The 72,089-nt window shown below is 42.7% G+C and overlaps 1 protein-coding gene across 2 annotated transcripts; it reads left to right on the top strand.

The window, feature by feature from the left end:
* Positions 1 to 12,601: 12,601 nt before the first annotated feature.
* On the top strand, positions 12,602 to 44,239 carry Rhoh (ras homolog family member H). Of its 2 annotated transcripts, XM_051198390.1 has the most exons (4): positions 12,602 to 13,031; positions 32,431 to 32,558; positions 42,378 to 42,507; positions 43,009 to 44,239. In XM_051198390.1, the coding sequence occupies exon 4, from the start codon at positions 43,216 to 43,218 to the stop codon at positions 43,789 to 43,791; it is 576 nt and encodes a 191-aa protein (XP_051054347.1). In that variant the 5' UTR covers positions 12,602 to 13,031; positions 32,431 to 32,558; positions 42,378 to 42,507; positions 43,009 to 43,215; the 3' UTR covers positions 43,792 to 44,239. The 2 variants fall into 2 exon arrangements, with proteins under 2 accessions (XP_051054347.1, XP_051054346.1); XM_051198389.1 differs by lacking the exon at positions 32,431 to 32,558.
* The last annotated feature ends 27,850 nt before the right edge of the window (positions 44,240 to 72,089 follow it).

Genomic DNA, 72,089 nt, shown 5'->3' with positions numbered 1-72,089 from the left:
GTATAATTCCGGTAGTCAGGAGGTAGAAGCAGGAGAATCAGAAGTTCAAGGTCATCCTAGGCCATGAGTTTATTAAGGCTAGACTGGGTTACATGAGATCCCAACTCAAAACAACCAAACCTACCTGTACAATGACCCAGTAAAATAATCTAACCACTTCTAAACATCATTATATACTGTTGGTCATTTAGGTTGGAATTTGGCTAATTTTTTATATCTTTTTATAAGATATTGGTATTATTAACTTCAAATCTTATTTATTTTTTGTTATTATTTTTGCTATTATAACCATCATTAAAAGACATTAAGTTTCAGTTATGAGAATGATGAAACATGGCTTAGATAGTTGAGCCATCTCATCATCTCACATACAAAAAGAATAAGAGGTGGGTGGTACACAGGTCAGCAATGCCAGGTTTCTGCCTGGGTCTTTGTAATATTCTTGTCTTTCCAGCCCTTGGCACCCCACATCTCACTGAGCCTTTATAGCAAGAAAGAAAAATGACAGGCCCACATCTCCTGGGTTCTACTAGATTTCCCCCAACATTTCATTGTCTTGAACTGAGTGACATTGATACTCCTAGCTGCAAGGGAGCCTGGGAAGCCAAAAAGTAGAAGGTTTTTTTTTTTTTTTTTTTTTTTTTTTTAATCATTCTTTTTACTAGACAACATGATTCATCTCCTGGTATGGCACATTTACACATCTTCAAATAGAGTTTCTTTAAGCAAGGAAAAGAAGAAATGACTACTGATCATAGGAAGAAAAAGAAGAAATGAGTACTGGGCAGGTGGTATTCTGTGTTAGACATTAGGAGGGTGTGGAGATGATGAGAACCTCAAAAATGGACTTTTGGGGTTGAGTTCTCAAAACCTACCTTATATGTTACATGGATCAGAATAGAAAAACATACTCTATAAATAGTGCACTGTGCTGATTGCACAGTAGGCTTTTTTGTTTTTAATTTTTAATGGTTCTCAAAACCTACCTTATATGTTACATGGATCAGAATAGAAAAACATACTCTATAAATAGTGCACTGTGCTGATTGCACAGTAGGCTTTTTTGTTTTTAATTTTTAATGGTTTAGTTTTATGTGCATTGGTGTTTTGCCTGTATGTGTGTCTATGTGAACATGTCAGATCACCTGGAATTGGAATTACAGGAAGATCGAGTTGTCATGTGGTTGCTGGGAATCGAACCCAGATCCTCTGGAACAGTAATGAGTGCTCTTAACCACTGAGCCATCTCTCCAGCCCTTAGTTCTCTTTCTCTCTATTTCTTTCTTACATTGAAACCACACCTGCCTTTAAAAGTTAAAATAAAATTCCCAGGTTGGGTGGTGGTAACATTCTACAAAACAAAACTAAAGAAAAGAAGTGAAATCAGATACAGTAGATAGTCATGAGGAGACAGCATACATTAAACAGACTCCAGCATTTATCTTTCTTGTTACAGAGTTCATTCTCACTGGTTTACTAAAAATGTGCACACAACTGAGGAGAAAAATGAGAGAGAATATCTACAATGTTACTGCATAATCATTCTTAGCCTTCAGACATAAAGATACATTTTTATTTCCACATATAATTGAGAGTTGGGGGCTGGAGAGATGGCCTAACAGTTATGAGCATCTGCTGTTCTTCCATAACTGTTCTGTTCTGCCTAAGACTGTACTCAATGGGATCCAATGCTTCTTCTGGCCTCTGTGGGCATACACACACACACACACACACACACACACACACACACACACACACACCCTCCCCTCCCCCACGCCCATGCACAAATGCACACACACACATCAAAATAAATCTTTATAAATTATTGATTTTACTGAACAGTTAACTTTATAAGTTACCTTTATATAATAAATCGATGACCTCTGTCGAAGAGGTTGAAGGTCAGTTTGCATCCCTCTGTTTCATTCAGTGTGACCTCTTGTACTATAAAGAGCTAATTTGGAAAAGTTGTTTGGTTTTTGGGGAGGACAAATTTGATAGGAGTCAAATGATCCTGGCATTCCTCTGTCTCTGGCTGGGTGATCTTGTATAAGTTGTTCCGACTCTCTGAGTTTCAGTTCCTCATTTACAAAATAAAGACCAGAAGATGATAATGGTTTTTGTCATTTTATGGTAATCCTGTCAGGAGACCAATTCTGGTGATATTTATAAAAGTGAGCTATAAATTGAAAAATAAAGATTTAAAGTAAGCTGAGATAAATTTAGGAATGTTAACATAATTCTTTCAAAGTACTTTTTAAAAAACTTAAAATTTTGTAATTGAAAACTGAAAAGACAGGAGTTAGCAAAATAAACAAACAAACAAAAAACCCCACCAAAACCCCCCAAAACAACACAACCCCCCACTATATTAGGATAATGAACGTCATAATGATCATAGCGAGAGGTCATTCAAACGGGAAAAGCTGATTTGTTTTTCCATACATATTTAAGAAATGAAAAGTCTTATTTGGAAAAACTGTTTTAATAGCAGTTTCACAAAAAAAAATTTATGCTGTTGAAGAAGTAAAATGGACAGGTATTTATGACTGACCTTGAAGTTTTAAATGCAATTTAAACAGTGCCTACTTATGAGAATTACTTCTTTTTCTTCTAAATGATGAAATGTGCACAGTCACAATAACTTAGGTAAATAATAAGTACGAATAGGGTTTAGTTTGAAACCTTACCGTGCCATCGTTGACTGCACCTGCCACAAACATGTTTTCCCTTAATGAGCATCAAACATTTCCCACTACCTCTTTCTTTTTGAGCTCAGACACTGAATTAATTTTCCGGAAACCCCACTTTCTTGTTTTTGAATGCTTCTTCATCTTCCCTGAAGAAGATAACGGGTAGATAGCTCTGGAGAGTTTTCCAGCTGAGACTCCCATTTGAAGGGAGAGCTTAAGGCAAGATTTCTAATAGGCTTAATTCCCTAGCCTCTGCCATTTCCCACTGAGAGAGGGTCTGTCTGGGAGCTGCCATTCACATCTGGTAGGAAGCCTGGCAAGATGATGACTTTGCTGTGGTTTAGTGATTTCCTTCTGAGAGTCAACGGCTATAAAATCAGTGGTTGTTACCCAAAACCTGTTGAGGCTGAGGCAACGCTAAGGGTTTACAGCAGAAACTTAGGTAGACTTACTCAATGGAGTTATAAAAAATAGAGTTTTAAGGGCCATTTGTTTTGCTGAACAGTAAGTACATTGTGTACACATCCCTCTGTCACTAAAGATTCTGTGATTTACTGAGCTGATATTGTCTTCTTGGGAGTGTGGTAACAGCTGGAAAGACAGATATCAGTATCTCTAAGAAGAAAGTAGAGGCCACTGCTCTGAGGGACTTGCTCCTTGAGCCCTCGACTGTCTCTGAAAGTGATGTAAGCTGGATGACATTCTACTCTTTTTTACTTGTTTATGTATTTTATCTATAGGATGAATTGCAATTTATAAAAAAGTACAGATGTTCTGGTACCTAGTTCTCTCCACAAGAGAGAAAGAGAATAGAATTCACACTCTTACCAAAATGATTCAACATGTATCATTTCTATTGTTCAAGTGGGAAGCCTCTAGGACATACAGTTAATTAGTGGAGCAGGAAGTAGCTCAGTGCTTGCCTTGTATGAACAAGGCCTTGGGTCTATGCTTAGCACCAAAATTTAAAAAGCAAGTTGACTAAAAATAAAAATAAAAGCTGGGCGGTGGTGGTTCCTGCCTTTAATCTTAGCAGTCAGGAGGCAAAGGAAAATGGATCTCTGTGAGTTTGAGGCCAGCCTGGTCTACAAAGCAAGTTCCAGGACAGCCAGGAATGTTACACAGAGAAACCCTGTCTAGGGGGTGGGCATAAGAAGAATGTATAGGTTGATCTGAATTTAGTTTCCTGAAGCTCCAGACTGTTTCAGATTGACCAGCAGGTCAGACAGTAACTTTTTGTTTTTCTTGATGCAAACAGAACTGAAGCTAGTTGCCTGCCAGGGTGAAGAGTTTATCAACCATTTTAATTCAGTAAGTAGGATATATGAAGAAAAACAAAGCCTATATTCATCTATACATGGTCTGGATATTTGTATAAAAAATACTTTTTGGTTTGCTACATGTAATAAAATATTATTGTTCAGCCAGGTGTGATGGCACATACCTTCAACCCTAGCACACAGGAGACAGAGACAGGTGGATCTCTGTGAGTTTGAGGCCAGACTGGTCTACACATCAAGTTGCAGTAGACCTAGGGATACACAGAGAACCCTGCTCAAACAATCAAACAAACAAACAAATATACACACAACAGCAAACCAAATAAAAATACTATTTTCAACTCAGGATATGCTCCAATTTCCTTGTGTTTTAGTTTATAAGTAAGATATCTATGCAGAAATTTCTGTCTTTGAAGGTTACATGTGTAAGAAAGGGAACTCATATTTTTACTTAAGTGATTCAACATTTATAATTTATATTGACCAAGTGGGCATTTCTTTGATTTAAGATTTATTTTTATATTAGTGTGTGTGTGTGTGTGTGTGTGTGTGTGTGTGTGTGTGTGTGAGTGTACACCCAAGAGGCCAGAAGAGGGCGTCCTATCTCTTGGCGCTGTAGTTACAGGTGGTTGAGCTGCTTGATGCTCACCTGACTTTGGGAACCAAACCCAGGACCTCTGGAATGGTAGTCAGTGCTCTAAACCACTGAGCTGTTTCTGCAGCCCCCAGCTACTGGATATTTCTAAGACAAGAAATTAACCGGGGACAGGAGATTCATATAAGATGCATTTTATTCACTTGAGAGCTCTGCCTGTTCAGATTATGAGCCGACAGTCCACAGCAATTCTACTTTTGTGTGGCTTTCAGAAGGCAGTGGTAAGCCTCGTGTGTGAACCAATGCGTCTCTGTAAGCTTCCATAAGATTTTCAAGAGAGCAAATGAGGCCATCTTCACATAACAAAACCACTCAGGCCTAGGTGAAGCTCCTCTTGCTTAGTTGTGTAGTGACAACAGCTCATCAAAATGGCACCTAAAAATTGGTATGTCTGAAAGTTGTGCTCTGTATCCTAAAGCAGGAAATGAGAAGTGTTAGGATGGGGGAGAGGGAGGGAGAACTCTTCAAAGGGGCAATGGAATCCCCCCCCCCCTCTCTCTCTCTCTCTCTCTCTCTCTCTCTCTCTCTCTCTCGGTGGTTTGTTTATTTACTTATTGTTTTTTGAGATAGGGCTTTGTTGCATAGCCCACATTGACATCAAATTCTCTACCCTCCTGCCTCTGCCTCTCTAGTCGTAGGACTACAGTCTTGGGGCGGGCATATAATAGTTGTTTTTAAAATTTAAAATTGATCCTCAGAAGCCATTTTGAATCCAGGTTGAGACAAACCAATTTGAGAGGTGGAGATACTCATCCAGTGTGGGAGAATTAACACTATTTAAAGGATATGGCTGTCTCCTGTAGTCAAGGCTAGCACAGATTGTAGCCAAATTCAAATGGCTGTCACTGTGAACCAACATAACGAGAACCTCTGGGACCAGGGTGGGCCATATTGTATTTGTGACCCTCAGCAAGATACTTGAACTCTCTGCTCCTTGGTTTCTTCCTTTGTAAAGACAGATAACTCTGATACAGTCTCCCTTCATAACTGTCGGGTGATTACCTAGGAAAACTCACACAGGTCAGGTGCTAAGAAAACAGTACAGCAGTGGCCATCAGTGCTATTGTGGGAGGCAGCGTCTAGCAAGCTGAAGGAGAAAACAGCCTTGTGAGGCATGCAGCCCTTGTTTCTCCAAACTAGACAAAAGCCAGCAGACCTGGGGATTCGGAGAAGAGATACTAGAGAGGCTCAGAAATGTGTAGGGTACTGGAGTTCAGAGGAGGGCTGGTGTTGTGGGGTAAGCATGAGCTGGGTCCCCTGCTGCTAGGGAAGGGCTGCCGTTCACAGCTGAGGGGTCAGGGGATGTAGCAAAAGGGCACTGGTTCCTATGGGCACCAGAATGCTAGGACCCAGCAAGGAAGATGGCTCCAAAAAGCCTTTGCCCTCATCCCCACAAGGACTCTCTCAAGGCCCTGTTGACAATGTGCAACTTCTCCCCCTTCCCTTCCTTGCCTTATTTTCCCTTCTAGTCATGAGCACAGTGCAGCAGGAAATATCATTAAAAGCATCATTGAATTGCATGTGGATATGGCTGCTCTTCCTGGTAGGCAAACTCAGAAGACAGGTTGAATTTTGTTGTTGTTGGTGGATGCTGCCTCCCTAGTGCCTAGCATAGTATCTGATAAACAGTAAAGTGAAATATTCAGCAAATATTTGCCGGGTGAAAGCAAACAATATTCTAAGCATCGGTTCGGTGACATCATAAGAAAGTCTTGAGTGTTCTGTGACTCATATTATGTGTAAAAGATTTCATCGTTGCATTAATAAGTTAATTTGAAAGTTTCTGGGCCACTTTAGCCCATGGAGAGTGGGTAGACAACATTGCAATTCTGTTTGATGTGTAAGGCCTGTGTGAGTTTATTATCACCAGGATTTTGGGACTGCCAAAATCTCTCCGATCCTACAATTCAACAGTTGTTATTTAAGGTGGGGTAAAGAAGAGTGTCAAAGGTCCCCAGGAGGTAAAAAACTGAAAATAAGAGTGTTAATAACAGCACCCATGGAGTGTGGAGCCTCCTTACTCCAGGTGCTAGCTTTAGCCAATTAACTTGTTATGAGATGGGTCTCACCACATAAACAAGGGCCTGGGACTAACTACCACATCAGCCGTCCTATTGCTGGGATCTGGGGATTGAAGGTATTGGCCACTGAACTGGGCTAGGCATATTTATAATGTTTATGTTTTTACACGGTCCGCCCAAGCTTCATAGGAACCTACCCGTTTTGCTGATGGACTGTCAGGACCTTGTTCTCAGTGGAACTGAGATTTGAAATATGTCTGGTTTGAACCCGGATTTATCCTTTCTCCACACTTCCATACGGCCCTTGTGCCTGCTTCAAGCTGTTCCCTCTAGAACTGCACCAAGATCAGTCGCTCCGAGACTGGCAAGTGAGTGCACCGCCCTGTAACCGAAATGCTCGCACCCTGAGCAGATGTGCAGGGTCGCAGTTAGTTACCCTGTGATGTCTGCGCCCAAACTGAAGATCCCTATCAAGGCAACGAGTTCAATCAGAGCGTGAGAAGAGGCAAAAGAAGAGGCCCTCTTCATCTTCCTCCTGTGTAGACAAGTCCAGCTGACTACGCGGGTGCCCATGGCATGCGTTTGCAGTAGTTCCTTAGGCATTCATGCAGTGCCCCCCCCCCCATGCTGCTCTCACATTTCACTTTTTCTCTCGTGGATTTGCTTTCAGAGCCTGCAGCCCCTTCTTTCAAAATGTTGCTGTCTTTATCATTGTAGATGGAATTTGATTTTCCCCAACAGACACGCGCTGCCCTATCCAGTGAGTAAGGTGGGTGAACAATTGCCTATTTTGTGTCAAAATCAAGTAGAGCATAGGATGTAGAGATCCTGGCTTTGTCTACAGACTGTCAAGCTGTCCCCGAAGGATTTTGTAAGGGCTCTAAAACACTGTTGATTAATATCCGCAATGTGAGGCCTCTGGGGCTGCTTAGTGGAGTATCGGTCGTTTGACTACTCAGTTCTACTTGACAGTATCAGGGAAGAGGTGAATCCTGGCTACAGAGCCCCGGCTTGAACGAACCCTCTGGCTGTCATTCTCTGTAACCAGACTGCATTGCTATGAAGAGAGCTTTGCAAGCAAAAGAACCACGGTGTAAATATTTGCTTGAATAAACGCAGATATATGAGGCAAACAGCCAGGAGCATAAAATGGCAGCTGAGAATCCTAAGAACATGACATTCACAGCATTATGCTATGTTACACTAAAATCTTAATGTAAAAATAGATGATGAGAATAACAGCAAGGGGAAATGATGGTTTTATGATTATGTCTGTAAGAGGGAAATGAGAGAGTGTTTGAAATGATATTCTTATCTGGTCAGGGAGCCTGTGGTTTGTAATGAATTAGAAATTGCAGGGAGGAAGTCATTCGTGAGATTTCTAGCCTACAGCATTCTGAAATATTTTTAATATTTAGAATTTTAAAGAGCATTTCATGTGAGTATAATTTTACCTTGAAAAATGACACATCATAATTTAGATCTTTTCTCTTAAGTAGATCTAACATTTTATAATCCCTATCATAAAAGTCTCCCAATCAGAAGGAATGGGTATGTTGTCCTAATACTGTCACTTATCAAGTTGCATTAGAACAATTCCAGTATGACTAGTGCCCTGATTGGAAACTCAGAGCATTAAAACAAGATCCAGTGTCTGTTTCCCACCTTCAGAAAGCTGTTCGATTGGGTGGCACTTCACAGATACCATTTGGTGTGAACAAACAAACACTCCCCAGTGGACCAAAATAATTTTGAGTAATGCAGTCATGCTAAGAAAAAGAACTATTGTATAAACACAGGGCCAAAATAGCTCAGTAAATGACTCTGGCTGAAGGTTTCCAAAATTTACTGTTCATCACAAACTATGGTTGCTATATGCAAATGGCTTCTCTACAATAGTTGGCAGCAAGTCTGTGCAAAACCTCACTAAGTTCAGAATACAGAGTCAGCTGGCAAGGCATATTATTTAAAAACTCTCAGTGAACAGTTTCTCATGCTTGGAGGCCACTGAAGAAATAATAAGGCCTCCTTTGGCCTTATCAGAGAGCATTTAAAGTCAATTGAAGTTGTTTTTGAGAAAGTCTTTGGCTATTTTTGACAGGGGTTTGTGTATCGATGGCTGGCTGTGAACTCATTGTGTGGTTGAGGATGACTGAAATGCTTTTGTTTAAATTAACTACTTAATTTTTTTTTCTGTTTGTTTTGCAGGTCTGTGTGGTGATGGGCATATGTATGGAGGCATGTGTGGTGGTGGGCATATATGTATGGAGGTGTGTGTGGTCAGAGGACAGTGTGCAGGAGTTGGTCCTCTCCTTTAACCATGTAGATTTTAGGGATCAAATTCAGCTGTCAGCCTTGGTGGCAGGTATCTCCCTGCTCTGCCATTTGCTGCCCCAAGTCTTTACTTCTTCACTGTACCATTGATGATATTTGCCTAGGAATCTCAGGGGAGGGATGCTTGAAACTAAGAAAATGGACCACTGGAGTTGTATTGCTGACCTCCCCTCTTTCCCCACTGTGACCCAGCTCTGTCTGAAGTGAAAGATTTCCTTCTTGCCTGCCACTCTGAGCCCTTAGTGTTTCCTCTACCTCTGTCACCAGGCTGGACTAAAGTGTGAGAAGTGATAAGCAGATAGGATGGCCGTGTGTGTGTGTGTGTGTGTGTGTGTGTGTGTGTGTGTGTGTGTGTGTGTCTGTCATGTGTAAATGTAAGTTACCAGCTTCCTCCTTTCTTTATCACTCCTATTAATTCCATTAAAAACAAAAACAGGAAGATGAGAAACAGAGAAAGTGACCTTCCTCCAGGCAGGGAGAGCAGGTCTTTCAAAGAGGAAGTGTGGTCAGTCAAGGATTCCAGGGATAGGAAAGAGGAGCCTTGCAGCCAGATGCGGCTGTGCCTTCCCAGTTCCTTCCAGGCTGGGCACAAGTGCTGAGGCCTGGACACACTCAACCCTGCCTGACCTGGGGGCACGGCCACATTTGTGGAGGCCATATGCAGAGGATGAAGCATCGAGCTTCTGGACCCTGCTGTGGAACCTCTTGCTTTGTTTTCTGAAAGGCAGAAGTACCACACCTTCTCCTGGAGGAGGAGAGGTGGTCCACGAGGGTGGCTGCTGCTGTCCTGTTCCTCTTTCCTCCCAAGAGGAGGCACATCTCTTGCTTGTTTCCCTCCCCTTCTCCCACAGGTGGAGCATCTTGAGTTTTAAGCTTTGGAAGTACCAAAGCTCATAGACACCGGGTGAGAAAAACTGTTGGTGGTACTTTCTCAAGCACAGCTGAAGTCAATCTTCATTTCTGGGTTGAACTAGAATATCCTGAGAGGACACACATGGTACAGCAGTGCTCTATCACAACTGTCCCTGTGGGCTCCCTAGAGTGTCGAGATGAAATTAGCCTGGTCCAGGACAGACATGAGGACTCACCTCACTTGCTGCTGGCTGTTTAAGGATGGTGATTTCCTTCCTCCATGATACCTTCCCTTCGATAATTCCAAGACGAAGTATCTATGCAGTCTTAGCACCAGGAAGCCAGGGGACCATCTTCCCCAGCTAGGTATCTAGTTTTATTGGTTTGCTTTTGTGGTTTGGAAACAGCATCACTCACTCTGTAACTCAGGCTGGCCTTGAACTCACAGTGATTCTCCTGCCTCAGCATCTTGAATGCTGGGATTGCTGTCTTGAGCATGGTTTCATGAGCACATTTTTATTCAGCGACTGCTGAGTCTTCTATGTCTGTTTCTCTGCTTCATATTGGCTGCCAGAGCACTTAGAATCACACTGCAGGCACTTTCTGTTTTATCCTAACCCCTGTTTAAGCTTAATTTTTGTATTTGGTTTTTCTTGGCTTCACTTCAACATACGGACCTTTATTTAATTTGGAAACAGGGCCTCATAAAGCAGTCTGGCTTAGACATGTTCTTGTACCCCAAGATGGCCCTTAATTCCCGACCCTTCTGCTTCACACTCCTGAGAGATGTCTTGTTTCTAATTTCATCTGGCAAAGTTGCCTGTGTCTGTAGGAGCTGTTCTCACCGTCACATACACAAACTCAGGGCCAAAGAAAGAAGTACCCACAAACCACTTGTACTTGATCAAGCTTCCCACGGGGAATTTTCTGGACAGAGGCCATGTGTTCACTAGAAAGATTAGCTCCTACTTCACTTTGAGTTGCTACTTGGGTCCTTTTAAGAGGCTTCTGTGTGTCTGTCTGTAAGCCTGACCATGCTTATCTCCTTTCTTCCTGCCATACCATGTCTCAGGTGCATTAATCTTCCTTTCTTTTCTTTTCATCTTCTTTTTTTTCCCCTCGAGGCAGGCTTTCTCTGTGGAACAGCCCTGGCTGTCCTGTAACTCTCTGTAGACTGGGCTGGCCTTGAACTCAGACATCTGCCTACCACTGCCTCCCAAGTGCGGGATTAAAGGAATGAACCAATTTCCAACTGCTAGATACGCTAGCATTTCACTTTTCCGATCTTGTTCTCCCTTTGGGTCTTTGTGATGTGTGCCACTGTTTGGGACCCTCTTCCCCTCCCTAACCAGCCTCTTTCTTATTCATCACAGCCATAGCTGCACTTCTAAAAAAATTGAGGGGTGGGCATGAAAAATAATGAGATCTTTGTAGGTGGCATTTTGGAACTGATAACAACATCAACACCTCAGACATTCTAATTTTCGGCTTAGTTTCAAGCTTTGTCTTCCATGTGAGCCACTCACACCACCTCTAAGATACATCTGTTGTGTTGCTATTGGGTTGATTTCTCTGATTCTGTTTTAACAGTTGCTTTAATTTGGTATTATAGATTCTATTTGGATTTTTTTTTGTCTTCCAACCCTTCCTTCCTAGGGTTTTAGTGCTGTAAGGATAGAACCTGTCTGCCTAGAGTTTTGTGCATTTCCCTGCACATAATATCAGTCATAACAGTGTTCCAAGTCCAGGTGTGCCCCTGGTTGCACTCTAGCACCAAATACCCTTTTGTACTGTTGACTTGAATGTCATTGATTTTTGTGTTTATGACATTTTGAGAAAGATACTTTCCCAGGCAGTAGCATTTACAGTGATTCAGGACTCAGGGTGTAGGGACATGGATTGGAGGACGGTCAAATGGCTGGCCTAGGTGTTTTGGCTGTAGTCTACATCGTTGCAGATGGTCTCTACGTCTGGGTAGCACAGAGGGATGGGGCAAGTATAATTGTGTTTTTAGGCAAATAATGAAACTCAGAGGAGTCTGAAAACGGCTCAGAGTCCAGTACCTCCCAGCACAGGTGCCGTGCTGTGTCGGTTGCTTGAGCTTTTGCTGTGGCTCAGCCTGTTCTTTTTAAACCGTTACTAATACTAGCAGCACAATCCGTTATTAGTAAAGCGAACCCACCTCCTGTCTTCGGCCAGGCTGGACTCCTTGTGTAGCTGAGGATGTCCTTGAACAAGGTCTTCTTTTTTTTTTTTTTTTTTTTTTTTCTTCTGTATAGGGACTGTCTATGTAGGCATGGTTGTTCTGGAACTCTCTATGTAGGCCAGACTGGCCTTGAACTCACAAAGATCCATTTGCTTTTTGCCTCTTGGGTCCTGAAGTTAAAGATGTACATCATTATGCCTGGCAACATTACATTTCTGATCCTTTGGGATGCTGGGATCATAGGGGTATGCTACTGCATATGGTTTTGTTCAATACAGGGCATCAAAACCAGGGCCAGGCAAGTACTCTATCCACTGACTCCATTCTTAGCCAGAAGTTATGGTTGAAGGTGCTTTTACCTAAGCTTTAATTAACCAAGACCAGTTAGTGCAGTGAAATTATTTTTCTTTCGTTTCACTTCCTTAAAGAACCATCCTGGCTTCCCCCGCTTCCTTTCCTCACTTGTATGTAGGTGACTTGGGGTTGGAAACAGGAGGGACCCAGGAGAAGAAATGATTAAGGAAGGATAAAATAAAAATTAATTAAACACAAATCCAGCCATGCAGCAAAAGACCACTTCTGCCTTTCGGCTGGGTAGGTTTCATTCTCACAGCAGGAGGTGCACATGTACACACACCCCTAAACCCACGCAGACGAAACCCCACTGTGGAGAGGATGGTGACAGGAAACTCACTTCTGCACAGGAACTTGCTAATCGCTTTTGCCGCTTTTGGAGTGTTCCTGCTGCCGCCTGAGTCACCTCAAACACCGCGGCCCGCTAGCTCTGGCTGGACTGTGCCAGTCCAGTGTTGCTGTCCTTCCCGTGTCATTTGCAGGAAGCCGTGAGAGGAGAGAGAGGTGGATGCCAGGAGGAACTCAGCGCTGATGGGGCTTCAGATACATTAGTTTTCACAGCGCTGTGGGGAGCAACTCAGACTTCCGGAGTCAGGCATCTTGGTGTTGAGACATTCTTTTGATATTCTACGACAGGTAAGACTTTCGTCTCTTTGGAAATGATTCTTCAGGGTTCGGAGAATCTCTGCTGTTTTGTTGAGGTTTTTTTTTCCCCCTTGACGCTGTACATTGTAATTACCTTGTTTTATCCATTGTAAAGCACAGACCAAACTTAGACGTGGGGCTGCGCTCTGCGGGGTACTCCCTCTCCAAAGTTGTCACAAGACATGACTAGGTTTTCTTGTCATTTTTGCTTTGTTTTTGTTTTGAGATGAAGTCTCATGTCGTCTAAGCTGGCAGATAAGTAGTCAAGAATGGACTTGAATTTCTGTTCCTCCTGTTTCCACCTTCCAAGTGCAGGGATTACAGGTGTGTGCCACCAAACCTGGAAGGTCAGGCATAGTTCTGAAACATTAAAAATGTGATTCTTTTGATTTCTGAGGGGTTCTCACAAATTGAAAATGCCTGTCCTTGGGGCTGTGTCTGAGCTTGCTTGTGTGGGAACTTTAAACATCACATAGTGGCTTTGATAAAGTAAATCTCCGACTTCCAGAGATAACAGTTTTAAAGTTATCTAACCAGGTAAATAAATAAAATCAAAACAAAACCCACATAGATTAGGGTCCAGAATTGCTACCTAGTTATCCTCAATGCTAATAGTCCCTTTCTATACCTTTCTATTACATTTAGTTTCTGAGGTGGTTTCATTGCCTGGGTTGTAGCAACAACAGCAGCAGCCACAACAACAAAAACTCAGGAAGTCACCGCTTGTAGGTGCTTTGCTAAATTAAAGCCATGACTGACATATTCATGCAAGAAGTAGTTGACGAGCACTTACCTGTTCTAAGATGGTGTGCGAGAGAGAAGAGAACGCTATGGAAACCCATTCTGTGGCGGACCTTAGACTCTAGTCGTCACACTGAAAAGTACTGTTTGGGAAACAGTAGAAGAGGGAGAGGATGACAGAGGCTCTCCATGCTGTAAGGCTTCAAGAAGGGTATAGGAGTGAGCTGGAGCAGTCAGGGCTTCAGAAGGGTGGGAACTTAGAAGATGGACGAGAGGACGGTTGTTTTAGACCTGGAGGGCCATACATAAAGAGGAGACTATCCGGCCCAGTTAGAGAGACTGGCCCAAGAAGAGAAGAAAGTTTACCCAGGGCAGGAATAGGGTTAGAAAGACAGGGTGTGGGCCAATTGGAGGGGCCAATAAGAATAGATTGGATTTGGCAGTTTTCTAGCCTCCTTTAGCCATTTTCAGAGAGACTCAATCAACTTTGCATCCTTGGGCTGCCTTCTGCTTGCTCATGACTGTTTTGTGATCTTGGGCCTCTTGGGCCTCCAGCATTGTTCCTTAGAACATTGTAGATGCAGAGAAAGGCCCGTAGGTAACATCCATGGCTGTTTTTCCCATTTTAAGAAGACTTTGAATCATCTGGTACCACAGGTGGCTTTCCTCATGGGATGTTGAATAGGTGGATAAACAAGTCTCCGTCCCTGAAAAATGCTCCTTTAAACATTCCATGAATGTCCCTTGTGCAGAGTGGGCCATTTCCATGGACATTCCTTTGGAGAGACACTATTATAATGATTCCCGGACCACAGAGACTGGAATCTAAATAACAGTAAGATGAGCAAGAACTTGGAGCCAAAGGGCTCATATTGAGCCCTGGCTCTGTTATTTCTGAACTGTGGGAAACCTCAGATAGGTTACTGAAATTCTTCAACATTCCTGTTTTTTGACTTTGTTTTTATAAGACAGCTCTAACAACAGTAGTAATAAGTGAAAATTGTTACCTCAAAAGGTTGTTGTTGAGATGAAATATACAAGGTGCTTAACTTAGTGTCTAGCTTGCAATAAACTCTCCAAGGGTCAGCCCTTGGGACTTGTAAAGACTTGGTTATGGACACAAAAGAAAATAAGCTGATTGCTTGCCTGATAGCAACCTGTCTACAAACTTGTTTATTAAACACAATATTCAGGTGACACACTAGACCCAGGGTTTAGATATTTTATAGTGTTAACATGTGAAAAGAACAGATTAGGTAGAGATGTCCTCAGCCTTCCCACTTCAGCTCCTCCAACTGCCTCCCCTCTGAGCATCTGCAGATGTTTGAGAACATCTGGATGGATGTCTGAAGGCTATAGGTAGAATTACAGAGGTTCTTGGAATCTGAGGCAGAGAGAAGGGTTTATTTCTTGGCCCAGTTTAAGTTAAATTGTATAATTTTAATATTTTAGTTGCAATGCTAGCAAGACACAGCTGAAAATCCATTCCTTCTCCTCAGTTGGGAGACTCTTGACAATGAAGTTCTTGAAGTATTTCTTCTGGGTCTGGATGCTTAGGTCCGGTGAAAGCCCAGGTTCAAAGCTTTCCCTTTCCTCTAAATGACAGGTCCGTCTGGATTAGAAAGGCCTTCTTTTAGAAGTGCAGTGACAGCTGTATGCTAATTATGAAGCTGATTCTCAGTTATGTGTCCAGATTGGTCAAATAGCGAAGATGTTGCTTTCCTTCTGGAGACCTGAGAATGTGAGGGGGAGATTCTGGGGCTCTAACTAGAGAAAGATGGGGGCAATCAGAAAGGGGGCCCTGGAAGGGATCTGGAAGGTAGTGTGGCAATATTAGGGGATGAACTGGTCCGTGAGAGGAGGTCTTAAGTGATGGAAGGTGTGGCTAGAGGGAAGAGCACCTGGCCTTGGCCTCGCCTGTCATTTCACTCCAGCAGCTGCTTGACCAGGGGAGCAATCTCTTGGCAGTCCACTCTAGGAACTGTCGAGCTGTTCTGTGATAGAGTCGATTAGTCTGGTTCTGGCTGGATCTTAAAATCATGCAGGGAGCTTTCATTCTTTTGTGTCATACTATAGTCCTGGAATACATAGGGTCCCAGAATCTGTGTGATCAAAAACACAAGCCCTGAAATGTCAGGGAACCGGTGGCTTTATGGAAGGTGACCTAAGAGCCATTAAATGACACCCTCTCTCAGCAGCCCCCACATGGCAAGATGGTAGCTGGAGACAGTGCTGTGACGAGGGGGACCGCCCTCTCTGTTGTGATTGACATTCGAACACCGAAGAGTGTTTTCATTTGTCCTAAATTTATTTCTTGAGATAAGTTTCTGGGAGTAAGATGACTGGATCACGGGTGTGAACATTTTTACCTCAATCCTATTTTCATAAGGTGCCTTCTTTAAAACCTCTATAGCAGTGGTTCTCAGCCTTCCAAAAGCTGCAGCCCTTTTAATACAGTTCCTTATGATGTGACCCCAACCATCCAATTATTTTATTGCTACATCATAACTGTAATTTTGCTACTATTATGAATTGTAATGTAAGTATCTCATATTCAGGATATCTGATCTGTGACCCCCAAAGGAGTCATGACCCACAATTTGAGAATCACTGCTCTAAGATGTTGCATGAACGTAGAAGCAGACAGTATTACTCTGCAGGAGCTCAAAGAAAGACATTTATTATCAAGGAGAAAGTGCCCAATCAGTCCTCTCTTTCTTTTCCTGTAGAATGGAACGGAGAAAGTGCCCAATCAGTCCTCTCTTTCTTTTCCTGTAGAATGGAATGTTGGGAAGGAGTTTCCAGAGCATTGCTACGTGCTTCTGGTGTAAGCTGGGGCCTTCTGATATTGCCAGTTGGTTTCTGGTAAAACTGAAATCAGCAGTGACCTCTTCCCCATTTCCTAGAAGAGCCTGATGAGGTAACAGGCCTTGTCTCACCGCACCCCTGCGAGCTATGCATCATCACTCATTCAGTTTATTGTTGGAGTAACCGGGTACTTGCATACATGACCTCATGGAAAATGATATCACAAAATAAACACACTCAATGAATTGGTTAATCAAGCCCCACAAAACAATAGTATTGCGCTATTTTTTATGTTATATTGGTTATTTACATAATCTGTTGACAAAAACCCTTGTTTGTTGAACAGATGAGAATAAGAAACTTTTCAGGGCCTTTCATTAAAAAAAAATTTCATGGGCAGTGGTGGCACATGTCTTTAATCCCAAAACTCGGGAGGCAGAGGCAGGAGGATCTCTGTGAGTTCAAGGCCAGTTTGGTCTACAAAAAAATTCAGGAAACCCTGTCTCAACAAAACAAAAAGCAAGCCAATAAGAAAGAAACAGAGAGAGAGAGAGAGAGAGAGAGAGAGAGAGAGAGAGAGAGACAGAGAGAGACAGAGAGAGACAGAGAGACAGAGAGAAACAGAGAGAGAGACAGAGAGAGAGAGAGAGAGAAAGAGAGAGAGAGAGAATTGCTTTTGGGAAGTATCAACTGATGTATTTGCTGTTGTCTTCTGCCACTGGCAGCTGTTGGTCTATTGATGGATGCATATGCTCTTTGTTCAGTGATCTTGTGTTGTTAGCCACAAATCAGTCATGGAGATTTACACTACCAAATCAGCAAGCACAATGTGCTGCTTAGAAAAGTATGATTAAAAGTTTGACTACTATGCTGATGTCACGATGAGAAAGGTGGGCCATTAGAAATGAAGTCATTGGGACTGGTGAGATGGCTCAGTGATTAAGAGCATTGCTGCTCTTCCAGATGGACCTGGGGTTCAATTCCTAGCACCCACACGACAGCTCACAATTCCACTTCTAGGGGATTTGAAACCTTCACACAGACATAAATGCAGGCAACACACCAATGAACATGAAATAAAAATAAAGTTTTAAAAGAGGCATTCACTACTATGCCAGGGCGGTTTAAAAGAAACGAAAGCATTTTGTGTGTTCGAATGCTAAAACAGAATTTAGTTTTATTTCACTTATAATAACTGTGTGTGTACATTTTTTAAAAGCCGGAGACAGTAAGAGAGAGTGAGGGGGCTTGTGAGCTGCATGAGCCTTGCCTCTAACCTGCCCTTGGGCAGGACATAGTAAAGGAAGTTTGGATCTAGGCCATGCAGAGTTGTGAATGCTGAAGGGTTTCCTTTGAAAAGCTAAGAATGGAGGAAGTACCTGGGCTCTGAGGATGCTGAGCAGGGTCTTCTACCCTGTAGGCTAGAAGGCCAATGTCACCGCACATTAAGGCCCTACATGCATTCTGGACACAGCTCTTCTTTATGTTACTGAGAACCAGCCAATAGAAAAGCTACATATGGGGACCAGAGAGATGGCTCAACAGTCAAAGAAAAGCTACACTCTAAGGCCAGGGGAGTCAGGTATGGTGGCATATGCCTGTATCCCAACATCTGGGAAGCTGAGGCAGGGGGTTTGAGAACCAGAGGCTAGCTGAGCTTCACTGCAAGACTGTGTCGATGCAAAGCAAGCAAACAGTAACAACATAAAAAACAAAAAGCAAGAAACTCACCCAAGAGAGCCAACTGGTCCAATGTCATAGTATGGCGTCGCAGGGTTGGGGGGTGGGGTAGGGGGAGCCCTGTGATAATTATTAGGAAAAATGTTGAATCTACTCTTCACATATAGTAGAATAAAACGCTGATGGAGGAGGAGAGAAACAATAAAACCCAATGAAAAATAAAATGAGAGAAACAAAAAGGCCAGAGGGAGTGAGAAGAGAACCCATCTTAGGAAGAGGCTGAGGTGATGGTCAAGTGTATGTGGAAAAATTTCAGTTTTGATTTTAAAAATAAGGGTGCTAACTGGAGGGGATATAATTCTTCTGAATCATGGGTTCCCAAATGTGTATGTCCAAAAATCACCTGTAGGATGGGGAGGGTGTGTTAATAAACACAGCATCCTAGGTTGTCTCCCTCCAAGTTTTCTGTCAGAGAGAAGGCAGGCATGAATATGCATATACATTTTTGGTAGGTCTGGTGTGGATAGTCTGCAGGCCATAGTTTGAGAGACAATGTAGATTAAAGGGTTATAGTTTGGTTTAGAGAAAACACTGTGTCTCTCTGTCTCTGTCTCTCTCTCTTTCTGTGTGTGTGCATGCTGTGGGTGAGGCTGGGGGATGGAGGCCCACACTCCAGGAGCTTGTCTTGTGAAAGTATAGCAATAGAGAGAGCAAAGACGGAAGTTAACTGTTTGCTTCATAAAGCTAAAGCCGGGAGGCTGTACTCACCATACTCCTCTGATGTATTTAGTACTACAGAATTCCCCTCCATAAGCAAATGGCTTTGGCAAGAATTTGAATCATGCAGGGAAGTTAGAAGACCCACAACCATTTTTGTTTCAACTGACTGGCAAGTAGTTATTAAGAATAGACTTGCAGGAGAATATGGGGGAGGGGTTATGCCAGAAACTATTGGGGGTCTTGGATACTTTAATACTATTGTATTAAAGGAAGAGAGAACGTATCATTTTTGATCAAATGGAGTAGTAACATAACCAGAGCCCACTAGCACTCACAATAGTGATGCCAAATTTACATCATAAACATCAAAAGTGAGTGCTATCCATGTAGCAGTAGCTGTGGCCCTGAAACCACCTGTCTTGTTTCCGTGCCTTCAGGTGATCTGTGACTGTCATGACCTCTCAGATGATCTTTAGAGTCCAGTCCTCACATTCTCCATGACCAGGGCTTCTACTCTCTTTCCCCCAGAGACCTGGTTCAGGGTCTATTGACTACAAAGCATGAGACACTTAGAGTCAAACTTTGTAAGCATCTGCTGGCCACCCACATCCCTACATGCCTGTGTGTCTTGGGATTGGCTTATGCTCTAGATCAGCCCTCTGCCTCTTTCCTTACAGCCCATCCATCTACCCACCTCTCCCCCTTTCTCTTTATTTTCTTCTTTTCAATTTTTTCTCTCTTTCCCTCCCTTCCTCCCTTTCCCTTCTTCCCCTCCCTTCTTTCTTCCTTCCTTTCTCTCTCTCTCACTCTCACTCTCTCTCTTTCTCTTTCTCTTCCTCCCCCTTCTTCCTGACAGAGTCTTACTCAGTGGCCCATGGTATAGCGCTCACTCTAGGGGGGGGCTCAAACTTTTGGTGACTCTCTTACCACTCCTCATGGAGAGGTGAGATTATAGGCATAAGCCACTAGCCTGGCTAGAGGAGTCTTTCTTTTTAAATGATTTATTTATTTTTATTTTATGTGTTTTGCCTGCATGTATGTCTGTGTGACGGTGTTGGATCCCCTGGAACTGGAGCTGCAGGCAGTTCTGTGAGGCCAAGGTCAGGAGAGAGCAACTTCCAAGATTCCATTTTAGTGTCCTACATACAACTATGTGTAACCTCAGACAGCACCAGAGACACAGGCTTTTGTATACAGAGGTGACCCAATGGGATATATATAGACTGGGTCAGGAGTCATCTGACACCTCTGGCCAGGTGGTGAAAGGCAACCGTTGGTATGTGTGCTCTTTCTGGGTGTAAGGTGTAGCCTTCTCTCCCCCTCTTCCTTCTCGGTGTCTGTATGTGCATGTGTATCTGTGTGTGCGCATTTGTGAACAGTGTGGGGATTGAATCTATGGCTTCATGCATGGAGTAGGCAAGTGCTTGGGTATGGAGCCATATCCCTTGCCCAGATACAATCTTTCCTCTCCGAAGCTGAATACCTGGTTGGGCCTTGACAACCCTGGGGCTATGTTTTTAACCAGAGATGCCCACTTGGTCATTGTTGAGGTATGGCAATTTGGGGGCTTGTGCTTTGGTTGAAAAGTCAAGTCTCTAAGCTCTCTCCTCTCCTCTCCTGTCCTCTCCTGTCCTCTCCTGTCCTCTCCTGTCCTCTCCTGTCCTCTCCTGTCCTCTCCTGTCCTCTCCTCTCCTCTCCTCTCCTCTCCTCTCCTCTCCTCTCCTCTCCTCTCCTCTCTAGAGCAGACTTAGCCCAAATATGCCCACTGTAACCAGCAGACTCTGCTGGAAGCAGAAGATGACACCACATTATGGAGTCATGGTCATAGAATGGGCTGCAGGATGGGGGTAGGAAGCGTGCCCTTCCCTAGCCCTCCAGAGAACATGTGAAACTAGCTAAGAATTTATGAAGTATGTATCAGAGTAACAACATTGCATTATACAAGCCCCAGTTGCAGCCCTCAGCACTCAAGTGCAGATTTACAACGGTTAGGCTTAGGATTTTTCTGACTTTAGCAGTAGTGACCATACAGCTCTTCTGCCTTTCGTTCTCTGTAAGGAGTAAGGTTTTTCCGCCTGCCGCTGGTCTTGTCCCGCCACCGAGCCAGCCCCAATCAACGCACAGAGACTCTGTATTTGATATAATGCTGTTGGCCAGGTACTAGTTTCTTATCAGCTAGCTCTGTCTTAATTATTAACCCATTTCTGTTAATCTAATATTTCCACGTGGTTATCTTACCGAGAGCCGGCTAATGTCCTGCTCTCTCCAGACTCTCCATGTTTACTCCTCCTTACTACTTCCTCTTTCCTCCTTATCTGCTAGTCCCTCCTATCTTCCTTTCCTATTGGCCAACAGTGCTTTATTCATTAACCAGTATGAGAAACATATATACAGAATGACATCTCCCATCAGTTCTCCATACAGCACTCCATCCATGACAGCAGATAGTCAACATTGTATTATAAAATCATCTTCAAGGTAGATGACTGTGCCTTCTTAGCATGTTGGTATGGGCTAAGCTAGGAAGTTAGTGTGTTACCAAGTGCATTTTCAGTAATCAATACTTTCAATTAGGACAGTTCATCAGAACATAATACCATCATAAGCCAAGGAACACCAAAGACTGGGGGCAAACCTGCCCTTTTTACAGGCCTTGGTGTCATCGCTGCCCTTGGCTAGCATTGTTGCTGCAGTTGAGTGGCTGGTTCCTGTCCCTTCTGCATGCGTCCTTTTCTTTGGAGCTCTGCTATGTCCTTGTCTTGTCTTCTCCAGGTCCAGCTGTCACTCTTGCCATGCCTCTAAGGATGTATTCCTTACCACAACCCTTTTTCTTTCTCTCTCCCTTGTATTTTTTTTTTCTCAGTTACCACAAAAATTTCTGTTAGTTTTATTCCAACAGTGAGTTGAAGGCAATGCTCACCATGGTAGGGAAATCTGAGAGCACATGGGATCAGTTCTCCCACCCAGGAAATGGGGAGGGAAAGCCAAATATTTAGAAACAAATTTAAATTATGTGAAGCCATTTCTGTTGGCAACAAAACCCTTTATATAATTTGCTCCACAACACATTTCTTTAGATAAAACCTGACTTTTCTTAGCTCCAATATCTTTGGACAGTAACTGGCTGAGTTTATGTTGGTAGTGGCTCTTCCCCTGGGGTAGATAGCATTAGAGGTCTGTACAGGAAATATGAGAGGTAAAGCCAGAAAACCCTTACGTATCAGCAGTACCACAGTCTCCTACATCTACTAAAGCAATATTGTCATTTTATTCATGCACCTAGATTCTCTTGCAATATCAGAGAAATATCTGTAATATTGTTGGCTTTAAAATCTAATGGTAAATGTAGATTCATAATAGTAGTACAGGTCCATTGTAGCAAACGTGACATATGCTTTTTAACATATGCACACAGGAACGAATTTTTGAAACCTGTAAGTTTTTGTATATTAAAAGCCCCATCACGTCAGTGTCTTCACTCCAAGGTGTACAGTACCCACAGAGAAGGGTCCTGGCATTTCTTCCCAATGTAAAAGAAATTATCCACCACCTCTCAGAAGGAATGTTTGAATTAACAAAGGGAGGCTCCAGCTGTCTGTTCAAGGCCTGTGACCTGCTTTTCTTTCTCTTCATCATCTATGTCTTGGGGAAAGAAATTAAAATAGAGATTGTGGCAATATTAATATTAAATTCTAGAGCTATGGAGATATGTGGATGTGGGGAGGCTATATAAAATTTAGATTGATTGTTCCAAACCAGACTGATGGCTTTGGATTTCCCCAAGTTTTGCCCATTTGACTTGGGAAAGACCCGTCCCACACTTATCTGGGAGAAAGATTCTTTTCTCTCCCAACAGGGCTTAAATGTTTGCTGTTTCAATTTAAGACTAGAATGTTAGTTTTCAAAATTTTAGTAGGAAAACAAAACAAGATACCAGTGTTTTCAACTAAAATTCATGGTTTTGTTTGTTGACCTGTTACAAGATAACCTCATGTTTTAAGCTTTTCTGACCTAGTTCTCCTTTCTTTGAAGAGCTGAAATTATCACACTTTAAATTTTTTATTTTCTACAGCTATTGGTGCTGTTTTGCAGTTAAATTTGGTCATGACTGACTGATTTTCTTTTTCCAAGGTAGATAGCTCACTATATTATCTACCAATTATAGTTACTCTTTTTCTTGCCAATCTTGAGAATGGCTTTTGGCTCTGGAATACTGTACCATTAAAACACAACTAATGGTCATGATGATATGCAGTTATGATGTGAAAATTATTGTGACATTTTGAAGAAATTTAATGCTTCAAATATCTACATCTGTATTTTATCTTTTAAAATTCACAGGATCTTAGGATTTAAGGTTCTTGGGCCTTGTAATTTGACATGCACAGAACCTCCCCCAGGGCTTCTGTAGCCCTGGCAGTCCTAGAACCAGCTCTTATAGACCAGGCTGGCTTCAAACTCACAGAGATGCACCTGCCTCTGCCTCTTGAGTGCAGGATTAAAGGTGTGAGCCACCACTTTTAATAATGGATAGTGGAGTATAATAGGTTGGTGAATTTATGTTTTTAATGTTAGAGATCTTATAGTTATATAGCTTTGTAGCTAGTTTTGGAATTAAAGTAAAACAAAATTTTCAAATAGTGAATATAGCTGACTGTTTCTAATTCTAATTCTATGTCAGGAATTTCCCAAAGGGACCGTAAATATTCAATTTGGGAACAACTTTTATATACTTTAAAAGACATGCATGCTTCATAAATCATGAGTGTGATTGTATCATCTTTTGTTCCTTTCAAAGGATATATATTAGTTGGAACATTAAGACATTCTTCAAACATATTGGTTTAGCAAAAGAGAGTTTTTCGTTTAATTGTGAGAGAAATCTTGTGTTTGATTTATGCAATATTCCTGATTACATTTTTCAAATGTGCTTGTTTCTTTTTTTCTGGCTTTTGCATTTTATTAATTAGTGTGTGTGTGTGTGTGTGTGTGTGTGTGTGTGTGTGTGTGCGTGCGCACGTGCCCGTGTGCTGTGTGTGTGTAAGTATGGCTATGTATAGAAGAAGTCAGAGATTCTTGCCTTTTACTGTGGGATCCAGGGATCGAACTCAGATTCTCAGTCTTGCATGCCAGTGCTTGTACCATCTGAGCCCTGGCTTTGGTTTAACAGTAACTCAGGTTCATGTTAGGACATATATTGTTCATGAGACACACAGGTTGTCAGCAGTGCTTTGGCTGCAAGTTACATAATACCTGACTAAAAACAGTGGTTTAAAATAACCAGCATGCCTTCCTGCATCTAACAAGAGCCTGCCTGTGTTTCTGGAACTGGTTCAAGTGTGTGTGTGTGTGATTGTCTGCAAAGTGTCCATGGGTTTGGAACTATCCACTGGAGCCTGATGGGCTCAGCATTGACTATGTACCTGAAAACAATGACTGTCCCCCCCCCAAGTTAGGTAGCCAATAGCTCAGCAGGGAGGGATCAGGCCATGTGGGTCAATTTTGTCCTTTTCCCTAGCATCTCCCAGATTCTCCCCACTTCCTCACCCACCCAACTTTATGTTCTTTCTCTGTCTCTCTTTAAAACAAAACCAAAAATTGAGAGACCAATAAGACTGAAAAAAGATGCCCAAATGAAAAAACAAAACAAAACCATGGAGTTTGTTGTGTGTTGATAAGTACCCCTGGGCATGGGGCCTGCTCTGTAGTTGATAAACCCAATGATACTCCATTGGAGAAAATTGTGTTTTTTTCTGTTGCCAGAGGGTATCGATTATTCTCTTGGTTAGGGGTGGGATCCCATGTCTAATTCCCCGTCTCTCAGCGCTGAGACACTCCCTGTCTGGCTTGAACCTGTGCAGGGCTTGTGCATGTCGCCACAATTTGTGTGAGTTCATGTGTGCATCTGTCCTGTTGTGCCTCGAAGACACTGTTTCCTTGGAGTCATGCATCCCCTGGCTCTTACAATCTTTCTGCCTCCTCTTTAAGTAGATCTCTGATCCCTGAGGGGAGGGGTTTGATGAACACCCCATTTAGGACTGAGTGCTCCGAAGTTCCTCACTCTCTGCACATTGTCCACTTGTAGATCTCTGTGTAGGCCTAGTGCAGGCAACTGCAGCTGCTATGAGACAATGTTAAACACCCATGACATCCCAGAGATCATCCAGTTTTCTGTGTCTTAAATGGCAAGCCTAACTTTCTCTCTCTCTCTCATTTCTGTGTGTGTGTGTGTGTGTGTGTGTGCATGCATGTGGGTTTATGTGTATATGTCATGTGGGTTTGTGTATGTGTGCATGTGGGTTTTTGTGTATATGTGTATATGGGTTTGTGTGTATGTGTGTGCATGTGGGTTTGTGTGTGTGGGTGTGCATGTGGGTTTGTGTGTGTGGGTGTGCATGTGGGTTTGTGTGTGTGTGTGCTTGTGAGCATGCACATTTATGAGTGTGGTCAGACCAGGGGTTGATCCCATGTGCATCCTCCATCACTCTTCACTGTGTATATGTGCAGAGTCTCTCACATGAACCTGGAGTTCATTGGCTCAGCTAGGTTAGATAGCCAGCTTGGTGTAGAGCTAGATCACTTGTCTCTACCTCCTAAGGCTGAGATTACAGGCAGGCCCCTGTACCTCTTTACACTTACATGGGTGCTGGGTCTCCAGCCCTTACACTTGCATGGCATAAGCTTTACCACTGAACAACCTAGCCATTCCAGCAGGCTGATTTCTCATTCTTGCTTCCTATCATTTCTTCAACTGTAGCCTGGGGTATAGGCAGAGCCATCTGTTTGGTCCCTAGACACGTAATTAATAATACTTCTTCAGGCTTTTGCACTTTCCCCTCTTTTTGCTTTGTGAAACTTCCTTTCTCTCCGGATTTTGTTCACTGCCACTTCCTCCTGTGAGACTCTAAGAGTGGTTTCAGCCATTGGCATTCTCATTGCTTCTCTACCAACTTTTAGCATCCTTCTCTCTACAGTCCAGCAGAAGTCCAACTTCCTTCATAAGTCCTTAACAGAATCCTAAGCCAGAGCACATCTCAACCACTATATCCCATTCCATTTCCAGTCTGTCCTCTTCTTTGATACAGCTGCTTACTGTCTACTTGTTGCTTCCCTAACAGCAGGATTTGTATCTTGTCTTCACAGTCTGCTAAATTCCAGGCAAGCTGGGACCACCATGACCAGTGAGTGCTGTGTGTAAAGCAACCAATTAAGAAAAGTTTTTAAAAGCTGGGTGTTGGTGGTACATGCCTTTAATCTCAGCACCCAGGAGTCAGAGGCCAGCCTGGTCTACAGAGCTAGTTCCAGGACAATACAGAGCAATACAAAGCAATACGGAGAAACCCTGACTCGAAAAACCAAAGGGGGGTGGGGGAGAGTAAGAAAAAGAAAAAGAAACATTGCTTAAATAGTAGATAGAATGCATAGACATCCGTAGACAAAATGAAAGTCATCAGGTGGTAAAAATACTGTTTTCGTTGAGGTTCTAAACCCTGTTTTATTTGTGTCTTAGTATAGGTCTATGTACCACCATGGGTATAGCTCACAGGAGAAAGCTCTAAGTTAGATGTGGTAGTTCACATCTATAATTTCAGCACTTGGGAAGCTGAGGCAGGAGGATTGTTGTGAGTTTGAGACTAGCCTGGGCTATGGTGTGAGACTCTTGACTAAAAGAACACACACACACATGCATGCATGTACGCGCCCCCACACACACACACAGAGCACATAGGGGGTGTGGGAGACAGTGCTAGAGGGCCTGGCTAGAGTCAGAAAACTGTTCCCCTACCTTGTCCTGCCTTTTAGTTCTTGCCCCTCTATGTAAGAGTTTGTGGCAAGGCAGGATGGTGTGACACTTAGGGCTGTAGTTATGCTCCAGTTAGCAGTGAGCATACTCAGAGGCTATGAATGTTTTTTGTGTCTCGGCTGTGGGTCTATAAATTAGAGGTATTTTCTACCATGGGGGATTATTGTGAAGAGATAATGAGGTAATGTATGGAAGTGCCTGCACTGTGGTCTAGAACTCTGTAGACATTGAGTTGTTGGTGTGGTGGGCAGCTGGGCTTACATGCTTGGATGTTTAGAGGGGGCTGAAATGCCATTATTTTCCTGAGTTTGCTTCTTGAAGAAGAGAAGTGCTTGTTTGAAAGATGTGTCATTTAACACTATAGCTAGGTTCTAGGAAGTGTTTCGTTCCTGTGCGGGCATTGTAAAATAAACTTACATAAATAAATCAAGGCAGCTACTAAACTGGACATGGTGACATAACCTGTAATTGCAGGAAACTGAGGTAAGAGAATTGCGAGTTCAAGTCCTGCCTGCGCTGAAGTGAGTACAAAGCCTGCGCGGGCAAGTTAGTTGAATCCCTTGTTCAGAACTAAAATAAAATAAGTAAATAAAAACGAAAGAGACTGGGGCAAATTTTGGTGGTAGGATTCTTATCTAGAATGTTCACATCTCCAGTACTGGTCCCATCTCCAGGACTGGGGTAGGAGCGGAGTGGGGATGGGGTCCAGCTATAACATCAGGTGGAGGAGGGGGTAGCTATGACATCATAGGTGCTATAATATTGTGGCATCATCACTGGATATGTAGTCCGTTATGGACAGACATGCAAGGTGTAGCTGTTTTTCTAGGAGTTGGAAGAAGGAACACACAGATCTAAATGCTCCATAGCATTTAGAACTGGGATGAAATCCATTTGTTCTCTGTGGTGATAAAATTAAGTCCAGAGACAGTAACTTGCTTCTGGTGACCAAGCAGAAAGTAACCCATTTATTCTCTGTATGCAGGCAGGACCTTGAACTTGCACCAGCAACTGAGCTTAGTGCAATTATCTTGACTTTCGATTAGATTCCCCGAATCCTAACTTAACTAAATAAAAATACCAAATAGCAGCTAAAATTCTAAATTTCAGATAAAGAACTAGTAATAATTTTAGTATAAGCATATCCCATGACCATTGATTAAAGAAAAAAGTAAATAGTTTGGAGAAAAAAATGAATATATAGGGAGTATCAGATGCTAATTATGCTGTCAGCAAACCCATTTCAATCAGACTTGAGAACTTTCCCTTCAAAGGGGGAAAATGACTCTGGGAAAGTGAGATGTTGATTTTTTTTTTTAAAATTGTATTGTTCCAAAAATTTTAATACAGCCAAACAAACAAACAAACAAAAAAAACAAAAAACAAAACAACAACAACAACAAAAAGGAACTAGTAAAATGAGTCCTGAATGGAAGAGAATGAAGGATAAATGCACATGTAAAGGAAGATGCCATGATGAAGCCCTTTCCTGTGTATGCTAACCTGAAAAATCAGGAAGAAATATGGGGCTGGCCAGATGTCCCAGTGGGTAAAGGCACCTGCCACCAAGTCTGATGGTCTGAGTTCAGGACCCACATGATGGGAGAAGGGAATTGACCATAAGATAAGCAAATAAATAAATGTAATTAAAAATTCATCACTGTGCAAAATTGGCCTTATTAGTAAAAAGTATTTCATTGTATTCTTCATTTTTAAAATAAAATTGTTTCAATAAGTTCTTTAAATATTTAGAATATAAAAATTGTCTGAATTTAAAAGCTACACTTACAACTATAACAAGGGATCATTAGAATGCTGGGAAAAATAAGAAATAATTTGAGTCATATATATTCATCCAATGCCACCAATTATCAAGATATCGCCATTATGTTCGGTCAACTCCCCCGAGTCCTCGACTTTGTGGAAGCGGTTTAAAGGTCAGTTGTGCCTTCTCTTTGGATCTGGGAACTGCTTCCTTGTGGAGAAGATTCCCCAAGACTTAAATCCTTGATAATCCTAGACCAGGAAGTATGTTGCTGGGATCTTTTAAATAAATGTAATTATTTGAAAATTTTATACATGCACACAATGTATTTTGATTATATCCACTTCCAACTTGTTCTGATAAATCCAGATCAACTTCCACACTGCCAACTTCCTATTCTTTTTTTCACCCTCTGAGTCTAATTAGTTCTGCCCACATACATTTGGGGGCAGGCCGTCAATACAGCGGGGGCCACACCCCTGAAGAAAATAGCCTTCCCCTGCTAGCAACCATCAACTGTCAACAGCTTCTCAGCTAGGAGCAGGGCTTATGGCCCCCTCCCATCTCCATGACAGCATGTGTACCGATGGCTTTGTCTTTTGCTGATCTTGTGTAGGCAACCACAGCTGCCGTGAGTTCATAGGGGCAGTGAGTCCAGAAGATGATGTTTCGTCCTTGTCCCCTCTGAACTCTGGCTCTTACACCCACTCTCTGTAATGGTCTTTTGAGAAGTGTGTGTGTGTGTGTGTGTGTGTGTGTGTGTGTGTGAGTGAGTGATAGCTAGATGTCTCATTTGTGGCAGAGCACATCACTGGTACTTATTTTCTGCTGTTTGTCCTCTTGCTGTAGGGATCTGATTAGATTCTGGTCTGTAATCCTTAAAAATGAGAGGCCCAGAATATACTGCTCTATGCACAAATGGCAATGATAAGTCGGCCAAGAAGACCCTGGAATTCAGCCAGGAGAAGATAAGTAAAGGAAAAAGTAAGATAACAGGCTTTCATATGATGGAGAAAGGAAACCTCTAAATCATGTGTACAGTGGGGTGCAGAGGGGAGAACAGACTCTTCCCATTGAACCCCAGGCAGCAAGTTTCTTTAAACCTTGTTTCTGATAAAATGCCACGTGTGGATCTCACTCTTCTAGTACCTGAACGAACACACACACACACACACACACACACACACACACAAACCCTGATACACACAGAGAGATTGAACCTGATATACAGATACACACACAGACACATAGAGGCCCCCCCCATCACACCCACACCCTTACCTATCTTGGATCAGGTTAGAAACAAAACAAGATCCCATTGGGAAGTTTTCAGAATTATTTTTATGGGCAAGATTTATTCATAAAAAATATACCAACAACAACAACAAAATCTTTGAAATACATAAGCCCAAAGAGAGATCTGATTGGGAGGGCCAGTAGCAACACATTCTCAGATACAGTTTACTGTGCCACCCTGATCCAGTGACAGAGATAAGGATTCCACGTGGTTCCTAGGAAGAGTGATTTTTCTTAACGGGACAGTGCTTTGACAGCTGCCCCACAGGGCAGCTCTGGGTTTCTCTGTTGCGATGTTCTTCCCACTGGTTCCTTTGTTTTAAAAGTTCAAGTGTATTGAGAAAGCTTGCTTGGCATAATGCAAGCATTTTAATCTCCTCATTCACTGTTTGGTCAATGGGCTGTGAGGTCTGGGTGATATTTTTGGCGTGGTCTATTAGTTTAGTTTTCTAGTACTATAACAAATTACCTCAGGCTAGGTAAGGCTACACACGTTCTTTCAAACAGGGGCACATGTATTCAGGAAGGTTCTAACTATATAGCAGGAGTGTCAGAAATGGGGTCCAGTGGAGCCCTGAATGGGAGAACTGGACACCACTAATCTGAACACCAAAACAACCTCCCTTCAACTCTTGTCATTTTTGCCTTAGGTGGCAATTCATACATTAATGTGGTTTTTAAATGTACTGCCTTTGATTTTCTTAACTTTCTTGATGCTGAGAGCTGCCATGGGAGTATACACACTTTTCCAAGGCCTATGGTAAAAATATATGCTTCTTTGGGGAGGATTTGAGAATGTCTGACAGGTATCCAGGTGGATGCCATCTTCTTCATTCATCTTCGTCCCTTGCTTTCTGCTCTGGCTCCTTGTGGGTAGAGGAGGAAGCACATTTACTTGTGACTGATGTGTCCTTTGGAGTTGTGTTAGGCTCTATCCATGTCTCTGGTGGGCACTGCAGGTTAATGCCTGGAGAGCCCATTGGAGCAGTAGTCAGTACTCAGTCTGTCATTTGTTCCTTCTGGTTTATAAATGTCATCTGCCTCACTGAGTTCTTTTCTCATGGCCTGACAGTCCCTTGTGATGGTCTCAGCTTTTTCATACTTACAAAGAGTTAGCTTAAAAAAAAAAAAAGTAACTTCAACAGTATTTACCCCCCTTTGGGAGGGATATTGGGACAAAAAAATACAGCTTCAGGTTACTGGACAGCATATCCCCTTTTATTTTAAATTGGGGTAGGTTCTTTAGCAGTTTCTCATTGGCCTGGCAAATGAGGCAGCCATGAAGGATAGCAGTGGGGTCTTTGGACTTGTCTGAGAACGTTCTACTATCCCAGTCCATCCTGGGTCATGCATCCTGTGTCATACTTTCTTAAAAGTGACTATCCAGCTGGGCATAGTGGTGAATGTCTTTAATCCCAGCAAGCAGATCTCTGTTAAATTCAAGAGTGAGCCAGTCAGAGCTACCTAGTGAGACCCTGTCTCAAAAAATACAAGAAGTAGGAGGAGGAAGTGACTCTTCAACAGTATTAGCAAATGAACTGGAGGGTATATTTATATTTTCTTTTACAAAGTATCATAAGATTTTATTCATACAGAAGCAATATGTATGTATGTATGTATTATGTATGTATGTAAATAAAGTTTGGAAAATATAAATAAACGTAAAAAAAAAAAAGAAAAAGAAATTAAGCCAGATGTGGCAGCACATTCCTTTAAGCCAGCCTGATCTACATATCGAGTTCAAGGATAACCAGGGCTACCTAAAAAGAGCCTGTCTCAAAAAAAAAAAAAAAATTTTTTTTTTTTTTGTAATCACACTACTATAGTACTAGTATTTTGGTAGATTGTTCCTGGCTTCTATCCCTCTCCCCTCATTTCATTAAGAAGTTGGGGATTGTATTGTATTTACTGTTTTGTGCTTTTTTTTCATGTAACATTTGTTATCATATGTATTCCCCATACATTATTAAAATTTCTTCAATAGCAGAAAAAGAATGTTTTATGGAAGTTGCTGGAAGACTTCATGGAAGAGGTGGCATCTGAGTAGGGTTCTGGGGAAGGGAGAGCAAATAAGGGCACATATTAGAACTGAGGAGGGCAGCAGAGTTGAGGATACCGAGGTTGGGAAGGGTAGCAGGGCTTGTACCACTAGCACAGCTGTTGATGCTGTAGGGACAGAGCAGAAGGGACTGGAATCCAGAGAGAAGGCTCCTGCAGTGCAAAGAATGGGTCTGGTCACAAATCTGCTCCAGTGTCACTCCAACCTGTGCTTCAGGCACAGAGCCTATGAGCCCCACCTCCCTGTGCAGGCTTTCCCACATGTTCCCCTGGGCTTAGGGCCACTTCTTCATGCTCTATCCTCCTCTCTTTCTTTTTCCTCCAGGATCCAATTCAAATGTCACCCCCTGGATCTCACTGCCCTGGCAGATTTTAACACCACCCTCAGAGTTCCCTTAGTATTTTTTATTCACCTCTGATGGAGTCTGCATTTGCCCCTGTTCTAATTTTCACAGGGGAGGAAGTTGAGAGCAAGGCCATTTTCTGTGCAGAACCTACTTTTTCTCTTTCTGGTTTAGGATTTTATTTCCCAAGATTCAAGCTTCTGGGGCCTGAGCTTCATGCAGCCACATCATGATGCCTTCCTGTGGATTGCACATTGCCTCCTGCCGAGAAATCAATCACTTCTATAAAGAAAAATGTGAAGGTCAGAGACATTATCACCCGTTAAGTACTAACAATATGTTTTTAAACCTCTAGCCCCAGTCTAAAACTATATTAACATTTTCTTTGTCGCCTTCTGTCCCCATTAGACGAAATTAAGCAGAAGCCAATTAAAGGCAGATTGTCACATTTTTTTCAGACTTCTGTGAATTTCTAAGTTAATAGAACATTATACATGTAAGCAATAAATTAAGCCATTAAAATAAAAACAGAAGAACCTTACTCTGAGATGCTCTGGGAGGTTCACTGGTGCCACAAATTCGTGTCTTAATTTTCTGACCTTTCAGCTGAACATCTAGGGAGACATTTAATTGAATCGCTGTGAACTATATTTGTGATATAATCTACATAAAAAGTACTCATGTCTGTATGCCTAATGGGGCTTTAAAACTCTAAGACAACCTTAGGAACTACTGTTCTAACCGGACTCTTCTCTTACTTAGAGAATTTAAGGAGTGGGCATTCTAAATAAAGCACAGCAGCCATGCTCCTAGGGCTTGCTCTTTCTTGAGGGGAAAGTATAAGGTGAGGAGAGCATGTCCAGCAAGCTGGAATGGCTGCTCGTTGCTGAGAGCAAGGCCATTTACCTGCTAGATTTTTGTTTTGTTTTGTTTTTTTGTTTTTTCAAGGCAGGGTTTCTCTGTATTGCTTTGGAGCCTGTCCTGGAACTCACTCTGTAGACCAGGCTGGCTTCAGACTCACAGAGATCCTGCCTGCCTCTGCCTCCCGGTGCTGGGATTAAATTGTTTCTCAGTCGGTATAGTATACACTGCTGGGCAATGCACAGAGGCTGATCTGTTTTGTTGCTGTTCCAAGTGCTGCAGCAATGGAAATTCTCAAGTATCCAGCACAATGTGTTGAAAGAATAGAGTTGCTGGTTAAAAGGTATGCATTTAAACTTTTGGTAGATACTGGCAGGGATATCAGGAGTGGGGTGGCACAAGGTGGTGAGGGGCGCATGGTTTGTGAAGAGTTTAAAACAGCAGTGAGACCAGTGTTGGTCTGCTTTGCCGGTCACGGTATGATGTCAGTGATGGAATCAGACTGATTTATTTCCTTGCTTGCTTTTCCTATTTCTCTCTTATCTCTTTACTTCTCTCTCCCCCTCCCTTTCCTCTTCCCTCCTTCCCTCCCTCTACCCCTCCTTCCTTCCTTTCATCTATTTCTTTTTTCTTTACTAAGATAAGGTCTTGCTATAGAGCCCCGCCCAAGTATTAGACCAGATAGGTTCCAAACTCATGTCAATCCTGCCTCAGACTCTTAAGTGTTGGCATTACAGAGGGCACCATGCCTGCCTGTCTCAGAGTAAGTCCTTTATAGCATGTGTAGATTCTACCAGAGCTTTGGGGGCAAATTATACCTCCCCAATCATTTATATTCCTACGCTTGAACAGTAGATTGGGATTCAATGGTGACCTAAGGGTAACGGTAACGACCCGGAATCAGATCTGGGTTCTTGAACCCTGTTGTTCCAGGTGACCTCTTGGAATTTTGTGTTTTAATTAATTTGAGTATAAGGGCAAACCTTAGTGCACACATAAATGTTTTTACTGAATTTAAATAAGATTTTAGATTTGAAATGTATTTTATAATTTATTCTAAAGCCAAAGTTTGGCTCAAAAACATGGTTGTTCTTGGAATAGTTTTGTCCTACAGAGGAGGGAGGTTTAAAAGTGGTCAGTCCTGTCAAATCCACATCACCAAATTTTGTCCAACAACATTCTACAAAGACAATAGGTTTTTCATTTGTTTTTGCTGTTTTTCTCTACTGGGGATTCACCCCAGGGCTTGCTAGGCAGATGTTGTATTACTGAACCATATCCCCTGCTCTTGTTTTTATTTTCTTTATTTTTGAGAACTACTAGCTAAGTAGTCCAAGCCAGTCTTGAACTTGCTATGTAGCCAAGACTGAGCTTGAATTCACTATCCCCCTGCTTTAGCCACTCTAGTACTGGGGTTGTAGGAGTACACCAACACACTTGGCATGGTGCCAGTCTTCTGTCCCTACAGTTGGTCAGTGGTGTGTGAAGGTGGTTAAAGAAATCTGTTTGCTGTCGATCAGGCCCAGAGTGAGGAGGAAATCGCTCATACACTGGAAATCACCATTCAGTGTTCCCACTTCCACTTGGATCCAGTTTTGTTAAGGTTACAGCGGTAGGCAGTCCTGACCCAAGGGAGCATGAGAGTCAGAGGGGATGGAGGCACAGTTGATGGGCTCCTCGACCAACTGCTAGTGTTCAGACCTTAGCAGTCTACCTCCATTCATAGCTTGTCATCTTGGGCAAGGCCTGTTACTACTCTGTGTCTTATTTGTTGTTGCCCTCTGTAAACTGGGGGAGGGAGGAAGGACATTGGTGCTGGCTGCAGAGTATTGTTGCTATCAAATGAGGCAATTTCCATAAGGATCTTCAAACATCATCTGGTAGATGCCAGTATTCATTATTCTTTGCAGAAGGTTGGACATTTAGCTTGGTTCGGGACACAGCATCCTCTCATTTGGCTTAGAGGTTGTGCAGGCTACATGTTATCATTCGCACCTTGAAGCTCCGGTTCTGTGACTCACCTGAGGTTTTGTTATTAATCAGCAAGGGCGATGAGAATCTAACCAGGCCCTTAGACTCCACACCTGGGCCCTTCACAGATCAGTGATGCTAAGTGTTCACACTAACCAAATTCGCCACACTCTGCTCAGTGCTCTGGGCTTAAATGTCCAAAGCCAAATGGCCTGCCTTCCTCATCATGACTTAAGGGTTTATTCTAAAGGACTTATGGTAATGGTTACCCAAAAGAGAGATGATACATCTGGAAAGGAAGCCAGCACAGAAGGGAGTAGCTCTCTGAAGAATAATTTCATGTTAGAAGTGGAAGCTACTTTTTGAGTAAAAAGGTCACTTTTATGTGGTGGAAACTTTCCCCTGGAGGGATGGGGTAGTTTGGAATGAATACTTTGGAAGAGCCAGCTGGCTATATGAGCTTTGTGCTTAAATATTAAAGAAAAGCCATAATGCATTTGAAACATCCCCTGTAGATGGAAAATGTGCTGACTCAGCAGGTTCCACTCTGGGCGTGGAGTCAGTCAGTTTGAGCCAGCTAAACTGCTTTCTGTAGCTCTTGGCTTCCTCATTTCCTTCATGGGGGGAAATGAGTGGGTTGACTTTGATGACCTTTTGGTCCTTTAATCATAATGAGTTTCTTTCCACAGTGGGGGACTTGTTACCCTACAGCCTGGGGATTGTTCAGTATGAGGGAGTACCAGAGATCAGGGGAATTTCCCAAAACATATGGGCACACTGTATATATTAAACACATTGACAATACATTTAATCAAGAAAAGAGTTAATACTCTCAATCTGTAAAAAAAGGGTTTTGTAAAGTCCTTAAAAACCATAACCAGTGTGTTGTTGGTGGCAACATGCCTTTAATCCCAGCACTTGTGAGGCAGAGACAGGCAGACCTCTGAGTTAGAGAACAGCCTGGTCTACAGAGCAAATTCCAGGACAGCCAGGGCTACACAGAGAAACCCTGTCTCTAAAGCTATCCTTCCCCTGGCTTCTTCCCCAAAAGAAACAATGACCACCTTGTTTGGTTGGGGAAAGCTGGAGACTTAAGAAATTTAAAAGAGAACCAGGATTGAGGGTAGAGAAGAGACTTCCAATGGTGCAGTGGGTTAATGCACAGTACTTAACACGGCAGCGAGGAGCAGAACACATCTCCAGCATATGGAAGGCATTGGGTTCAATTCCCAGCACTGAAAGAAAAACAAGCAGAAATCAACAAACCAAATAAACAGGAAAAAGATTACTATTTTGGGCCCAGTGATGTCTTCCTATAATTCCAGCACTTGGAAAACTGAGGCAAGATGGTCCCAAGTTCCAGGTTAGCTTCAGCTACATAGCCAAAGCCTGTCTCAAAAACAAAAGAAAACAATAAAAAAGAGAGAGAGAGAGAGAGAGAGAAAAGTGGACATAATTAGAAACAAAACAAAACAAAGTTTTGCCAGACAGTGGTGACACACAGCTTTAATCCCAGCACTTGGCAGGTGGATCTCAGTGAGTTTCAGGACATCCAGGACTGTCACATGGAAAAATCCTGTCTTGAAAACAAAACTAAACAAAAAGCAAAAACAAAATATTAATTAATTGATTGATTGATTTAATATGCTCTGTTTGCATGCCTTTATGCCAGATGAGGACATCAGATCCCACTACAGATGGTTGTGAGCCACTATGTGGGTGATGGGGATTGAACTCAGGACCTCTGGAAGAACAACCAGTGCTCTTAACCTCTGATCCATCTCTCCATACTCCCCAAAATTTTAATTTTTACCAATTACAAATGGAAACAAAGTAAAATGGAAAATAATATACCCAGTGATAACTAATACCAGTGTGATGAAATGGCATTTATACATAGAGCTTAAAAACACTAGTCCATTTTTTTAAATCTTTTTTTTTGTCCCAGTAACTGCTGTTATTGTTTTATCTTAAAGAAATAATCATATATTGGTACAAAATTATATATAAATATATAAATCTCCACTCCATGTTATTGTAAAATTAGGAGGAATTAAAATGTCCATTAATAGGCAATTGGTTAAATAAATGGTGTTTTAATGTCTGCATATAGTCTGCATATGTAGTCATGAAAATTCCATTGGACAAATCCTGATAGAAAAAATATTAACAATATAAATATTAAACTGAGGGGCTGGGGATGTAGCCCATTTGGTAGAGTGCTTGCCTAGCATGCATGAGGCCCTGGGTTTAATCCCTAGCACCACATAAACCCGGAGTGGGCATGCTTGACCATAATCCCACTGGGCTGGTGGGGGCAGGAAGTTCAAAGTCATCCCCAGCTACAAAGTGAGTTGGAGGCTAACTTGAGTTCTGTGAGCTCAGGTTTCAAAAGAAGTTAAACAAACAAAAAAATATGTAAAACATGATATTAGTTTTGGGAAAAAAGTGAAGTGTGGGAGAAAACAGTAGGGATATGTATACTAATATAACACAGATCTTGGCTGTGGGTGGCAGTTGTTTTTTGTCTTAATTTTACTTGTTCATGGCTTTGAAATATCCCATAATGTATGTGTACTAATTTTATAAACAGAAAAAAGATTATTTGGAGATAATGCAGAGAAAATAAGAAGTGACCAAAAATAAGAAGGGACCAGCAAATCAGATAGATGCAGGATTGCTATCCCATGTCATGGAACGTTGGACAGTGTGGATGGGTCTCAGAGAGCCCTTGGCACATAGTGGTTCCCTTAGTCGTGGACAGGGTGGTGGAGCTGGGAGAGGTCTTAGACCTAGTGGAGACTGATTTGGACAAGTCAGAGAAGGAGCTAGCCACTTAGAGTCTGGGGGGGGGGCACTGCATGTTAATACAGAGACCCTCCCACCTTTGCAGGTGGAAGAGCCCCCTTTGATTCCCCGCCTGGTTTCAAGTGGTTTACACATTTTTCACTCCTGAATTTCTTTCCTTTTCTTTTTAACTCATTTTCATTATGATGGTTTTTGCCCTTTGTAAATAGCCGATTCTGCAGAATTAGAGCAGTGGCATCTAAGAGAAGTTAGTGAATATAATGGTAGCAGCTAGCAAGTTAAAGCCCGGTAATCACATCTTTCAGCTGGTGTGTGTTCCAGTTGTGTGCCAGCATAGAGAGAGCAGCCGGTGGCGTTTCATTGAGGCATTAATATAGGTTGAACTTGAATCACAAGATTTGTCTTTAGAATTCTTAATCAGGGTTATGGCTTCCACCTGGAGGCATGCTCCAAGCCTTTGAGTGTCTGTCTCAGTCACTTGTCACTTGATGTCCCAATGACATTCCTCCAAAAACTTTAAGGAGTCATTATAGTAGGCAGGCATGTTACACAGGCATGTTGCATATGTAATCACAGTACAACACAAACAAAACACTTCTTCAGAGTTGCACAGGTTGGGGGGCATGTGAGTACTTGCTTCATGAGCAAGGTCCTAGGGTTTGATCCCAATGCTACACACACATATACATACAAATAAATACATTGCACAAGTGAAGCATGCCTGTTTTAGTAAATATACTTGTTAAATTCACATAAGCAAAATGAAGGAAACAAGATTCACTTACAATCACAGGTTCCAGGATAGTCCACCTTGACATGTTCAAGCGATACATTGAAAGCTACACACTGCAGTATTGTTAATGGAGCTTGCTTTCAGCTGTAGAGAACTCCACAGAGGTTCCTCCCCATCAGCAGCCAATCTTACAAAAGAATTTCAAGGGAGAAACTGGAGCAAAATGTTAGTGTGCCAGTGATCTCTACTTTAACATGAATTTCCACAGAAACCAAGGACGATATGATTACCCAATAAGTGAAAGAAATCACGTACGGTATTTGTTGCTGAATTGCTGTGGGATCGGGAAACACAAAGGTTCTACTCTGTAGCCCATGCTAGCCTGGAACTCACAGCAGTCTTCCTGCCTCAGCCTCACAAGGTTAGGATGGCAGGCACAAACTGCTGTGTCCAGAAGGGCAATGTTTTTGAAAAATTACTTCCTCCAAAGCCATCTACTCAAAACTCTCCACATAGTTATTGTAAGGATTCAGGCAGTACTTTGGTCAGCCCAGCAGGCAGGTGTAACGAACCCCTTTAAAAGTCAGACCCCTGCCCACTTACACTCTCTTTTGCTTTCTCTTCTGCTTTCTTCTCTCTCTCTCTCTTCTGCTTTCGGTTGGCCACCAGATACCCCCTTCTTCTTCTCTCCCCCCCTTCCCCTCTCTCCCCTTCTGTTCTCTATGTCTCTTCCCTTCCCCCTCACTCCCCTTTCTAAATAAACTCCTCATTTAAGCTCTATCTGCCTGGCGTGTTATTCCCTCTGCCTCACCGCCTCGGTCACCCTCACCTGCTACGGAACCTGCTATGCTCTCCCACGTGGTCCCTTACCTTGGACCCCACTCACTTGGGACCCTCACCCGGGACCACTCACCCCCACCCTTCTCCAGCTTTTATTCCTATAACCGTAACAAAAGAACAACAGTTATAATTTGATGTTTGTTTTCTGTTGCGATGTGCTTTGAACGGGCTTTGCCTTACAGGGAAAACGTGAGAGCAGTTTTCTATGTGAAAGTCTTATAAGTGCAGCAGGAATTAACTACCACGATTTCCTCTAAACCTGGTCCTCACAAGTTCCTTGTGAAGCTGTGATCTGGTTCCAGTTTTGCAAATGGAGCTAGCCATCTCAAATCAGCTGTGTGATGATTTTGACGTCAAGTAAACATAGGGGAAATTATGGGGGCAAAGCAGGGTATCTGAGATAGCACATAGGAGTGACAATGGGAGATGGGGGTAGGGGTCAAGGAAGACTTGAGAACGGGTAGTGCTTTGGTGTGAGTGAGGGGCAGGTATTATTATTATTTTCAAGACAGGGTTTCTCTGTGCAGCCCTGGCTGTCATGGAACTTGCTCTGTAGACCAGGGTGGCCTCATATTCACAGAGATCTGCCTGCCTCTGCTCTTTCATTCCAGTCTGAAGCCCCAGGTATACAGTTTAACTGTCATGCAAGGGAAGGGTATTCCTTAAAACATCTCAGAGGATGCTTGAAATAACTCTTCCTGACAGAGCCCTGTACTAGATACCTGGCCAGCTAGCCACTCAGGACATCCTGCTGAACACTCACTTTTATTGTCCACCCACAAACAGTGTAAGGGATGGTGTCTTTCTCCAGGAGAAACCATGGGAAGCCCACCAACCTCCATGCTGCCCATGTGGGCCACAGTGCTGTCCTGACACGTGCTAGAGACCGAAGATCATGTCTATATGGGGAGTTGCTCTAGGCTGGACCAGAGTGTCTGCTAAAGGCCTGGCCTGTCATTGCCCTTTGTAGAATAGCGTGCGGCTTTGGTTCTTGTGCTACTGGGTCAGGTGATAAAGGTTCTCCTTTGGCTTCAGTCTTAGTGGGGCCACTGGGAAAGCTTACCATGCCTAACCAATTACAGCTTGGGGAGCAGAGGCCCTGAGTGCCTCACTTGTCACGACGGGAAGGTCACTTCACTCTGAACAGAGCAGAGCCTTTTTCTCCTGGCTGGCACTTTTTGAGCCCTATGGGGACACGTTTCAGCATTCCTTCATTTGTGTACTATTTTATTTTTGTCTCATTTTTTTTGGTTTTATTTCTGTGAATAAAGGTACCCAGTCCACTCTTTGCCAGAGAAATCTCTTCAGTGAGATGCTTCAGATTGCTCATGTGAATGAATAATTGCTTGTCATTATATTTAGCGATGATTACTTAACAATGTTGCTGATAATAAAGGAATGTGTAGTGTTTACTGTATGCATATGGTGTGCTCACATGATGTGTTGGGCAAAGGATTTAAGCCCACAGTGAGGCAGATATAGTTGCATTGGTTTTTACCAGGAGGAAACAGAGGCATTGTAAGGTTAAGAAACTTGTTGAACGTGACTGTGCTGGCAGTTAATTAGGCACTTAAGATTCCATTCCAACTCTACTTGCCTTTTCCTCCCATTCTTAACATGACATCTCAGGGACATCTGTTCAAAGATATTCACTCAGGAACTATGACTATAAATCTGTTAGAAATATTTCACTGAAATAATCCACAAATCTGACATATGCATCATTTTACTAATTCTGTCCTGCTATACTTAACATAAAAAATTAAATAAGGAGGTGTTGGCTGTAAACAAAGTCACAAATTCATGTTTAGGTTGTCTATAGACCTAGGTAGGGTATTAAGTTCCAACTGAGACATTATGAAGCCCTTTTGTCAAAGATCTGGTGACAAATGGGTGTTCGGGCCATCTTGAGTAAGAGTATCCCAATGTGAATCTGGTGTACATGTGACATTGTAGCCCTGGGCCCTGGCCTCTAGGTTGGGCATCTTCAGTGTGAAGTCAAAAACCATGAAGACCTCCTTCAGCTCATTTTTGGAGGAAGCCAAGGTTAAGACATGTTAAGTATCTTGGTCAAGGTCAAATAGCTTATGTGTTCAGAAAAAAAGGAAAGAATTCATAAAAACAATGTGTTGTTTATTTAACTCACTTGCAAAGGCTATCATGTCTAAGCAGACACTGAGTTGACAAGTATATAAAAAGTCTTCAGAGGAATCCTTAGGATTTAGAAGGGTGATTTGAAACGCTGCCTTTTACAGAGGTCTTCCTTGGGTGTGCTTCATGCGTGGTATGCCGGGACGATTGATATCAGGGAGGTTAATAAGGCCAATTGCCTTAACAACCTTTACTCTGAATTTTGGTCTGGAAGACTTTTTGTTTGCCTGAAGTGTGCTGGCCTTGAGAGAATGTACCCAGCAGATTGTTGTGTGCATGACTGTGCTGTTTGCTTGGAGCATTCCGACCCACAAACAAATGAGAATCCATCTAGCACCTTCATAAAATTCAGGTCCTGCCATATTGTGCTGTGCTGTTTAAAAAAGTTGTTGGTGAATATAATTGTTTTCGAGCAATTGTTTTTAGTAAGGGGCTATGCTAAACAGGTGATGATCCCATCAGGCGAAGAAAGAACTTAATTTCCATGTCTCTAAACTCATCACAGTCCTACAAATGTGTAAACCGAGACAAAGAGTTTAAACATGTTGAAAGCTCCACCCTGCCCTGTAGGTAGTGAAGCCTGCTTTCAGCTGCAGGGAACCCAGTAGAGGGTACTAACCAACCTTACCAAAGAATCTCAGGGAGAAATCACACCAAATTGTTAGTGTTCCAGCATAAAACAAGGACTGGGCAATTACCAAACAAGGAAATGAAATATATATACCATTCATCCCTCATTGATTTCTCTTCTTTACAGTTTCCCAAAGTGGTTGCAATCTGCTGGAACCTGAGGCCACACACACCCAGCTGCACAGCTGCCTTCACCCCGCTGCCTTCCTGCTTCTTGGCCAGTTCAGAGCTGTTCACAAGTGTCATTCACACACCAGGTGGGCAACTGAGTCCTTTTTCATGTGGTGACCAGAGCAGTTCCTTGCCTTATCATTACCAAACTGCTCCTCTCCTCTCCCTTCCTCTCCTCTTCCCTCCCCTCTCCTCTTCCCTGCCCTCCCCTCCCCTCTCCTTCCCTCTTTTCTCTCTTGTTCTCCCTCCTCCCCTCTTCTCTCTCAATAGGATCTCTTGCTATGAAGCTTGAGCCGTCCTCTAACTCAGGATTCTCCTGCTTCAGCCTTTTGAATCTGGGATTAGACATGAGCACCACTATAGTGGTCATTCAAGGGTCGAGTTTTAAAGACAAAGCACTCCTGTCTCTTGGCCAGAAGATGTTATAGTGCTAAGTGTTGAGTGACAGGCCTTAACTTATTTTGCCAAGGGTAGTGATGGGACTGGATGAATAGGTGGGACCCTCATTTTTAATTACTTTGGCAGTGAGGAGGCTCTTTGTCATCAGAAGGGAAAACTTCAGTTTCCCCATTGTCTTTCTATTCCAGTTGACAACCAAGCTTCAGAAGTTTTCCCAAGCAGTCGCTGCTTCTCACATGGGCGGACAGAAGTAACATCGATAATTGATGTCTGAGGTTCTGAAGATATAAACCCCGATTGCTGACTTCTTACTAGATGAAGCCTGCTGCAGCAGCACATTGAGGGTTCTTTCCCTTAGGATCCTAGACTTATACGTAGGACATTGGGCAGGGAAGATGCTGAGTTCTATCAAGTGTGTGTTGGTAGGAGACAGTGCTGTGGGGAAAACCTCACTACTGGTGCGTTTCACCTCCGAGACCTTCCCGGAGTCTTACAAGCCCACTGTGTATGAGAATACTGGTGTGGACGTCTTCATGGATGGCATCCAGATCAGCCTGGGCCTCTGGGACACTGCCGGCAATGATGCCTTCAGAAGCATCCGCCCCCTGTCCTATCAGCAGGCAGATGTGGTATTGATGTGCTACTCTGTAGCCAATCACAGCTCATTCCTGAACTTGAAGACTAAATGGATTAATGAGATCAGGAGCAACCTACCCTGTACCCCGGTGCTGGTCGTGGCCACACAGACCGACCAGAGAGAGATGGGACCCCACAGGGCCTCTTGCATCAATGCCATAGACGGGAAGAGACTTGCCCAGGATGTTCGAGCCAAGGGCTACCTGGAGTGCTCAGCCCTTAGCAACCGTGGAGTACAGCAGGTATTTGAATGTGCAGTCCGAACGGCTGTCAACCAGGCTAGGAGACGAAACAGAAGGAAGCTCTTCTCTATCAACGAATGCAAGATCTTCTAAACCCCAAGGTCCTGCATCCATCATTCATGAACGTACCTCACAGACTAATGGGGGAGGGGAAGATGGCAAGCCAAGGGGACTAATGCTCTTTCTTGGTCCATTTGAACAGCCTTTCTTCTGGATGGAGTTATCTGGGAGGTTGGCTATTGATACTTTCATTAACTGCACTCTATAGATGAACTCTTTGCCCAGCCCAACCAGAGAGATTCTTGGATGAAAAACTAAAACAACTGTCCTAATTTAGACAATGAAGTGAATTTCCCAAGTATGCCATATTTAAACTCACATTTTATTTAAATAATAATCAACTACACAGCTTCTGTTTCCATGCTTGGGAAGTCTTTTCTTTGAAAAGGCAAACTGCTGTATAAGGGGAATAACTTTGTGGGGCTCAACCACATGTCTGCAGTGTTATTATTTACTCCTGAATTTAATTTGGTTGAAACTACTTGTGTGCTGTGTTTTTCTAGATAATCAAATTTTCAAATTGACCACAAATGGGTCCTTGCAACTTATTTTCCATTTCCCTATTATCCAGAGTTGTGTATAAAACACAGCTGCAGGCCTTAAGGTATTTTAAGACTGCCAAATGATTTTGAACAGTTAATAGTTTTTCTCTGTAAATACAAAAAAGCACTCCTTATTTACGATATTACCTGTCACTCAAAGAACTCTAGTTACACACCAAATATTCCTTTCTCACTAGGACAGAGATGAAAGGAAAACTCTTTCTGCTAGAGTCACACTGTGCAAAGTAACAGCTACAGGGCTCAGGAGAGCTGCAAGGGGCCCTTCTGGCCTGCATCTCCTGGTGTGCACTTTCTGACTGATCACCGATCTCAGGAGGCAAGGACCAGCAAATGTTCTGAACGATATGTAATTTGACAAAGTTGTTCTCCTTTGAACTCTAAACTGGATGATACAACCCCATCATTTATTAATTTTAGGACTGAGTTAAAATAATTATAAAGGCACCTATGTATGTATGTATGTGTATATGTGTACAAGGGGAAAGGCAGGATTTATAGCTTTTACTGCTTCATGAATAGATAGTCACTTGTGAAAAACATTACAAGCCCCGAGTTCAGAGAACGAGAAAGCCTGCAATAATTACTCAGATAACAAAGTGTTACCAGGGGAAAAACCTGATAAAAGGGCCATGTGTATCTACATGACCCTCCTTTCTAATTGCCTGAAGCAACTGTGTCACCTTTTCTACATCCAGATTATCATTTCTCATGCAAATCTAACAACTAGGAACTGCTTGAGCCACCTTTCTTGGAGCCCTCGGTTGTCACCATGAAGGGCGAGGAGTCCAAGGAAGCAATTCTACTGAAGATTGTGCTGACATAAGCAAATCTGTTTATCACATTGATTCTCTGCCTGGTTCTTTGGGTTTACAGTCTGGTAAACATATCATATAATGTCCACCATGCTACCTTCTCCTCTGCCTCTCTCTTCTATACCCAGGCAAAAGCCTGGGACCTGGATCTTGGTCATGAGTAGATGAGTTGGCCCCATATCCTAAGGCTGATAGGTTTGCTTTGAGCCAATATCTCAGGCCTCTAGTTCTGTGGCTTGTCCTGGCTTCTGGGTGGCCTACCTCTCCTGAAGTTCTTGTCTTCAATTCGTGGCCCTGGGCATGAAGGTTGGAATGCTGGAGAACTGACCAGACAGGGGAGGAGACAGGAACTTATGTCCTCCATGGCCCTCATGTTCTGATTTTCTTCGCATTTTCCAACACAAACATTTTTGTGTTTATTTTTCTTTTGGGGTGTGTGTATTGTTGGGAATTGAAACTTTTTGTTTTGTTCTCATGCTGTCGCCCAGGATGGCTTCAAGTTTACAGTGATCCTCCTGTCTCAGCCTCTTCAGTGCTGTGATTATAGCTGTGAGCACCAAGCCTGACTTACAAAATGTCTTTAATAACAAACGCCACTTCAAGATTAATCTTTGCAATGTTTTAAAACATACTGAAGAAACAAATTGTCACACACTAAATTGGTTGGTCCCCTAATGTTTTTCTTCCTTTCTATTGAAGGGAGGTAGGGGTCGGGGAGTATCTAAAAGTGGGAAGAAATCGGGTAGGAAGAGGGAATTTAGTGGTGGAGACAGAAAAGGCGGCCACAGAGGAAGCACATGGCGTTGCCATTGCTGGAATAAGGACACAGAGTGAGGTCTGCCCGTTGACAGGAGCAAGCTATAAACTCCTTCAAGGAAGGAAGCCTAACACTGGAGGGCAGGAATTCATGTGTGGAGCCCTCTCAGAGTGCAGCTGGTGGGAACTGAGCTGGCCAGGGGCTAAGCACTGTGTCCCTGAGTCAGTGCTACCCCCTAATTAGCTCTGTGTCCCCAGGGTCTAGCACAGGGAAGAAACCATAGCTAAATGAAGTCATGTCAAATTCAGCTAGAGAAAAAAAAAAGGCAGAAATTGGGCCTCAAAGCATTTATGAGAAGGAAACAGACCAGAGCAGGATTGGAAGAGGTAAGGGTTGAAAGCAGGACTTGGTGGAGGAAGGCACACTTCACAGGACTGTGTTTAGTTTTGCCTGCCTATAGGAAGGCATAGGATTTTTTCCCCTTCAATATTTATGGTGCTTTTTTTTTTGTATGTTTCACCTTTATTATTCCAAGTGGTAAAATTAAATATGCTCATGTTTACATGAAAAAGTGGATTTAAATGGTCAAGTTATTTGTTCTTGTTTACTCACTACAACAGAACGTGGCCTAAGCAGAAGTCTGGAGGCCAGGAAGTCTGGTGCCAGCATAGTCAGGCTCTCTAGAGGGACTCTTCCTCATCCGGTTGATGTCTTCTTGCCATGTCCTCACTTGGAGGGAGGGAGATGTGTTCTGATAAGGGCTGTCATCCTTCATGTGTGAAGGCTTCACTTTTCTGACCGCATTTTCTCTTAGTGCCATCACACCAATTCAGAGGAGCAGTTTGAGGAGAAGGGACACACAAATTCCATCATAGCAATGCTAGTCTGTATTACTTTACTCATCCTAGCTGAATGGGGCAGTGAAATCATCTAGCCTGATACAACGAATCTGCATAACATGAAAACCAAAAACATCTTGATGGTTGAAGTATGTTGAATGCTTAACGCTATCCAGGCACTGTGTTAAGTTCTGGTATGTCATTATCACGATACATGGTATATAAGTAGCTCACATGAACAAACTGGGCCTCTGTGTGTTGATGGGACAAGCCCGAGCTATGCATCAGGTGAATAGTAGAACTCTGAGTCTGGAACAGGTCTGTGTGGCTCCAAAACTCTACTCAAAACCACCATGCCCCACTTCCTCTCTGAGCAGTTAGCTGAATGGCTTTGCCACATCCGATCTCCTGTAGCTAAAGGCCTCACACCCTACTTGTCAAAGGGCCTGTATTTAAAAGAGGAGGAGGAGAAAGAAGATTTTGAGTTGTTCATTTGTCGTTGTTGTTTTGAGACAGGATCTTGCTATGTAGCTCAGGCTGACCCCAAACTCATGGTAATTTTCCTGCCTTAGTTCCCCAGTGCTGGGCTTACAGGAGTCCATCACCACACCCAACTTAATATATTATTTGTATTTATATATATTTTTTGCAGTACTGGGAATCAAAACCAAGGCCTCATGAATACCAGACACTCTACCTGAGCTATGCACCCAGCCGTAACAGATTGTTCTTAAATAAGATATTTCATGTCTACTCTCCATCTTCCCTTTCTGTTGTTCTTCCTAGTGATGAGGCTAGACCCCAGGAAGTCACTCAGGGTCATCTATGGCAAAGATCCCCATCTGGGCTTTTCAGTGTGATTTCCTAGACTGATGTGTGTGAGAACATGATTTCATGTTCTCAGCAGCTTGGACAGCCGTCTGTTTTCTTACCCTGTCCTGCTCCTTGGGTCTCATGTGTTCTCTGAATGAGCAACAGAGAAGAGAGGTTGTCCCTCACCTTCTGAGGGTTTAACACCCAGAAAGGTCACTTTACCCAGAATGAGATGCAGTGGGAGAGTTCCAGCTGGCAGGTCTGTAGTGTTATGAAGTGACAGAGGGAACAGACCTCTATGAAGGTTGGTCCCCAGGCTTGGAAGGCAGGTCTTAGGTGTTGAGTGACATCGGCATAACTCTATAGCAGGGACTTGACTGTCCTCAGACTGTGTCTCTTTTGATAAGGCAAAGAAATACAGTCTCTGGCCAAGATCTCAAGCAGCTTTTCACAAGCCAGGGAGCTACTTGTGAGGTGAGCTCACGAAGGCACTTGACAGACCTAATGTCTGAATTAACTCTGAGAACTCTAAAAGTTGTAATGACACGAAACTTAATGCTATGTAAAAAGCCCTAAGTAACAAAAGAGAAAGGAGTTAGATTGTGAAACATTGTGGAGTCAGAAAATCTGAGTTGTATGTCTTCTAGCCTCAGTTTCCTTTTCTGAGAGCATAGGTGCTAATTTCTAGAGCATTCTGTGGAAGGATTGGTGTAAGGCTTGTGGGAGAACTTTATGCCTTACACTTCTGTTCACACAGTCACATTACCACGTGCCTGCTGGGTTCCTGTACTCAAACACAAGCTGACTCCCTGTATCAGATCAGAGTTTTCTAGAGATTTCATCATGTGGGTAATGTGACGAGAAACCCACACAGAAGCAGATTCTGCTTAAAATGTTGTCGACTGAATCAAGATGAGTAAAATGACACACAGGAGAACAGAAATAGCAGGAAATTCCCTCTGGATGCCTACTGGCTCCTGGCCTGTGTAAGGCTTTATAGAGCACACAGATGCACACACATACACACATACACACATGCACACACACTCACACAGGCATACACAGAAGCATACACATACATACACAGGTACACACTAAGACATGTACATTCATACACACACACACACACACACACACACACACACACACACACACAAAGGGGGAAATTCTTTTGTTGGGGCCCAGACATATACCTAGAGATATTTCTCTTTACAGCCATTTTTCAGATTGTCCCAGTTTACCATCTAACTTTCATATACATAAACTTGGCCTGTTAACGCCTATGACTAATGATATTCAGTGGTCATTACAGTTGACAGTTTGGACAACAAGACTGATCCCTGTCACATATTAAAGGGCCTGTTTGTGATTAGTGCTTGATGGCCTTCTCGAGTGATCTTCCTTCTGTCATTCTTTCCATAACATTCTCCAGTGATCATACACTGTCTGGCTGGTCTGTTTGCTGTCCCTACTCCCTGGATCTTCATTTCCTACTGTTCCTGCCTTTTAGGCTAGTACAGTGACCTAGCATCCTAGACACTTCTAGCAGGGAGTCAGAAAGAAGAAGGAGAGGAAGGGAGCTGGCTCTCTCCTTCCACCCATCATGATTTGATGCTGTTTTTTTGTAATGACCAAGTCCCCCCACCCTCCTCTGGGGTCTGAGATTTCCTCTCCTGGCCCCTTAACCCCTAAAGGAAGCCATAGCTTCCAGCTGGGGCAACATCCCAATGAGGGCTCTTTATTGTGGTCTCTCAGGCGGTGCTTTCATTCAAGTCTCTTCATTTGAACCACCTGTGATGAATGTGGCTTCTTGCTGGACTCTGGACAACAGACTCACTAAATATTAATGTAACTGTATGTCCTGGTTGTGTTTTTCAACTCCCCACTGAAAGGTGAGGGTGAGCTGGGTGGGTAACTAACTACCCTTCCCTGTGCCACAAAATGAAAAACAAAGCCACTTTCCTCATCTGTCTGCTTGGACGAGAAAGGAGGAGTTGATTAACTATTATGACAGCTCTGGGATGGCAATGTTAAAAATTATGTGTGGCTAGTCTTTCTCTGTCCCCTGAGCCAGCTTGGGCCTAGTTCTTATAACTTATAACTAGTTCTTATAACTTAAATTAACCCATTTCTATTAATCTACGTTTACCATGTGGCTTTTTGCCTTTCTTTCCTCCTGTATGTCCAACTCCCTCCATGTTTCATTGGTGTCTCCTCTGTGCCTTCATTATTTCCTCCTACTTCCTCTCTCTTCCCAGAAGTCACGCCTATACCTCTTGCCTAGCTATCGGCTGTTCAGCTCTTTATTAAACCGATTACAATAATATGTCTTCCCAGAGTGTACAAATATCCCACAATAATTATAAGTACTTCAATAATTCAATTATACTGAAGAAACCATCAGTCTCCACAATGTATCAAGAATGACCAACAGTCAACTAGTAAAGCATCTCAGTCTAAAGGCAGAAATTTGAGGCCAAAACCATGGTGCATACCTACAATCCTAACACCAGGAAAGCTGAGACAGAAGGGTTGAAAGTCTGAGGTGAAACTGGACAGTAGATCAAGACTTGTCTAAGAAAAAAGAGGCTATTTCATAGTAGAGAAACAACATATGGCCAATGAGCAAGAAAAAAAAAATAGGCTTTACCACATACATACACATGGACCTGTGGGCAAAATCCATCAATAAGGTACCTTTTCAAATCACCATATCAGCAAAAGAATTTTAAAGTATGATAAGGCCAAGCATTGACAAAGATGTGAGACAGTGGGATTTACTGCACACTGCTGATAGAGTATAGATTGGTATAGCATCTGTCTTTACTTAGTATAGCTGAGTATCTTATATGATAGCCTCCTTCAATAACAAAACAAAAACAAAAACCCAATGCCTAGAGAACATTTACATAGATTTTCAGGAAGATGTGAATAAGAGTGTGCTTGGTAGCATGGTAGGTAATGGCAAAAGCTGGAAACAGCAGAATGTCATGATCAGACAAAGACCAATTAAATTTTGGTGTATTCACACATGGACCACAATGTAGCACTGAAAATCAATGACCTATAACTGTATAAATCAGCATGGATGAGGACAGACAAATGTAAAGGAGAAAAATACAAATAGAAAAATAACAAATAGAAGTATTCCATTTATATAATGTTCAAATGTGAACAAAACTTAATATCCAAGGTTAAAGGTATTCTCAAGCATAGCCTTTAAGTAAGTGGTTACCTCTTACTAGAAACAGACCTTGAATGGTCAAGGTCACTAAAAGTGTGACACACACTAGCCACTTTTTTTTATTTTTATTTTTTCTTCCATGACAGGGTTACTTTATATTGTCCTGGCTGTTCTGGAACTCACTTTGTAAACCAGGCTGGCTTTGAACTCACAGAGATCCACTTGCCTTTGCCTCCTGAGTGCTGAGATTAAAGGTGTGCCACCTCAGTTGGTTATTAGTAACATTCTTAAGTTTGGAAAGTCAGTATTTGAATGTTTATTAGGATTTCCCTTTTATTATTTTTTTCTTTGAAAGTTCTTACACATTTAATCTATTTTTAAAAGTATGTTATAATTAATGACTTAAAATATATTTGAAAAGTTGGAGTCTGTGGTCAAATCCCCAGATTTGAAGACCAGCGCTGCCCCTCCCCAAGCTCGGCAGCCTTGTGTGAATTAACTAACTTCTCTTTGCATCAGTTTCCTCATTTGTGAAACAGGTAAAATGAAATCATAGGGTAGTGAGTATTACCAGCTTTCACAGCAAGACTGTACTATGCCTGGTTCTGTAAGTGCTCAATAAATAGCATTGATTATTGTATCCTGCTGGCTTGGATGCCTTAGGCCTTTCATGGATGAGGACACTACGGTCATGAAACTATCAGCTGGCAGATCACAGCCTCCTGAGTTGGCAAATCCGGATTTTCTTGCTCTTCTTACCAACTCTATTTAGAGGTTGGTTATGGTGGTCTATGGACAGGTAAAAATGTCTGAGTATTGCCATGAGGGGCCCTTCTCATATCATGTCTCAATCATAATCTCTCCATCTCACAGTGGCCTTCTTAGCTCCAAACTGCAAATATCTAAAGATCCTGATTTTGTAGCAACCACATCTAGTTAGGAATGGGTGAGCAGACAGTAGTTGTAGAAAGAAATAAGATCTAGGTAGGCGTATCATCAGTGCAAAGAATAAAACACACTGGGGAATGGGAGAGAGATCTGCAACTGGGTTGTGGAGCCAAACCTAACCTAGGAGAAAGTGGCTGATGATGGCAGAGTGTATCCGTGTCACCATTTTAAAACACAGCTCCTCTGACAAAGAAAGCCAGCTGGAGAAGGGTGTGCATTGTCACACTAATCAATGTTTAATGTTGCAAAGCCTTTCACAGGATTGATGGCCTTTCCTGGGGTCTGTTGCCATCTGTCCACCGGTATGGAAGCCCTGAACGGGGCTGTCTGTGGTGTGGGTTAGCAAATAGCTGAGAATAGAACAGTAGCACAATTCGTAGAAGCGGAATGCAGCCCAGAGCTGCCACCAGCCAGTGGTTTCTAACGGATTCTGGACAGAAGGAAGGAAGTGACTAGAACTCAGGATTGAGATAGGGTTCAGAGTCATGACCACAGAGTGATGCTGAGAACAGGCAGATGGGAAGCAGCCAGGCCACGCCTTTCCAGAGTCCACCCCTGGAAGCAGCTAGATGCAGTCACCCTGTGGCAGTACTGTTATAAACAGTAAGGCACCTCAATCTGTCTGGAACTTTCACACTGAATGAAACAGACCTGCGTGTAATTCAAGCACAACACCAGCATTAACTCCAGGACAGCTGTTGCATGATGGGCCTGTCATCTTGGGAATTTCCTGAGGGTCTGGACTGAAAGTTTTCAGAGGTTCTTAAGTTAATTACTGTGTGTGGGTACTATACTTCTCAACTCCATCCCATTCCACACCTCTGTTTTTACCTCCTCCTCTTATCATTCCTTTTCACATCTAGGTACTCATTGCAGATCACCTGTGGTGTGTGTGTGTGTGTGTGTGTGTGTGTGTGTGTGTGTGTGTGTGTGTGTGTGTGTGTGTTTGTGTGTGCGCGCCTCGGCAGCTGTTGGTTCAGTTTCTGCATAAATGGCACCTGTATGAAGGTCAGAGTGCAACTTTTGAATGTCATTTTTGCTTTCTTCCTTACTGGAGGCAGGATCTTTCTGTACGCCTGGCTACCTCATCCCTGGGCTTCTAGGAGATTTTCCTACCTCTGTCTCCTGTCTTGTACGAGCCCTTCGATGACAAATGCATATGACTTTTTTTTTAGTGAGGGTTCAAGGGATCCAGTCTCAGGCTGTCAAGCCTTTACCCACTGAGCCATCTCCCTGGCCTTAAAGCCTGTTTCTTAAGAGAATCCACCCTTGTTATCCTTGTCTCTCCACATTAATTCCCATGTCTTATTCTAATGACTGTAGGATTGGCCAACACTCTAGGCGTAGCGTCTTCTGTGACCTCACCACAGCACCTCTGTTAGTCTTAGTGAGTTGTTTTGCAGTTATGGCTCAGGAGCCTTGGATGACTGACTCTTCCATGTTGTAACTCGTGCTTACAGAACCAGAGTTTGTGCTTATTTTTCTTGACTGCAACTCCCCTCCTCCACCTTCTCCCAGTACACAAACATTTTTGTCACAGGATGTTTTGGGAGTGGGATGAAGCAACACAGTTTGGCCAAGTGGGACATATAGTGATTGACCAGAAGTGAGGTGCGCTAACTAGAGTCAGGTGGCTTGTGGGAAAGTCTGTGGGGCATTTTCTTGACTGTTGATTGATGTGGGAAGGTCCTGCTCACTGTGGGCAGTGCCACCCCTGGGCAGGCAGTCCTGGGAGGTATAGGAAGGTAGCTGAATGCAAATCCAAGAATAAGCGAGTAAGCAGCATTCTCGGAGGACTCTGCTCCAGTTCCTGCCTCTAGGTTCCTGCCTTGAGTTTTTACTGACTTCCCTTAAGGACAGACGGTAACCTGTCAGCTGACATAAATCCCTTCTTCTCCTGTTAGTATTTTAGCATAGCAGCAGGAAGCAAACTATGACATGAAGTCTCCTGTTCTAACCTTGGCTGTACCATCCTGATGGGAATTTACTTTTTAATTGGATCCACAACCCTTTTGCTAAGTAGCTTTTGTGCTTTTACACATTCCCTCACACACACCCTGCCCCACTTCATTTCACATTTTAGATCATATTGGGGTCATTCTAGTGGAAGGGGCTTCTAGGAGAGGAATAGCATTAGTGTTCTTAGAAATAAGAATAATTGTTCACCATGTGAGGATGCAGCAAGAAGGTACATACAGGAGCTACTACCTAGGGATGGAGTGCTTCCAAGCACAAGTGAGGCCTGGGTTGGATTCCAGTCACAGAGGGAAAAAATGCATATAAGTGTTCACTAAATCTGCAGGTCCTTAGTCTTGGATTTCTTTGCCTCTAATACAACAAGAAATACATTCTTATTGTCTATATATCCCCCAGTCTGAGATATCTTGTTCCATCAGTCTGCCTTAATTGACTTAGATAGCACTTGCTAGGTAAATTAGGTACAGGTTGTGTTTGTATCCAAAATAAATAAATAGAAATAGAAAAAAAAATCCAAAGGAAATTATCTCAAAATTAGGACCCAAATAAACTTGACTTTGGATACTTGGGACAAACCATCATCACTTTCTCACTCCTTCTGAGCACAAACACATCTACTCAGGGTTTATTGTCCAAAGCAGCTTGGCCAGGGCATTTCATTCTGCTTCTCTAATCTCTCTTTTTAGAGAGACTCTCACTTTTAGAAAAGGAAGGGACCTCAAATAGGATTTAGCACAATTCTGTCACCTTAGGAATGGTAGAATGTGACTTTCTGTGCCCCAGGCCACACAGCTGGTCATGAGCAAAGCCAGACTTGAAGGTCTCTTGCCCTTCTTGCATGCCTCTCTGGCTTTCTACCATCTACTCTGGGTCTTTGGATTCTCAACTGTTTTGATTCAGTCTTTTGTAGAAAGAATTCAAGGGGTTATCCTTTGCTTAATGATTTGTTTTCATGTGTCTGTGTGCATGCATGTGGGCACAAGTGTATGTGATAGGGGAAGTATACGTGTGTGTGTGTGCATGCATGCCAGGCCCAAGGATGATGTTGGGAGTTTTCTTCAATGGCTTTTTACCTTACTCACTGAGACAGGTTCTTGTAGTCATACTTTTTTGTTGGGACCATCAGCCTACAAATAATGATGTGGAGACTTCTTATTAATTTTAATGCTCGGATTTACCTTAGGCTTGTTCCTAACTGGTTCTTATAACTTAAATCAACCTATTTATATTAATCTAGTTCTGCCAAGAGACTCAGTTACCTCATCTCGGTACTGCCCACGCTGCTTCCTCTGTATCTGTCTGATGACTACACCTTTCTTCTTCCCAGAATTCTCTCTGTCCCTAGAAGTCCCGCCTAACCTCTTCCTGCCTTCTTGGTATTGGCCATTCACCTCTTTACTACACTAATCACAGCAACACATCTTCACATAGTGTACAAATTGTTGTGAATACACCCAAGAGGGACCTAGAAAGGTCCCATGGTGGGTGGACCCACCTCACACTGTATTATTACACAAATATTCCACAATATAACTTTTCAGAGACACAGCAACTCCATCTAGCCAGGTTGCTCTATCTTCTGAGTGCTGGAATTGCAGGTGGGTCACTCATGTCCACCCAAGATGGAGATGTCCTGTTGGTGCTAAGGTCCTTACCTTGCACAGCAGATGTGTTATACACAGAACCATCGCCCCAGCTCTGGAATATAACTGTTTTACAAAATGAATGAATGATCTGGCTTAAAACTTGGCTCTGCCCCATGTGACTGTTTGACCTTAAGGAAGTTTCCTTGTTTGAAAAAAGAAAATGGTGGTGCAGCCATTATCTTGGTTCTTTTTAGGAAGTAAATACACTGATGCATGTAAACCACAGTATGTTAAGAATAGCTGTAATCATTACTGTAACTATGTGCAAGGCCATATATGTCTCCACACACTTTTTTTTCTCCAGACAGGGTTTCTCTGTATTGCTTTGGAGTCTGTCCTAGAACTTGCTCTTTAGACCAGGCTGGCCTCGAACTCACAGAGATCTGCCTGCCTCTCCCTCCCAAGTTCTGGGACTAAAGGTGTGCATCACCAGTGCCCAGAATATTTTTGCATGATACATGTATATGTCCATGCAAAAACAAACTCTCACCTGAAAAGGATAAGAGACAGTTTATTCTAGAGCCAAATTGAGTGATCATGACCTGGGAACACAGATTTAGGTTACCTCAAATTCCACGCCCCATCATGGGAAGCAGGTTCATGAATTTTCTATAGCAATAGAACAAAGAAAGTCATAGATGAGGTACTTTTCAAATACATTGGTGGAAACATTAAGCAGGCATGTACAGCAAGTTGGAGACATCTCAGCCATAGTTCTCAGATATCATTTGTTGACTCAACCTTTTGGTCGGTAGAAACTGGTAGGTTTTTTATCTGTCCCCAGATGTTAGGTCCCACACACAGGTGCACCAGGAATGAGTATTTCAGGGGCTAAAGATATTTCAAGATGAATGGTAAGTAGGTTCTAGGCCTGCGACATTCTAAGCTCTCCACTGTCATCACTGGAGTGTTAATCAATCCTTTGTAGACACCACTTCTTGCTGGGAATTTCTCCTTCACAAAAATATACACACTTAGCATACATTTTCTACCCCAGAACCCAATAGTCACTAATAGATGCAGTTGACAAACATAGTCACACATCCCTTGGAAAATATGGGGATAACCACCCACACTAACATTGCACACAACAGTTTAGGCATCTGTATAGTTATGAATACGATGGCATTGAAAGCTATTTACAGGGCCATAACTGACAAAAAGCAGATTGTAAGTCAGACTGAAGTGCATGATCTTGCTTCTGTGAAAACACATGTACATGGTTGAGAACAGTTCTGAAGGATAGATATTTTAAAAAATTATCTAAAGGTGACAGTCAAAGTGATTTTGTATGGTCTTTCTGTGTGCCTGCCTTTCATCTTTTTCATACTCAGCAAGGAGTAGGGCCAAGACTCAGTCCAGACAATCCACAAATGTCAGCCCCACCTGGCATCCTTGGCTACCACCTACCTACTTGGTTCTGCACTCTTCCTTAAGAAAACAAAACAAAAACAAACAAACAAAAAACAAAACTCTTTTATACTTATTTGTTACTTGGTGTGTGTGTGTTTGTGTTGTATGCACACGTGTGCCATGGTGTGTGTGTACATCAGAGGAGGCTTGCAGGGTTAGTTATCTTTCCCCTCCATGTGGGTTCCAGGGATCGAACTCAGGTTGTCAGGGCTGATAGAATGTACCCTCACTCACTGAGCCATTTTGATCACCCTCTAACTTCATAATTGAATGAACTGGGAGAGCTTGCAAGGAATATCTGGTCCCAGAACGAAATTCTTAGCTTGACAAATATTTTGAACTTGACAAATGACCTTTAAGTTTTTCAATGACGGGGGTCCAGCTGTTTGTCCTGAGTTTTTCTTGTCCCCACCCTATTCCTCAATTTCCCCCTCTCTGTCCCTTCCAGTGGGATGAGGCTCCAGCTGGAAAGCAATTCACCAGATTCTTCTGTTCTCAGAGACTCAAGCCTTCCCGAAAGTATCGAGGAACAAACTCCCTTAAGCTTCGTTGACTTCTCAGGTCAAACTGTGACAGCTTGACTCAGACTGCCTGACTCCATCTTGCCAGACTTCCTCCCAGGAAGGGTTGGGAGGGGGTCTGGGGAGGAAGGAAAGGAGGGGGCCCAGGGCAAAGAAAACCCCCATCCTGCCACAACACAGAGTTTCGGATTGTACTCTGCTTTGATGCTACTGTCTTTGATTCTCCCTGGTTATTTTCAAGTTGGGGTGGGGTCGGGGGTGCTTGTGAATGCTTGTACTGAGACCTGGTGTGGGGAGGTGTGCCCAAGGTGAGGAAGCTTGGGCCTACATACAAGAGCTATTACATGGACCAAACAGGTTACATTTAGGAGTGTGTGTGTGTGTGTGTGTGTGTGTGTGTGTGTATGTACGTACATGCATGCAATAACAATAGAGGCTGGCCATAAGTTGAAGAAGAGGGAAGAATAATTGGGGGAAGGTGGCTGGAGAGAGGAAAGGGAAGGGAGAAATGTTATTACATCATAATCTTTAAAAAAAATTGCAGCAGTTTGTCTTTTCCAGTGGTTCTGTGATCATCTGGTTAAATTGTGATGGTGAATAAACATTTTTCTTTTTAAATTTGCAACCATTGCACATCGATGCTGTTGAAAAGCAGACTGAATTCCAAAAGGGAAAAGACAAGCAAGCAAGCAAACAAACAACAACAACAACAAAACCCCAGAGAATTAATAGAAAAAGTGAAACTGAAAAAACAAAAACAAGGATGAGGAAAAAAGCCAAGTCCATTTTCAAAGATTATTATTAGATTCAACACTGTCCAATTGCAGTTAATCATCCCAAACACATAGAATTCTCCACAACGGGGCTCCACACACATTTGGCCACAGTCCCCATTTGCAGATCGTTTCCTGGGAAGTCTAGTTGTATCTGCTCACCAAAGATTGTCACAGCTGGGCTTTTAGACAATGAGAGCTATTGAGACAAGAAAGCATAGGGAATAACTTATCAACCTGGAATTCTACTTGGTTTGGGTTCTGAAAGTGCATTTGGCAACCTAGGGCCCTCATCTGCATGTACTATGCACATACACCTCTCTCTGAACAATATACCTAGCAGCCTGTTAGCATCCCAGGACCCCAACCCCCACCCCCACACACAACTGCACTGAGCTGCATGCAAGCCTTTCTCTGAACAATGGAACAATTCACTCCTTTCCTTAACAACCATCAAACTTGGACATATTCTATTCACTTTACTTGGGTTATATCTGGATATAAGAGTTAGTGAGGTGGTTAGAATGGCTATGGCCCCCATAGACTCATATGGTGAGATTTAGTTGGTGGAACTATTGGAGAAGGACTAGGAGATGTGGCTTATTGGAGGACATGTGTCACTGGAGGTGGGTTTTGAAGTTTCAAAAGACTACACAGTGTTCTCTGTCTGTCTGTCTGTCTGTCTGATTGTCATTGTTGTCTCAACATGTAAGCTGTTAGCTACTGCTCCAGAACCATGCCTGCCTGCCTACTGCCATGTTCTCCATCATGATGGTCATGAACTCTACTACCATCTGGTGCTATAAGCCCCAGTTAAGTGCTTTCTTCTATAAGTTGTCTTGGTCATGGTGTCTCTTCATGGCAATAGAAAAGTAACTAAGATAGTAGAAAGGCTGATTTAGCCTGAATTGGTTTGGGGTACATGCATAATAAAACAACTATATCCTCAAAGTGAGCTTTTAAAGGAGAATTCCCTACTTACCATTTTCTGTCAGGGCATGCTTATAATTAAAATTGGATGTGTGTGGGAAGGGGCATTCACAGTAGAGAGATGGTTATATAATGTAGCTCATCAATCTAAACAGAGAACCACCCAAACCATACCCCTGGTAACCAAACTCTTCCCTTTGACCCCTGAAGAAATGTTCCTGCAATAATCTGGAGCACCTGAGCATCCTCATCACTGTCAATCTTTACAACATATTTTTTTTTCTAATCTCTATTATAGCTTCTCTTTGAATGAGCTTTCTCTGCTGTTTTGCAACCTCTGTGCACCTTTATTTCATTCCCGATAAGAGGCTGAGAACCTGAAAACCCTAGCATGGACTTAGACCACCAGGGAAAAGATGCCTGCTTGCCTGTAGTCGACCCAGCTCCTTCAAGCCTTTCAGGCTGTGTGAGCTCTTTTTCCAAGAGACAAGCTCTCCATCTGAACAACACCAGGGCCCCAGTCTTCTCCATCCCCAGAATGGGACTCTGAGGGGAGAGGGGCTTCTAATTCCTTGGGGGTCCATTGTTTCCATGTCTGAGAGCCAAAAGGAGGGACACAGATGTCTTCTTAGATCTTCACTCCAGCCACAGGCAGTTTACAATCCTAATTTTCTCTGCCTTGGGGGATCGTTATGAAATCATGTTATGTGTTATGATTACATAATGAAATAGCAATAGCTCTGTAACTCATCAATCAAATGTGATAGTCATTGTGATAGCATTGACAAGAAAAATTGTCCCCATATGAGTCTGGAAGATCCCCTGTTTTATGTGTAATGTAATTGATACCCTCCTTCTGGGAAGACCAGTTTCCCAGATGAAATGCCTAGCTGTTTTAGGACAGGGTGCTGTTACGAGCAGGTTTTCCCGCAGGCCTGGTCCCAGAGCTGCACCAGCCCCAAATAACACACAAAGACACTGTTAACCTGTTACTAACATTGCTTACTGGTTAAATATTAACCCATTTCTATTAATCTAAGTATTTCCACATGGTCTTATCTTACTGGAGAGAGGGCCTGGAGTCCTGCTCTCTCGATCCTACATTTTGAATCTCCTCCTCCCTCTTCCCGAAACCTCCTTGTCTCCTAGTCCAGCCTATCTTGCTTTCCTATTGGCCAATAAAAAAAAAAACATATTTACAGAATGGACAGTTCTACAGGGTTCCTGGAAGAGTCTGCCAGATAGTCTGCAGGACACAAGAGAAAAGTGACTGACAAACTGCCAATACAGGCAGACAGTTTAAAGTTTCCTGCTTTGCTGAGGAGTCTGCCAGACACACTATGGCCTACGGGATGAAGATGGAACATTATAGAAGAACTTTGGGTGCCTGACCAGGCAGTGAGTTGTCTCTGTCATTTCTAGAGTTTATATACTATCCTTCTATGGTCTTTGATGGAATTGAAGACAGATAGTTATGGTTATAGTTTTCTTTAGTAAGGATTAAAGGTAAATTACACATAGGACTTTAGACTCACAAAGATAGGATAGATGATAGAATATTTTCTTTAAATCTTGCTAAATGTCAATAGACTAAATATTGTTAACTATGGCTTATTTGATAACTGTTTTGTTATATATTTACTTTGTTAAAGTTAAAGCCCTTCTTTTTATTTTAGACAGAAAAGAGGAGATGATGGGAGATGTCATTCTGTAAATATGTTTTTTTTTTTATTGGTTAATGAATAAAGCACAGTTGGCCAATAGGAAAGCAAGATAGGCTGGACTAGGAGACAAGGAGGTTTCGGGAGGAGGGAGGAGGAGATTCAAAATGTAGGATCGAGAGAGCAGGACTCCAGGCCCTCTCTCCAGTAAGATAAGACCATGTGGAAATACTTAGATTAATAGAAATGGGTTAATATTTAACACAGAACTAGCCAATAAGCAATGTTAGTAACAGGTTAACAGCTTTATATCTAATACAGTGTCTTTGTGTGTTATTTGGGGCTGGTGCAGCTCTGGGACCAGGCCTGCGGGAAAACCTGCTCCTAACAGGGTGCAATGGCAGGCAGGCTTGTTCTGGGAAGCCCATCCTCTGAGGGGCTAAGACCACAGTCTACTCAAACTTTGAAGCCCTTCTTTCTGTGTGTTGCTGCCTGGCCTTCCCTTCTCTTACAACAGGCTCTTGCAAAGTGTAAGTCTTTGAAGTGGGCTCCCCTGGAGGGCAGCTGCTGCACTGGGCCCTGAACAGGAGGGAGAAGCTCATCCTCTTGGGCTGGTGGAGGAACCCCAGTGCAATGGAGACAACAAGAGCTTGGGAAGCATAAGACATGGTGACACATGTCTTTAATCACGTACTTGGGAGGCAGAAGCAGATAGATCTCTGTGAGTTCAAGACCTGCATGGTCTTTGTAGTGAGTTTCAGAACAGTCAGGGCTACATAGTGAGACTCTGTCTAGTAAAATAAAATAAAGTAAAAGCAACAATAATAACAACCCCAAAACCACAGGAAGCTGCTGTGAGAATTAAATGTTGAATGAGAAGGGCTTGCTAGTGCTCATCAGTGCACCATCAGTGGTCACTGTGACAACAGATGACTAAGGGCACCTGGACCCTGGGGGAGGCAAACACATGCCTCCCAGAATCTGCCACTCTTGGTATCTTGACTGTTTAAACAAAAGGTTCTTGGGAAACAGCAGGTGCATGAGGACAGCTCTTCCAAGCCCACAAAGCTTGGTAAGCTCAGCACAGGCAAGATTCAGTGACACACCTGCACAGCTGTGGTCAGCAGTCCCGATAACTGGTTCACAAAGGCTGTGGAAGACAAAGGCGTAATCGAGCAACTAAAATCGAGCAATTAGGATATACAAAGGGGGAACATCTCCTCTTGGTTATGGCTATCATGCCCAGTGGATGCAAAGGTACAGGTAAATGCCGATGCACTCATTGCTAGGCAACAGCTCTTGCGCTGTGCCCTCTTCACTGAAGCCCTGCTGGACCTAAGTGACACTTTACCTTCCTCCCTCCTTTCTCACCCAAGCTGTCATTTCCTGTTTTGGTTGCTTCTGGGAGATAAAAATGCTCCCTAGTCTCCAGAGGGGAGTTTTGCCTTCATCCTTTCTGCTGCCTGGACCAGGCCAACGCTGGTACCCAGTGTTACTGAAATCATACCCCCCCCCATTCTTACAGATGACATCTCTTTCAGACAAAAGCAAATGGGGTAAGAGAACAAGAGCAGTTTTTTTTTTTGTTTTGTTTTGTTTTGTTTTTTTGCTTTAATTCACTTTTTCCTCCCTGTGGAGAGTCTCATTTAAAGCTTTCATTGAGTTCATTTGAGTCCATGACCCTAGCATTTAAAAAACTCCTCCTGAGAAGGATTCATGAAATCCCCTAAGAAGTTGCAAAGAAAGTTCAGGGAGGGTTTATTCAATTTATTGTATCCTAATGGCTCTATTTTAGCAGATTACCTAACTTGTTTTAAACCATGGGCACAGTTGTTGTTGCCCATCTTTTGCTGCTTCAGAGACTTCCCTGGAACCACTCCACCCTATTGTCAATTAGCAGGCATGCCATTCTTCAGCTCTGTCCCTCCAGGCATCCTCCCTGTGCCACCAGAGTCATAACACTAAGGCGAGTCTCCATCATGTCTCCACCCCCTCCTAGTGGCTTTCTTACTGGGGTCAAACTCCCCATTCACTTCTGTCTGACTTTATCTTCTCTTGTCGGCCACTCCTTGATGCTTGCCTGCCTAATCCAGGCACTCCTCGCCTCATGGCCATCATGGCCACCTGTCTCCAGGCTATCACTCATAATGTCCCTGTCACCCTTTCTCCTTGGCTTTCCAGATCCTTTTTTTTTTATTTCTGCTGAGCAGGGAACCCTTCCTCTGTGGCTGAGACTACACTACTCCTTCCACAACAGACCATCATTGTATTCTGAAGTTCTTGTCCTCCAGGTACGTGAGTTTCATCAGGACCAGGGCCCATCTCTCCCACTGCTATGTGAGTTTCATCAGGACCAGGGCTGGGTCTTATTCCCTGGTATGCCCTCAATATTTCCAATGGTGTCTAGAACAAACTTCAGAGAGCCCTCCAGTGTGTGATTCTGAATATTCAAACTATTCAAAGAGCAACATATTGCTTCTGTGCTGAATATATACAGACTTTTTTTTGTCATCCTCTAAACTATGCAGAATAACAATGATAACAATAGTTTAAAAATGCATGTATATAATATGGGCATTATAAGTAATCTTGAGAGGACTTAAAGTATATGGGAGATACATGTACATACATATACCACATGCACACATACATACACACATATCACATACACATATACACATATACTCATGCGTATGCATAGGTTACATGCAAATACTGAGCCATTTTCTACAAAGAGCTTGAGAAGCTTCATACTCCAGAAGTTAATCCTCTATGAATATCAAAGGGCAACTGTGTGTGCTTGACACCTTCTCTGGCAATTATAGTAAGTTTTGATCCTGTATCTCCCCCAAATTTCATTTGACTTATTGTTTCTACTTCTTTATAAGCATGCATTCTCAGAGCCCTGTCCCAGCTCTAGATCCCCATGTGTGTCTGGTAACCTAGTTTACCAATTTTAAACTTTTTGGTGTTGGGACACTTTTATACTCTTAGAAATTATTGAGGGGCTGGAAAGATGGCTCAGCAGGTAAGAGCACTTGCTGCTTGTCCATAGGACCGGGTTCAATTCCCAGAACCCATATGGCAGCCCACAACTGTCTGCAATTTTAGTTCCAGGGGATCAGTGACTTCTTCTCGGTTCTGTGGAAGTCCAGAAGGTATGTGATACATCGGTGTACATCAGGCAAAACACCATATACAGGATGAAAATAATACAAAATTAATTTTGTTGTTGTTGTTGTTGTTGTTGAGAAAAGCAGTTTCTTTCCTCTTGCACGATTGTGTGCATTTGTGGGAAGACTGGAGGGGCAGCTTTCCCCCAGCTCTGCAGACTTGTTGGCTGCAGCTACCCTAACTGTGAACAAGGGAACCTTCCTGAGTGGTTGGGCTGAGCATCTCCCTGCAGAACTCTGAGAAGCAGGCAGCCCAACGAGCAGACAGAGCTTGTTATAACCAACAGTGTGATTACTGGAGACATAGAGACAGTGAGAGGAAGAAAGGGACAGAGCTAGCTAGGCAAGGCTTGCCAAGTCGGGGAGGGACTGGCCCTCCATGAGGCCTTACAATCACTTGATTTCCCAGTCATTATGTCTTCATTTACAGAAGAGATGACTAGTTTCTAGGACAGTGGAAGTCCCTTCTGGTGCTGAGCTCGTGCCAGCACCATGCACTTGGAGCAATTAAAAATAACTTCATTGTTGTTTTGGGAGAGTTTTTCCGAAGTGAGCTCATTTTGGAGCCAGGATAGCATGCGTACACTATTGGAAATAATAGTCCTTTTGCACCATTACTGTCCCAGTAATTTCTAGCTTTTCTGCATGGTTAGCAAGTGTCCTGAAGCTATTTTACAGGGTTGAATCAGGGTATATGTGATGAAGAGAAACACTAGACTTAACCTTCTCAGAAGCAGCAAAGGCTCAGTTCTCTCCTGGATGTCCCTCAGTTGTGTGATCAAAGGCAAATCCCATATTTTCTCAGCCACAAGATGGGGACAACTCCAATACTTTTCTTGTGGATTCTATGGGGCTTAAGTGAGATAAATGAATAGCAAGAACTTAGCTGTGGGCCTGGAACAGCTTCCATCGTTTGACCACCACCTGTCCAGCACTAGGAAAGTACAAATGGAACCAACTGAAATAGGAGTTTCCTGGTTTCTCTTCTGTTACTGTAATAAACACCATGGCCAAGAGGAACTTGGAGGGAGGGGGAAGGGTTTGCTTGGTTTACAGGGTCCAGCCCATCATCCTGGAAGCCAAAGTGCAGTCGGACTTTCTTTGGGACTGCCAGTTCCCCAATAATGACACAACAACACATTATTAATTATGAAAGCTTGGCCTTTAGCTTAGGCTTGTTTCCAACTAGCTCTTATAACTGAAATTTTCCTGTTTCTATTAATCTATGTTCTGCCATGTGGCTAGTTACCTCTTTTTCATTTCATGCCTCTGACTCTCTCTGTGTCTTGCTGGCATCTCTTATGTGCCCAGATTCATCCCAAGTTTTTCTCTCTACCTGGAAGCCCTGCCTATTCTTTCCTGCCTGGCTATTGGCCATTCAGCTTTTTTTTTTTTTATTAAACCAATCACAGTGATACATCTTCACACAGTGTAAACAAATATCCTGCAACACCAAGGCGGGAAGTTGGAGGCAGGAGGTGATACAGAGGCCATGGGAAAACATTGCTTCCTGGCTTGCTTCTCATGGTTTTTCTCAGCCTGCTTTTTTTTTTTTTACATCAATCATTAATCAAGAAAACACCCCGCATACTTGCCTCTGATAGTCTAATGGGGGCATTTCCTACTGAGGCTTCTCTTCCTACACCTTGGGTCATGCTGACAAAACCTAACCAGAACATCTGGTGAGATGCAAGCAGAGAGTACACCTAGTTCGCCAGTTAAGATATCTGTATGCAGTACCCACCTTTGTAAACATAAAAGACCCACATCTAAGTAAGTCCTTGCCTCACTTCTTGAGAATGCTGGGTGAAGGAACATCTCTCCCCAGTGGTAACATCTAGATGGTCCTCTCAGAAAGAGATGCTGCAAGTTGAGCAGGTTGGTAACACCCTGATGTGATGTTCTCTTGGGCAATAGGAGCCAGGGGTGTAGACCCAGGGAGAGCTGGAATTGTGCTGTTCCAGCTGGTTAGCTGAGCACAGTGTCCCTCCCATCACTGAACAGCACTAGGCCAGCACTAGTTAATTTCCCCTGGCACACTCGGATCTGCAGCTGGAGATGCTGGAATTTTATTCTGTTCTGTTTGGCTTTTAAGCAGAAGGAGGGATGAATGTGGGTGTGGGGATAGAATCGAGGGAGAGTGAGTGTAAGTTTCTAAATCTCAAGCTTTAAGAGAACAAAATTTTGTTCTTTTACCATAGCATGCTCTTATGCCTCCCACTAAAACATACCAGTTTTCTTAATTAAATGTAATGATGTCAGTAAAATAATATAATACACTTAACACTGCCTTAAAAATGTTTAAATTTTTTTTCTTTAAATTATTTTTATTAGTTTATTTTTTACATCCCAATCTCAGTTCCCCCTCCATTCGTTTCTCCCCCTCCCTCTACTCCTCCCATCTGTTCTACTGAGAGGGTAAGGCCTCCCCTCAGAAGTCTATTAAGTCTGTCTCATCATCTAGTTGAGGCAGCCAAAGCATCTCTCCACCCCCCCCCACCCCTGTGTCTAGGCTGGGCAAGGTATCTCCCCATATAAAATGGTCTTGGACCCACTGCCAGTGGCATCATCCACTGTCTCAGTCACACCACTGTCACCTGTATTAAGGGAGTCTAGTTAGGTCTTATAATGCCTAAAATTTTAAGATAGTAATCTGTATTTTACAAATTTAAAATCATAGTTTTATTAAACGCTTACAAACTTTCATAATAGCAGCTATTTACATTGTTATATTCCATTCTGATTAATTAAACATATATATATTTCATGTATATATTATATACCAATGTGTATTGTATATACATTTCTTTCACTTAGCATACTTTTTTGAGCATTTTTCATGTTTCCCATGGTAATACTTATTTTGTGGTTGAATATTTCATTACATTGGATGAACACTATAAACTACATGTTTTGTTTCTGTATTTCAGAGGCATCATCACAGAATGTCTATACTTTGACCAGAAGGTATAAATGTTCTATAATTCTCATGAAAGTTATTTTATACTAAAAAAAAAAAAATCAACAAACTTTGTTCTGGTTTCTTAGTTCTTAAAATATCACTAAAATAAAAATCTTGTTTGTTCTTTGAGACAAGTTCTCCCTATGTAGTCTTGGCTGTCTGAGAACTCGATATGTAGCCCACTGGCCTCAGACTCATGGATCCACCCGCCTCTTCCTCCTCAGTTCTGAGATTAAAAGCATGTGCTACCACAAGCACCTGAAATAAGAATCTTGTCTAAAGTTAGCGTTGATTGGTAATCCCTTCCTGGAGAGATGTAAGGATTAGAAAGAATTCATACAGAGAAAAGGTCTGGGGAACAAGTTTGATAAACATCTGTGTGGCAGGGTGGCTATGACATAAGTTTAGCTAGCAATGACAGATCTAGAATGTAAACACTGGGGCTCAGTCTTCTGAGTTTATGCACTAAACCATTATGCCATCCTGCCAGGCCTGACTTGGTTCTTAAAGATTTCTTCAACACGTGCATATTTAACCCCATTTTACAGAGAAAATCAAGGCTAAGAGGAATTAAAATGAGACCTAAAAAGTAGGAGGTCTCTCTTAGAAGATGGCTTCCCCTTCCCCTTTTTTTTTAAGATTATATAGTTCTCTTTATCACTGTAGGCATTCAAGCCTCTATAGCATGGTTATTAGGCCAAATAAATTTACTCTTAATTCAATGAGGAGAAACAAAGTTCAAGAATGATAATTAGTGGCAACTGCCACTCAGCTATTGTGTCTGAAAGACAATACAAAATGCAAGATGGCAGGGGAGGTTTACATCAACTCAAGTCTTGACCTAGCTAAGTGTTGCCTGACATGGCCAGATGTGTCAATGAACTATGGTTGTATGGCAAATGACTCTGAGACACTGTAGCGTAAAACAACCATTTATTATTGTTTACAGCTTATGTGGGTATGATGTCAGTGACATGAATATGGTGGAGAGTCCCCCTAATCTTGGCTGATGCTCTTATGTAAGCTTGGTCAGTGGGCTGACTCCGATGAGCTGACCTGGGCTCTTCTGTGACTTTTGCCTTGACTGAGACAATGAAAACTACTTCTCTTGGTTTAGCTAAATCTATATGCCACACCTACCCCTGCCCCATAGTTGTTTAACATCTGCTGGAGGTCTCTCACCATCCAGCAGGCTAGTTCAAGCTTGTTTGCCTAGGATCTTGGAAGGATTCCCAGAGAGGGAGAGTCCGGAACTGACACATGGCCACCCAAGACAAGTCACAAGGCAAGTACAGAGACACAAGGTAGAGAGACATTCTAGTCTTTATGGGTAGAGCTGCAGAGACACTGTAAAATGTGTGGACTCCAAGAGGTGAAGAACTGAGCCATCTTTGTCTCAGTCTATCATGACATGCAAAATCCTCTTGAGTGGTAAATGTTACCAATTTAGAAACTTTAAAAAAAGAACTTAAACCATTTTATTTACTTATTTATTTGTGTGTGTATTAGGTGTGTGTGTGTGCATGAGGGTGTGTGTGTGTGCATGAGGGTGTGTGTGCGCGTGTGTATGTATGAGGGTATGTGTATGAGGGTGTGTGTGTGAGGGTGTGTGTATGAGGGGGTATATTGGGGGTATATCTGAAAACACCATACAGTGTAGTGGTCAGAGGAGAACTTCGAGAGTCAGTTCTCTCTTTTTACCATGTGGGTTCCAGGAATCCATTGCAAGTTTCCAGGCATGGCAGCAAGCACATTTGCCCACAAGACTATCTTGCCAACTCCAGATCTCCAAACTTTTAAGGTGTGGTTTGATCAGATCAGATCAGGCCTGAGTCAGGTGTGGTTTGGGGGGGGTACCAGTTTACAACTTCTAGGTAGAGGATTTGCCCAAGTTTCCACTTACAGCGGAACCTCTCTGAACTTTGGGTCCACCGGTCAGCAAAACTGAATGTGTTGAGTACAAGACCTTGGCAAATACCAGTAAACTGCAGGCTTCCCTTGAGAGCTGGCGGCTGCAAGTAGGAGAATGCGCAAATCAACATTGTACCTTCATAGTATTCAGTGTGACTCATGCTTGCACCAGATGGCATGGCTTCTTACTCTTGGTGCTTCTTCCTGCAAAGGGAGCCTAATTAACATCCCCACCCCTCCTGCCTCCACCCTACCCTCATCCCTGCACAATACATTCCCATCCTGGAGGTAGAGTGACATACTTCATTAGTAAATGTGGAGAAGCAGCTGTGAGTGTTCATCCCCAATTTTCTATTTATTCTCTGGGACCAGGGCAGGCCAAGGTCTGAACATGCTTTCTTTTGCTCTTAAGTGTTATGTGTCTTCTAGCAGGAGATTCAGTGTTGGCCTCTCTCCACCTCACTCCTGCTGAGCACTGCTAAGCATCATGGGAAACATTCTGATTTTGGGGTTCAGGCAGCAAGCTCATTTAGCCCTCATCTGTTGTTAGCAACAATGGAGGCATGTAGATGTCTGATGCTCTCTCTCTCTCTCTCTCTCTCCCTCTCTCTCTCTCTCTCTGTGTTTTATGTATTCTAGAAATTGAAGAGCCAGGACCTTGCACATGCTAGGCGAGTACTATACCATCAAGCTAAATATCTGGTCCTGCCTTTCTCTTTTAATTTTTTAAAGTTATTTTTAAAAAATTAATCTGATTGTTACAAGTTCTGGGAACCGAATTTAGGGCTTCACTAAAGCTAGAGAAGTGCTCTACCACTGAGACCCACCAGTCTTACTTCTTAACCTGTTCAGAATACGGGTAAGAAACAGAAACACAACTGTAGTAGAACTCTAGTAGAATCTTTGTATCTCGGAACATTAGAATGAGTAGTTGTTTTCACTGTGTCTAGGGCAAACATTAGAATGAATAGTTGTTTTCTAGAAGTATTTAGACCTTGAGGAAATCTTTGTGGGAAACAGTGATTGCTTTTTGTTGTCTTTAGAGTTGTTTTTCTGAAGGAAATTTATAGCCTTTGCATGACTTTGTCAAAAGACAGTCCTGGCACACCCGGAGGTGTTTTGAGTTATTGGGTAATGCAAACAGGACACTATATGGACTAAAGTTGTAGGGGTATGATGTTTACCTTCAGAAAACATATAGATTAGATCAGTGACTCAGGTATGAGGAACTTGTTTTACCCGCAAGCAACTTTTGTGTAACTATTGATAAACACGCCTTTGCGTGGCTGTTCGAGGTTCAGCTCACAGAAACTGCTCCTCCCTGCTGCAAGAGCGCCTGAATTGCCAGTGACCCTCTTTTTTTTTTTTTTTTTTTTAACCTACCCTCAAAACACAGAACACCCTGACATGCAACTTAGTGGGAGAGAGGCTCAGAGGTGTCAGTGGTGCAATGGTTGGCTATAGGCACACACGCAAGTGCATACAGCATAGAGTCCTGGCTGCCTATACCCTGTAACATACTTCCTTCTAGAACTGTGTGTACCCAGGTGGGGATATATGCATACTACTCAAGTAAAGAAATAAAAGTTTTCTTGACTCAAGTGAAAGCTACCACTGAAGCTGTGGTGAGGCTCTCCTACCATATTGCAAAGCGTCTGGCTGCATTTTGACACTGGCTTTCCTTTTAGAAGTATCTAGGAAATTCTTCGGGTCCACTCTACTTCCTGTCTCCATATTGTAGCAGCTTGATTTCTTCAGCTAAAAATGTGTACCCTCAGGAGAAAATTGGATTGATTCCATTTGATTCCTCAGGCTTCCTTCTAGGTGTCAGGGTTTCCTGGCTCATTCACAGGAGGGTTCTGAGGCTGCCTTGGGGTTGGCACTGTGCTGAGTGCTGGGAAGCAACAGAAAGAGGAGTTGCATTGTGACCCTCACAAGGCTACCACCTCCCGAGAGAAAGGGAAGCTCAGAGATTGAGGAAAGTTCCCCAAGTCCCCTGATGCCATGAGAGCCAAGGGAGAACAAATCCAGGGTTCTTTGTGAATGCTGCTAGGAAGAAAACAAAAAAACAAAAAAATTGGCAACTGGCCCTCTCTTTCTTCTGATGAGTCTCTCCTTTCCTATTGCTTCTTCCTTTTTCTATTTTATTTTTATCTTCCTTTTATTTTTAGGATTATTTCTTTTAGTAAGATTTCTTTACTAAAACTTTAATAACTATCAAATATAATATTTTATCTTTATTTTTTACTTCCGCAATGACATTTTACCCTGCTTGTAAAGACTGAAATTACATTCTCTGCATGAAAATGGACTGAACTGGAGAGGATGTTAAGCAAAAGTAAGTTCAGTTTAGAAAGACAAATATCACATGCTTTTTCTTATACGCAGGGCCTGGATTTATTTGTGCATGTGCATACATACGCAAGATGAAGCAGAAGTGGGGGCTGCTTGGGTGGGAAAGAGGCCAGCAAGAAGAGAGAGACATGGGGGACACAGGGAGGCAAGGTACAGTGGTTCACACACTGGAAATCCTTGTGATGAACTTGTTCTGCTTCTCCATTTCCTTCCTGGCAACGCTCTGTAACTGTTGCTCAGTTTGACAGAGAACATCCAGCTCTTCGAACAGCTTCCATCTCCGAGCGGCTTAATAAGCCCAGCAAACAAGCTCGCATCCTCAGTGTCCTTTTGCATTTTTCTGCTTTCCATGGTGCTGCCGCCAAGATGAGTAGGAATTGAGTCAAATGGAAGGAACTTTATTTCTCACTTGACAGTTTCACACGATAAGCCTGAGAGGGAAGCCACATCAAAAAGGGTGGTGACCGCTGTACACGCAGGGGCATTTTCCACTCACAGAGGTACCTGTGGCCACGTGTAAGACACATCATGACATGGTAGTACTGTAACACCATCTCACGTTGACAAATCAATTCTGGGCCTAAAGAAAGCTTGTCTAGTTGTCACTCAAAAGAATCTAGACCTATTCAGTGACCAGAGGGCAGAATCCAAGCAAATAAAAACCATATATCCAGGTGCCCTAAACTTAAAACCTTGGTGATCTTTAGCAGGCTGTCAAGCTTCCATGTTGTTTTGTTTGGAGGAGGGTCTTGCTATGCAGCCTAGGCTGGCCTCATTGAACTTCAAGTGATCCTCTTTCGTAGTCTCTTAAATATTGGGCTTACAGACATGTCTGGTTTTCAGTGTACTGTGTTTTTATTTTGTTTATTTATGCTGGGGTTTAAACCCAAGTCCTCACTCAAACTAGGCAAACACTCTACCACTGAGCGATAGACCCATCTCTAGTTGCTAAACATCAGTTTTCTGTTCTGTAAAAACCAAGTTTTTTTTTTTTTCTTTAAATCAGGTGGAATAACAAAAGAACTGTTCTCATGTAGCTGTGAGGTTCAAGTAAGGTAATACTTGTAAGAAATAAGTCAGCAAAGGAAGATGA

The sequence above is a fragment of the Phodopus roborovskii genome, unplaced genomic scaffold, assembly GCF_943737965.1.
Source record: "Phodopus roborovskii unplaced genomic scaffold, PHOROB, whole genome shotgun sequence".
NCBI classification, from domain to species: domain Eukaryota; kingdom Metazoa; phylum Chordata; class Mammalia; order Rodentia; family Cricetidae; genus Phodopus; species Phodopus roborovskii.
The sequence above is the reverse complement of the archived record's forward strand: the minus strand, read 5'-3'. Positions and strand labels throughout refer to the sequence as shown.

Coding starts and splice junctions, on each gene's coding strand:
- Rhoh (XM_051198389.1), top strand. CDS start 43,216: ATGCTGAGTTCTATCAAGTGTGTGTTGGTAGGAGACAGTGCTGTGGGG.